This window comes from Blennius ocellaris (assembly GCF_963422515.1).
Source record: "Blennius ocellaris genome assembly, chromosome: 1".
NCBI lineage: Eukaryota > Metazoa > Chordata > Actinopteri > Blenniiformes > Blenniidae > Blennius > Blennius ocellaris.
Window position 1 is genome coordinate 31,269,180 of NC_137650.1, and position 71,419 is coordinate 31,340,598.

General features: G+C 41.1%; 4 protein-coding genes across 5 annotated transcripts; 2 read left to right on the forward strand and 2 right to left on the reverse strand.

Moving 5' to 3' along the window:
- Positions 1–4,088: 4,088 nt before the first annotated feature.
- Positions 4,089–5,097, forward strand: cart3 (cocaine- and amphetamine-regulated transcript 3; the record flags this gene model as incomplete). Its single annotated transcript, XM_080497483.1, has 3 exons — positions 4,089–4,277; positions 4,799–4,882; positions 4,990–5,097. 3 exons carry the CDS (start codon positions 4,089–4,091, stop codon positions 5,095–5,097), a joined length of 381 nt encoding a protein of 126 aa, XP_080353609.1.
- Positions 5,098–17,364: 12,267 nt separating this feature from the next.
- Positions 17,365–21,344, reverse strand: cdkn2aip (CDKN2A interacting protein). Of its 2 annotated transcripts, none has more exons than XM_080505060.1 (4): positions 21,311–21,344; positions 20,673–20,922; positions 20,467–20,591; positions 17,365–19,518 (listed from the first exon to the last, which is right to left on the reverse strand). In XM_080505060.1, the coding sequence occupies exons 2-4, from the start codon at positions 20,918–20,920 to the stop codon at positions 18,956–18,958; spliced, it is 936 nt and encodes a 311-aa protein (XP_080361186.1). In that variant the 5' UTR covers positions 20,921–20,922; positions 21,311–21,344; the 3' UTR covers positions 17,365–18,955. The 2 variants fall into 2 exon arrangements, with proteins under 2 accessions (XP_080361186.1, XP_080361185.1); XM_080505059.1 differs by having other exon boundaries at positions 17,365–19,521.
- Positions 21,345–21,591: 247 nt separating this feature from the next.
- tubgcp4 (tubulin gamma complex component 4) lies at positions 21,592–29,971 on the forward strand. Its single transcript, XM_080511934.1, has 18 exons — positions 21,592–21,732; positions 22,306–22,434; positions 22,846–22,968; positions 23,054–23,107; positions 23,223–23,279; positions 23,695–23,774; positions 24,117–24,318; positions 24,401–24,566; positions 24,754–24,878; positions 24,967–25,017; positions 25,091–25,196; positions 26,091–26,198; positions 26,978–27,122; positions 27,206–27,383; positions 28,346–28,480; positions 28,559–28,675; positions 29,025–29,164; positions 29,258–29,971. Exons 1-18 carry the CDS (start codon positions 21,655–21,657, stop codon positions 29,262–29,264), a joined length of 2,001 nt encoding a protein of 666 aa, XP_080368060.1. The 5' UTR covers positions 21,592–21,654; the 3' UTR covers positions 29,265–29,971.
- Positions 29,972–30,304: 333 nt separating this feature from the next.
- On the reverse strand, positions 30,305–50,468 carry tp53bp1 (tumor protein p53 binding protein, 1). Its single transcript, XM_080516843.1, has 27 exons — positions 50,286–50,468; positions 48,018–48,099; positions 47,858–47,942; positions 47,709–47,776; positions 46,987–47,103; positions 46,643–46,697; positions 46,367–46,536; positions 45,109–45,235; positions 44,924–45,012; positions 44,648–44,832; positions 42,306–43,419; positions 41,233–41,349; positions 40,931–41,122; positions 40,765–40,831; positions 40,211–40,315; positions 38,281–38,518; positions 37,626–37,685; positions 37,391–37,543; positions 37,061–37,278; positions 35,503–35,897; positions 35,196–35,387; positions 33,890–34,075; positions 33,026–33,214; positions 32,303–32,397; positions 31,446–31,642; positions 31,159–31,295; positions 30,305–30,601 (listed from the first exon to the last, which is right to left on the reverse strand). Exons 1-27 carry the CDS (start codon positions 50,463–50,465, stop codon positions 30,396–30,398), a joined length of 5,019 nt encoding a protein of 1,672 aa, XP_080372969.1. The 5' UTR covers positions 50,466–50,468; the 3' UTR covers positions 30,305–30,395.
- Between the last annotated feature and the right edge of the window lie 20,951 nt (positions 50,469–71,419).

Genomic DNA, 71,419 nt, shown 5'->3' on the forward strand with positions numbered 1-71,419 from the left:
CATAAAGAGCGGAAACAATCCATTGCTCTCCATTTGCTACGGGTCGTTTCTCTTTCGGAGTCTGGTGGGCAGAGTTAGGCCATCAGGGAACTTCAGCTCACCGCGTCTGGCTGAGATATGAAAGGTCGCGTCCGTCTTCATTGCCCCTCCTGGCTCCCTCCCTGTTTGGGAATTCAGATTAGGTTATGTGGAACTTTCCACGAGAAGAAAAGGGTGGAAACTGCGGAGGTTAGCAGTTTTGTTGTTGTTGATGATGATGGTGATGGTGATGATGATGATGATGATGATGATGATGATGATGATGATGATGATGATGATGATGAAGATGATGGTGATGATGATGACAGGTAAACCATTTTTAGAAAAAGCATGCTCACAGAAACAGATTATAAGACACCGCATGAGAAAAATACAATCTACAACCGTGTGTGTGTGTGTGTGTGTGTGTGTGTGTGTGTGTGTGTGTGTGTGTGTGTGTGTGTGTGTGTGTGTGTGTGTGTGTGTGCGTGCGTGCGTGTGTGTGTGTGTGTGTGTGTGTATGTGTGTGTGTGTGTGTGTCTGAAAGTGATTATGCTTCTCACTTTCTGCTTTCTTCCCCTTGTCTCGCTCATGATGCCTAATTTGTTTCTGAGGCGTTTGAGTTTGGTCTTTACTGCGGCTCGAGTCGCTGCAACACTCAACCTGGACATCCAACGATTGATCCTGCAATAATACCCAGAAACCATAGCACTGACACATAATAGACGGACTCCAGAACACGTATAATGAACCGGAGGGTCAATGGTTACATGACATTAATGAGTCGAGGGAGCTGGAAAAAACAAACATCCACTATTATTATACCTGTCCCCGAGCAAATACCATAAAACAATGAATAAATAAAATGCCTATGAAGGTGGTGAAGACTTCCTCATTGTTTCTACCATAGTTTGTTTTGAGTTTAACTCGGATAAATAAGTGTCTTTCTGTCAGGGGAGGAGAGACGATGCAAACTGTAGGAAAAAAATGCGTCATCCTTGCTTCCTCACGTCAAGGTTGTTTTAACAATCAGTTCCTGGTGCTTCCAAGGTCTCCAAAATAAAAACCACTGAACCTTGGTTCAAGACAGAACAAGAAAAACAGCTTGTTTTTCATCTTAAGAGTTTGGACGGGGCTTCGTATGTAATGGCTTATAAATTCCATTTTACATTGTTTTTCTTGTTATAGCGCTTACTCACACAAATTTCAATAATTGTCGTTTGAATTAATGGTTTGTTATTCATGTTTGTGCACAATCTGCAGGCAAATTCAGTCACATCACATAATGTTTATTCTTAGACCGCCAGAAAATCAGGAGGAATATTGTCTACTGGGGGATACGGTTACAAAAAAAAAAAAAAAGACATAATGAATCCGTAGTTGTGATTGAAATATTCTGGTTGTTGTGAATGAAATGTTCAAATTGGCGTCTCAGTCATTAAAAGCGAGGTGGAGAGAGACATGAGTCATGCTGCCTCGAGCACAATAAAAGCTTCCTGCTCCTCCATCTCCGTCTCTGCTGATGGACCCCCGAAACAGGCGGCTCAGAAACCTGCGATCAATGCGGTGAACTGGGACAACTCATCCACAGGATTTAGAGTACAATGGCAGCGGCAGTCATTTGTCTGTGTGAACATTCATCGCTCACATTGTTGCAGTGAACTCAGAGGTTACATAAGGGATAAAATATTATCATGATGAGGCCGCCGGGCATGCAGCATGTGGATTAAACACAGAATGAAAAGGGTTTTGTTTTTCAGCTGAGAACAGCTGCTCACATTTTATGCAAAATAGTTTTGATTCAGTTTTGGAAATGCGGTACTCCCTTTTTGATTTGATGCACAGATGTCTGTTGTCATTTCCATCTTTTCATTTTCCCTGATTGTGACAATGATTCCAGTATTATAAATCTAACTGAGATGAACTGAATGTTCATCACAGTTGAGGGAATCGTAATGCTTCATATCAATGAGGATGGTGTCAAAGTGCTGGCGGGTTTCCTAAAGACTCAATGAACAGAAGTATTTTTCTGAAAAAATATATGAATGAAATGAAAACACTAAAATGCATCTGATTGACATTTTCTTTTTCTAAGTTTTGCCCAATTTATTAGTGTCAGACTCCAAGGTGTGATTTGAATTTTACATTACTTCTAGTACTGCTACATTATAAGATGTAGTGTGGCATACATATTACATATTTTAGATTTTTTTTATAAACCTACAGACATTCTAAGTGGGCAACAATATATTTCTTCTTTGCTAATACATAAAAAAAGATGGAAATTTTAGGTTTCAACTGCCATAAACCGAAGAGTTTTGCAGTAACACACAGGGGAGAGAAGAGAGCTTTGGGAAAGATAACAATATGGATGAATGGATTTCACTTACAGCACTTTTCTACTGCTTCAACAGTCCGCAAAGCACTTTAGATTGTTAATCACATTCATCACATTAAATAACCCAATCATAAATGCGACCGTTGCCATGTCGCACCCTCAAATCACCCACTGGGCGACATTTTGGGTTCAGGGTTTGGCTCAAAGACACTTTTAACATATGGACAGTGGAGAATGTGGATTTAACCCGGGGCCTCTATCAGCTGAGCTGTGTTCAACAGTGGGTCAGAATATTCTTGTTAGTTCAAATCATCTGTCTCCATCTATTCAGCGGCAACTTCCACATTCGTGACAGCTGACATTAGCTGAGTGCTACATGCTACCCTGTGATTGGGATGTTATGTATAGTTTAGCCACATTAACTGAGAGAGAACTGGACATTTTTATTGGTTGATGCTAATTGTGGTATAAACTATTGGGCAGGTTATTTTAGTGGATTGAGCCTATTTATTATAATTCAAATTATTTCTGCAAAGATTGATGGCCTTCAAGCAAAACCCTTGATGTCATCATTTCAATTCAGTTTGTGCTGATAAGTAATTTTCAGTTGAACAACACTGTATATAAATACATAATTGTTCCTATTTTTTTCCAATGAATAGTCTTTAGTGTGTGTCTGTCAGTCAACCAAGTCATTAGGAATCAAACCCTTTCAGACTCTCAGTCCATGATCACATTATACCTAATATTGATTATTAATATGATAACAATCTCTTAAATGCTGATTCATATTAAGATTATGTCAAACATTTAGATTTTGCTGAGATCACTGCTTATTGCAATGAGCACAATGTAATATATCACATTGTGCTATCACATTTGTAAGTGTATACACATTTTGATAATAGTGCCAAACAACATTGTTCACACTTTACTTTGTGTGAAACACACACATATACACTGACACACACATACTGAATATAAGGGTTATTTATCCCATATGATGATGGACGACTTCAGAGATTGTATGTTTTTAGCATTTTTCTTTGTGATAAATTTGTTCATCAACTTCCATTCGGCCCTCCGTCCACTCACGTGGGTAAGTTATCATTCACAGCTGGAACTGTGACTCACATAGTCCATAAGAAGGATGTTGATTTCACCTTTGATTTTGATGAAGGTAGAAAAACCACACTCTGGGATAAAACTATAACCCTGCTTCTTTCTTTTCTGTTATAATATTTTGCCGCAAAAAGCAAAAACTGAGTCACCAAGTATGAATGGAGGACATCTGCTAATACCATCCAGGAGAAATAAGCAGTTTGTTACAAGGTAATAAAAAGGTTTTCGAATGGCTGACTTATTAGTGTTCTAATTTAACCAATTCCTCAAGGCGTGATTAAATAGTCATTTGCATCTGAGGGACAAAGAAATATACAATGACGACAAAAAAAATGCATATGTTTTTAGTCATTCAATCTCAATCAAAGTAACGAGTAACTGTAACGACCCCATGCAGCGCCCCTATTGTTGTTGACTTTTTGAGGCATATTTTGCCCAGCAACTTTTCTGGGATGACTCACCCAAAGCAGCTGTTACGCATGACAAAGAGAGAGAAGAGAGAGAAAAAAAAAATGAAAGGATAAGGTGGAGCAAGCAGATGGTGCAAGTCAGATAAAAAGGTGTTTTTGCGCGGCGGAGCGACTATTTGAGAGCAGGAGAGAGGCCACACATGCTGCCGCGCACAGGGATCATGCAGAGCTCCAGGCTGCTGAGCGGTGCGCTCCTCTGCGCGCTGCTGCTGCTCTCCAGCGCTGCTGAAACCGACGTGATGGACTCCGAGTCCGAAGAGGAGCTGAGCCCCAGAGCTCTGCGGGATTTCTATCCCAAAGGTCCGAACCTGACCAGCGAGAAGCAACTGGTAAGCCTAAGATCTTGCACCTTTTTTTTTTTTTTTTTTTTTTTTTTTTAGACTACATGCATGCAAAAAAAGACGCAACTTTGACCGTTTTTCAAGTTTTTTAGTTTAGTTTATGTTTTGTACAATGCAATTAAACTTCAATTTGTGACGATGGAATGAACATGAATCAATCTGTAAATCAATGTCGTTCCTTTTTTTGTTTATATATCATCAAGCGCATGCAGTCTATCCAAATTGACCCTTAATAGAAAAATACTTTTACTTTTGCGCATGGACGCATCATGCAAAGAAAGATTCGTTTACACTATTTACAGTTTATATGCATGATCATGTTCGTAATATCAGATGGACATTAATCATCCCCCTTTGCTGTGTGTGTGTGTGTGTGTGTGTGTGTGTGTGTGTGTGTGTGTGTGTGTGTGTGTGTGTGTGTGTGTGTGTGTGTGTGTGTGTGTGTGTGTGTGTGTGTGTGTGTGTGCTTGTTTGTTTGTTTTTTTATTTTATTTATTTATTATTGACAGCTTGGAGCGCTCCAAGAAGTTCTTGAAAAGCTGCAAGCGAAGCGGCTGCCTATTTGGGAAAAGAAGTTCGGCCAAGTCCCAACGGTACGACGCATACTTTACGTAGTTTTAGTCGATATCGCACTGATGCGTGATTCGCAACAGGTGGCAAATTAATCAGAGCCGTTGTTCTCTCTCCCTCCATCCCTCAGTGTGATGTCGGGGAGCAATGCGCCATCAGGAAAGGCGCACGGATCGGGAAGATGTGCGACTGTCCCCGGGGAGCTTTCTGCAACTTCTTTCTGCTGAAGTGCTTATGAGTCTGAATGTATAGCATCGTGATGCGGGGACAAAAAAAAACACACAAAAAAAACCCAACTCTCACTCGATTCATTTGTAATTACAGTCATATTTTTATAAAGCCACTGGATCAGGTGGGGTGAATGCCTACAAAAAAATAGAGCTGTTGTAGTTCTCTCATCTGTATTATATATTCCCAATGTATATCATGTCACAGGAAAAGCAAGTCTATGTAAGGTTATTGTGGTGATAAACAAGAATGCTATAAAGTTTCTGTTCAAAAATTCAGAACCACTTTATTGTCTGTAGGGGAAAAAAACAAACAAACACAGGGTCTTTGTTTTGATGTAAACAAGAGCTGGGAAAGAGCTGCACCACACTGCACAATAAACTCCCAAGAGAACCACATAGACAGTTACACACTGTAAAATCTCAACAGCAATATTACAGGAATATCATAGTGATTATACATCTGGGTAACTCCAATGTGTCTTTTCAACTGCAAATCTATTGTTTCTGAGGAATGTTTTGTGTATGACTCATGATGTTGATATTGATAAATAAAATAAACTGTGAATCATGTTGTTTTGTAAAGCAGTGGACTGGTCGCATGTTCTTTGAAAACTGATCAATACAGCAGGCTATACAGATTACAACGCACATAGATACTGTTTATTAGTTCTTTGTCATTCATTGAAATGTTTGATATTTATTTTGCGATATCGATGCTGTCAGACCTCCTGGGTTCAACTAGACTGCACAATGAGAACTAAAAACACTATAAATGATAATGAGGAATATGATTATCCTTTATTAGCGGACATGGCCAGAAGGTTCATGGATGCAGTTACGGAAGACATGTGAAAAGAAGGCAGTATGCAAGGTAATGCATATGATCTGCTGGAAAATGATGAAAGAGGCAGAAGACTACCTTGCAGTATAGTACAGAATGCAAAAGAAAACAAAAAACACAGACTGATGCAAATTAATGGAGCCTGATATGACACATAGTGACATCTCAATGCATTTGACTGGGATGAATGTAGAAAGAACTTGAGGTTGTCTGGGTGCTTCACTTTAACTTCGTTAAGTTGTCTAATCCTGTATCATAACAAAATAAATCATGTTTACCTTTTCCAAATATGATTATGGTAGCAGCTGAGTAAATCTGCTTTGAACGAAGGAGTTGTGAAGCAGAGGGCGACTGTCATCGTCTCAGTCTGTCACTGCGCCAACACACTGAGTCTCCCATGTATCTTCAAGCTGCTGATTACGTCACGCGAAAGGAACCGCAGTGACGTCAAAGCAACAAGCGACATGGGAACAATCCTTGTTAAATGCACAGCACAAGTACTGTTATATCTAAATATATCCAGAGGACCGTACGAGTGTCAGAGTGTTGAACTTAACAGGACGTTTGTGCTCAAACCAGAGTTGAGTTTGATTCCGGTGTACGTCCCGTGTCCACTGGAATGACTTCAGGTAAAGGGAAACACGGAAACCATGAATGTTGTATTTTTAATATGTAACTTCATACATAGAGCAGTGAAATTAATCAATGTGACCACTGTTTCTCTCGGTTTCACTGTAGACTGACATGCAATTTCTCCCTATTTCAGCATCATAGAGAGATTTCTAAAGATGAGACTCAGAGTCTTTAGTCTATCTTTTGAAAATAAAGCCACTAATTAATGAAATGAATATATCACCAAAATTACAGTACCTTTTCCCAGGCATTTTGCAATATCAGAGAGTTTCTTTAATATATGGAATTGTAAGAGTCCAGCGGTTTCTAAGGAGAAACTCACTTGGGATTATAAACTAGGCGGTCTTCAACAGCCTAGTTAAAAACTGTAATTTGGCTTCCCAAATGCAACTTTTATCTTTTGTTTTTTAAACGCAAAAAGTTCCCTCCTGGACCTTAATTGGAATGTTTGCTCTCGAAGAGACTGTGTCGGAGGATTTAGATTATAAATGGACCCCAAGGACTATAAAAACAAGAAATAATCATCCTGTTTGATACATTTGATCAAAATATGGAATGAAGTCAGCAAATGTCTTGGACTACAAACTGGTTTCTCCCCCAAAACACGTCTCAGACAGAACAACATCATACTCATGACCCTGGATAAGAGGATCCTGGAAATGTGACACCAGAAAGGAATTGACTCCTTGGAGGACCGTTATGATGCCTGATGTCTGTTGAAGATCTGAGGAGGAAGTACAACCTGTCCAGCAAAAACGTTTTTTTTTTAATGTTATCTGCAGCTAAGATCCTTCCAAAGAACAATTTTGGGACCTGAAATGATTCGCCTGCCCTCAATGTGAGAGGAAAACTGCTTCATGAGGAAAACACACCAGTGTTCATCACGACAGTGTACGTTGTGTTGATGGAAGGAAGTCTAAAATTAGGGTGGCACAAATCCAGGGAGAGAAGGGCGTCTGACATAAATGCAACAATTGATGCAGAGCTTTGGTTAAAGTACTAATGCAAGATACAGATTGATCCATTATAACTTTCCTCACCAACTCTGTATCACGCCAAAGAGATTGCACAAATAGAAACCTGAGCCACCAGCCAACACCTTTATTAGCCTTATTATAAAAACACTCCCAAACTGATACACCACAAATCACCAGCCTAGGATTATTTACACTGTCTCTTATTTTATGTTGTATTTCCTTCTCCATCCAACAAATGAACATTTGGAAGAAGTCAAAAAACATGTTTGACCTTGAAAAAAAACAGCACAGCGCAGCTTGTCAACTCATATCCATAGATTTGCTTTAAACATTCAAACTGTTAAAGTTATGAACAGCAGGCACAGTTTTCTGCTCGTACAACAAACACAAACGTCATGGGTTTTTTATGAAGAACAAAGCACACCAATATTGAACATGCTTGTGTGAGGTCCTACTTTGTAAGAAATATGAAGACATCAAAAACTGGAGGTTTTTTTTTTTTTTTTTTTAAATAATCATACTGTGCAGTCCTAAAGCTGCCAGAGATGAAAGAATATATAAGCATGCCCACGCTGAATTACAATCTCTTTTATCTATGGCACAGTCTCTGTTGTGCAATATACAAATTAATACATAAATAGACGTGATGCCTTTGCACAAGGAGAAGGAATATTTGTGATCTATTGAATTTCATCAAGCATGGCTGGAAACCATTTGTGGGGACACACTATTAGACTCAGGTTTTCATTAAGCCACACTGTGGAAAGAACATAAGAGGGAGTGAGAATGCCATGAATACTTTTTTTAATCAGATAACTTCATGCATAGTTCAGTGAAACTAATCCAGTTGAGTTTGCTTTGCCTCTGAAACAGCAGCTTTCTTCAGGGACACTTGCATACCTGTGCACTTAATTTATTTATATTTTCCTTAAAGAAGTTGCCATATTACGTCTGTAACTTTGTGGTATTACAAATTTAGGCTGGTATTTTTCATTTAATTTTTCATTTTATTATATATTTCATTCATTTAAAACAATGCAACAACAGCATTTGTTATGAATGAAAAGGTATTCTGCTATTATTATTCTGCTGCAGCGTGGATTTAATGGGATTAATATCACCTTTATGGCAGAACGTCATTAAGAAGAGTTGAAACATGAAGAGTGGAGTTTTACACAAAAATGCATGACAGTGCTACATGTGTTGTACTGTGACGTGTGAATCATCTGGTAAAATAATAACAATGAAATGATTCATCAGAAATTTATGAGAAATCCTTTAGCATCTGGAATGAACAAAAATTATTACATTTAAAGATTCAGTATTTCTGTACGGAGAGATGAAATATTTCTAATTTATTGGATTCGTTCAACTATAGTTAAAATCTTTTATGGAAGAAAAGTGCATTTTTATGTCTGGATTGTGCATGTAATCTCAGATGCTGATGAAAACTGAAGTATTTATAACTTATTCTTTAGTTGATCTGGAATTTAGAGAGTCTTTATTCCACATCACTGCGTTCATCTGCTACCTGCCATCAATAATGTAGAGGAGACTCGTAGCTAATGTTTACTTTTTCATGTCTGTTTTTACTTTGCTGTGTACTTTGTGCATCTTACTATAATTGGGAATAATCTGCTGTCAATCATAGCTAAGCGAAACAAATATTTTTGTTTGTCCTGGGAAAGCTGTTATCATAAATATTGCAGACACACCTGGAGGGACTCTTAGATATGAAGAGGGAAAGCTTCACGTCACAGAGGTGTGCTTCCCATTTTTGATCCTGTTCTTTAGGTGCGTTATCTGACTCGAGGTTAAGGGAAGCTGGAGCAGAGCTAACATTAGATTTAAGTACATCCTGGACAGTTTGAGACAATCAGACATATTTACTTTGGGAAATTCAGACACAAAAAACACAATCTATGTGTCATTGTCTGGTGGGAGAAAACAGAAGTGCAAGAGTCAAATCAAGCACAGAAAGAACCTGTAAATTCTTAAAGAAAAATATGGGTAAGCTTTGATTAATTTCTCCCATAATTGAATGAAATGTACTTATTTGTCTCTGTTTTCTAGTGTCCTTTATGTAACACAGTTTTGTTGTCAAGATAAGATTTACTTCTGTATGGTCACATACTGATATACGAACCCACCCATCGAACTTAGGAACCTGCTTTATTCAGAATTTAAAAAAAAACTAAACTTTATTAATCACCAAGGAGTAATTCACTGGGCAAAGAGCAACATATTTAAAAAAAAGAGTAATAGAAAAATAAAATAAACAACACTGACAAAAGGATGGGCAAAAAAAACAATCATGGACAGGCCCAAGGTCCAATGAAAAGAGGCATTCACACCTATAGGCAACATTAAAGACAGGAAGAAGTGAGGGAACATGCAAACTTCACATGAGGCCTCTAAAACACTAGAGGACCTCATAATTTCACTTTTTTAGGTCTAAAAGTAAAGTTGCAATAGTTTCAAACAAAAGTGGAATTGAACTATTTCATAAAATATTACACAAACTCTACTGTACAGCAAAGATCATCAGCCTTTTTGAAGCCGAGCGCTTCTTTAAGGGCTCAGTCTTGAAACACAAACTTGTAGAATAATTCTACTCATACTGCACATCATTACCCAGAGTTGTCAAAGTACACAAGTACAAAGAAACGAACAAACTACGAGTCACAATCGTACTTGTATCTTAGTTTTTTAGAGAGGAGCTAAATCTGTTTTTAAACTGAGAATCAAACATAAGAGAAAACAAATGAAAACACTGTGGATTCCATTCAAGCCTTTTAATTTCGCAACTGACTGATGTAAGTTGATCACTTTAAGATCCCTAAAGTCTAAAACAAATAATGAGTCATTTAATAATATTTAATGATGCAAGGAGCAGTGAGTACAGATATCTATGGAGTAAAAAAAAAAAAACCCTAAACATAAATAATCAAGTAGCGATATTTAAAAATGTTGTAAAAATATTAAAGTAGAGTAACGAGGAACTGTTGTTTGCCACTTCTGCCTTTATGTCAATGTGTTGAAGAGACTATATTACTTATTGAGAATGATTCCCCACACTATATACAGTCATACTTAAACATAAGACCTGATTTAATATCAGTTAGTATTTGAAAGTCACTTAACACGTTTGATAATATTTTGGAAAAACACTTTTCAACAGTTTTGATAAACAAGCACAAGTTTTGCATTTTCTTCGAAAGTTTACATCCTAGTAGAAGAGATCACACCTTTAAAAATCACATTATTTGTACTGAGAAGTGTTTGATAAATGTGCTTTGTGGGTTACCGAAGTGACGACAGGCGCCACATCAGCCACCCGGGCTCTGAAGCATATTGTCCAAATACTTTGACATCCTTCACTGTAAAAGAATAAAACCAGACAGGCGTTAAATTTGGTGACAACTTTCACGCTCTTGAGAAGACGAAGTCTTTCCGTCCTAAAATGTTTCCGTCAGGCGGTTTGACAGTCGACTGGAGCTCCCAGGGCTGGATTACCATGAAACGCGTCACGTCAGTTATGATCTTCACTCACAGTTGAATGAATCCAGCTAATTAAGATGATCTGTTGACCTCTGTGGTCACTGCAGGCTCTTCTGCATGCTTTCATAAATGTGAGCGAAGCATTTATTCACACTGATTGAACACCGGACATGTTTATTGTGGTTATTTTAACCGTAGCGCCGCATGGGGCCCATTCATGCATTTATCCACACAAAATCCTGAAATCCCCTCGCTGAAAGGATGAACTATTTTGGTTTTAGGCATCTTGTTCTATTATCTAGCATCATTTTTAAATGTCATAAGCCTCAAGGTATTTTGTGAAATCGCAATCCAAAGGAAAACAAAAACCCCAAATTTAGTTTTCAGTTACACAACAGTGTCTCTGCTCCGCTTTCCTCCGACTGCTGCACACTTGAGTTAAATCTGAGGGGGCAGACGCAAGACAAACTGTTGACGAGAGGTTTTGTCTTCATGCATACTTTCATGCTGGAGTTTTGTTCTTGTAATCGGTTTTTAAAGTTTGGGTTTTAGATCCCCGGTAGGCAAGTCATGAGTCCTTTGTTTGTTTCGTTTTTTTGGTGAAATACGGTCAGGTATAGATGCTGGGAGCACAGGCCATCGCTTGGCCCTATTCTGCCTGTTTCAACCAGGAGTTCATTCATTCATTAGCCGTTATTTAGTCAGGAGTACCGCTTTGAGATTAATCATTTTACAAGTGTGTCCTGGCAGCAGTACATGAAATACATTTACAGTGTTAATAATACTGGGATGTTCTTAAAAACAAATAAATAGCAAAGAGACAAGTAGATGAAAAACAACAAAAAGTACAGACACAGAGTTCCAGTGGTTTGCAGCCAAATCCAGCTAAATATCCATATTAAATGTGGGTGAAGGCAGGATACATCCACACAGACACACACAGAGACGGGTAGTCACACACACACACACACACACACACACACACACACACACACACACACACACACACACACACACACACACACACACACACACACACACACACACACACACACACACACACACACACACACACAGTCACAGCATTCACACAAGCAGTTTTAACAATTTTTTCTAAATCTAAAACAAGGTTTCGGTTAATTGTAGTCAGAGTAACTTTTCACATAGTTGCATGAGAGTCAAGTGAAAAATACTCATCAAGTCTTTTTTTCTATGAGGAGTCTGTCTCCATCACAGATTGCAAAAAACATCCACATTAATTGTTAAAGTGACACTAACTGCTTATACATCCATTAATCAACTTCATTAATGACAATGAATGCTTGGCTATTTCATTACAATGAATGCTTCCTCTGAAGAAGATTCCCCTTTTAGTTTAGAGGAATCAGCTGTACAATAGTGATTGCATCACAGTGAGTAAACTCAGGGCCTTTCCACAATGGGTTTGCATAGTTTTCCTGTGGATGCATGGCGTTTCTCCAAGTACCCTGAGCCCTCCCACAGTCCAAAGACATGCCAGTCAGACAAGTTTTTACCTAACTTATTGGTGAACTTTAACTTGCTGTGTCACATCCTGGACAAGTCACTTTCCCAGGATGTGCCCTGCTTTCCGGCCCGTGTCAGTTTGACTCCACTTCAGCCATCCATAACCCAAAGCAGCGATAAAACATAGATGGATGCGGCGCTGCAGTCAGATTAAAATAAATCATGTCCACTTTAGGTAACGATTTATCCAGAAAGTCTCCCTGCAGGATCAACATTGTACTTGAGGATTCTGTCACTTACTTTAAATATGCCTGATTATGACATTAAATAGATCAACATCGGGGAAATCGGTAAGAAAATCTGTTCTACTATTCTATTCTAAGCTACTGTGGCAAACACATTCAGAACAACATGCTGGATTTGTTGGATTTAAGACGATCTGATCGGATCTAATTCAAATTTTCCACAGAGATCTGCGTATTGAGGCGAAGACATGCTGCTGTTTGCTGCTCATTGTTGTTGTTTGGAGTTTTAACAAGTCACTGAAAATCTGAGTTGCAGATTTATCAACGGCGCTCCAGTGACTCGTACAAAACAGCTACAGTCGTGATGTGATGTGTGTAAAAAAGCAAGAGGCTGAATATTTCTCTCCACCATTTCAGTTCCTTTGATTTATTCACACATTAAGTTCAGCTGAAGTCACATACGTTAGTTAGGGGAAGAGTCTCAATCATCAGAATGTGAGCATTTCTTGCAATAAGTTGATTTATTAACCATTGACAATTACTTTATAATGCATCATTGTGGGGAAAAAAACCATGGGGCACATTGAAATTGGGGAGATCTACAGACTCTGTTTTGTTTTATTTGAAAAGGTTCTGCAGGAAAGGGCTGTTATCAGATTTCCTGAACAGAAATACTTTCTTCAGAACAAGATAGATTTGTTCTTGATTCCTCAGGTAATGATCTCGAGTTCCAACAAGTAGGAAGCACAGCTGTCTCTTTTATTTTCAAGCTGCCACACTCTTCAACCTCGCAGCAAATAGCCATCAAGAGGAACATTTGTTTTTGTGAGGTAATTTGACAGAATGACAGAGAGAGATGTTACTGGACGCGGTGAAGGAGTGGAGGAGAGGTAAGAGGCGGAGGATGATTGAGGGAGTGATTGATGGAGACGCCGAACAGGTGACGAATGATACAGTCTGAAATAGAGATTGCTCTTTGAGAACCGCATTGTTGAGTGTATAGAGCTCATAGGTCAACACCAGACAGAGCTGGAGGTGCTACAGATGATTTATACGATGTGGACACTTATATGTGTCTCTCACACACACACACACACACACACACACACACACACACACACACACACACACACACACACACGCACACACACACACACACACACACACACACACACACACACACACACACACACACACACACACACACACACACACACACACACACACACTGAGCTGGTGAAATATGAAACCGCTCAATTCAATTAACTGTTTTCTCAGCGTTGATCGATCCTAACCAGATGTTCTCTTCTATCAAAGACGGCCTTACAATTTTATATTGAATAAATCTTGCAATCATGGCTGAATCGGAACAACCCGGATGTTTTCCCAGTAAAGCTGCTATAGGTTTAGACTACAAGAGGGCATCTTCTCTCTTTTCTCACTCGCCACATTTATACATTTCATATCAGTTTGTCCTTGCAGCTGTTCTGTTCTGTTTCTCTCTATCCGCCAACCCCAACAGCAGAAAGCTCAGAGTCTCGCTCTCCAAAGGGGTCTTCTTGTTATAAAGGGAGTGTATCCTTTCCACCGTTGCCTATATGCTTGCCGATGAGGTAATGTTGGGATTTTCTCTGTAAAAGTGCCTTGAGCTGTGGTGTTATTAGCGCTATATAAATAAAGAAAATTGGAATTGAAATTCAGTGAGTCATTCAATGAGGAATCTGGGTGGGATTTTTTAATTCTGCACAATTGAGCAGCATTGACCAAGAGTTTTCTGGAATTCTTCCACATTTCTTTATATTGCTTTTTGGAACATCTGAAAATGTGCAGCGACAGTTTCCCAGACTTCCTAACTTCCACATTCAATTGGCCTCAAACACCCAAAGAAAGCATTTTAAAAATAATTTATTATGTATTGGTGGGAGTTACCAAACATTATTTACGGGCTCGTGTCTTAAATATGTATTATGTACAGACAATCTACAGACATTACATTACTTTAATTTATATTTTATATACTGTCCTTACATGGCATACATATTGTGCTTCTTCAGAACCTTGTTTCAATATTTTCTACAAGTTACTTTTTTCGATATCTTCATTGCACGGATTTAAAGGGGGTAGCAATATAAATGTATTTTTTTAATTAAAATTACTTTAAATGCATGAGCAGACCAAGGCATCAACAAACAGTCCAAACTGAAAGTTACTGGTTTGCAAACACTGCTGCCCTCTGGTGTCAGGTCTGGAAAGTCACTGTCTAAATTCCAACGTTCAACTTCACTGTGAAAAAAAGAAAAAAAAAACAAATCTGAATAAAAAAGTTATTATTTGTACTCTTGGAATTGTGACAGTAACAAAACAGTGATAAGAATTATTTCTCAAATTCAATGAACAAGATTTTGTCGAGGTCCCAACAAGACAGAACATAGAAACTACTGTATATATACACAGTAGTTTCTATGTATTAGATTTAGTTTGTATGTATATATATTGTTATGACAGGCCAAAATGTGACTAAAAACAATGCAAATCTGTCAACAAATGATGTTTAAGTTCTGTAGATGCTGTTAACAAGATATTTTAATGTGAAAAACATTAAAAACTCCAACATTCAATCACGATGTTCTAACGTGGAGTGAGACAAATTGCACTACTGAGTTAATTCTGCTATTGAAATGTGTCAGTTTTACTTCCATTATACGTGTTTATTTAACGGTCTTAAACTAAGCATTAATCACGATGAGCAGCAGTACTCACAACAAAATTTTGAATATATTATTAATTATATAATGTATTAATAGTTCAGTAGAGGGAAAAACACTTACAGTACAATGGGTGGGCATAAAATTGGATTGTTGAAATATTAACATTATAAACTCCTCGCATTACCACAGACAATATTGTGTTTTCTTTTGTTTTTGTTTGGGTTTTTTTTTACAACTAATGGTAAAAACAGGGTGGTATTTTTAGAGACCATTATTACTTTATTGGCTGTTACACTTATTCCTTTTTATACCAAAATATACAAGGTGAATTCATACTGGGAAATGTGTGGAGTTCAAGGGGCCGAATCTCCTCTTTAATATACATTCTATATGTTAAATCCCACTGGGGCCCTCAGCTCATCAAGCTTCTTTCCTCAAGCATCAGCCCAATGGTATCAGTGGTTGTGTTCAGACTGTCAAATGAAGTGTAAAAAAAAAAAAACTCAGTGCAGCGCAGGTCGAGTGTGCATAAGACGGCCTGAAGGAGCTCTGATTATATAAACAAGAGGTCATTTTCCAACTGTGGGATGAGTTCAAGCATAAATGTCGACGCAAATCAGCCAGACTTTGTCATTATTTGACCTGGCACTGTCTGCCATTGGTTAACCATCTTTGTAATGAGCCACTGACTCATTCAGTTCGCTCATATGAGCAAGATGGTGAATGGGTGGGCATTATTAACGGTGTTGGGAATTACACCGCCACCGTATGCAGTAACTGATTACTATTGCGAGGATGGGAAAGCAGTTACAACTACTGAAGGTTAGAGTTTGAGGCGGGGTTTAGCAGGGATAACAAAATGTGTTGACAGTGTGAAGGAAACCAGCTGGAAACAGCTCCAACTCATGTCAATCTCATCTGTATCGAGTGGATGGAGAAGACTGATGTATATTACAAATTGTCAATGTCGAATGAGATCTTTGTGTTAGTGACATACATTTATTTGATATCCACCACTCACAATAATTGGAGGATATCCAGCTTTTGGGTGAAATTTCAGGGTTAACTTTAAAATTTAAACACACATGTCCAACTGTTCAATGTTTCAGTATTATTTGCACGACTTGCTGTTCTCCAACAAGGAGCTTAACAGGAACATTCACGACAGGTGTTTGAGCCGTGAATTAACCATTACATTTCCAGTTCGAATTTCCTCGTCGTGCAGTTCACATTTTGACGTCACGAGACTAAAGACCGCACCTAACAACTGATCAACAGTACCTCGTTATTGCAAAGCGTCAAACAGGATTTTCTCTGATGGAAGTGGCCACTGAGGTTTACAGCAGAGACACAGAGACTGGAGGAGTCACAGACGTTAAACAAGTCATTGTGCCTCTGCGGGAACAACACAGGCCTGGAAAACTGAGGTAGAACTGTACCCTTAATTAGTGAGTCCTGCACTTTCTCCAGACCTGAATCCCGTTTAAAACCTCTGGGATCAGCTGAGAGGCTGTGTAGAGGTTCAAAACTCTGTGCCCTCGAACCTCAATGGCCTGAGAGTCGCCCGTCAAGGAGAGTTGGACGTCGTGCTTCAGCAGACAATAAGCCGACTTGTGAACAGCATGAGACGTCGTTGTCAAGCTGTAATTGATGCTCAAGGGCACATGACAAGTAATTCGGACATTGTTTTTGTTGTGGTTTACCCTCCACTGTTGTAGGCTTCTACTCAAATGCCCTTCTTTCATGATATATCATGAACTTGTTACATTTTCCATAAATTTCACCCAAAAACCAAATATCCAACTTTTTGGGAGTACTGTGTATTTTTAATTAAAAGGAAAAATATATATAAACAAAGCATTAATGAAGACACAGGCAACACCTCTCTCGGTTAGATTTTCTTTATTTAAAAATATTTAGAAACAAGACCGCTGGTGGAAACGTACGATAACAAGGAACGGCGAAGATACTCACATTTTAAATGCAACCCTGTTCAACTTCAATCCAGATCGGAAAGAAAAGAGACACAAATGACATTTCACAGCAGCACTTTACTCCTGGACACACTCTTTAACTGTACACACTGAATCTGTGTTCAAAAGGAATTTTCTTAATGACAATAAGAGTTATTTTGAGCGAAGCACAGGTCTCAGTGTTTTCCTCTGATCAGTTGCCTCATAAAAGGGAATAAAAGCATTTGGCTCTTCTTTGAACAGTAAAATTAATTCTGGACTCGGTCGGGGATGTGAGAACACAAAAGCAAAAAAAAACTGATAACATCTCACTTGAATCATTCTTGGAAAAAATGTTCAACGGAGTCTTTGTAGCTGTACTTTTGCCCACAGGACGTGTTCATGAAGGTTTCCGCGGTGCTCATTATTACCAGTTTTATCACAAACGTGTGTGACTTCAGTCATTACTAAACTCAATTGCAGAACTTTGTCCCAACTCGGACTTAAAAAGCTCTTTTTTTTCCAGTCTGGCTTTCAGAAAAAAAAAGGAAAACTTGAATTGCAAGCAGAAGACCTTAGCGAGGAACAGTCCTGCTCTAAAACAGTTAAAGTGCAGGTCAGAAAACAAGAATGAAAAAAAAAACCCCAAAACAAAAACCTCCAAAACTCAGGGGCTTAATAAGTAGAACTACAAACACATATACATTTTTTGATGCCTATAATCCAAAAATTAAATAACTCTATAGAATCTGAATTGTGACTTCAAATTCTGTTATGCTTATATTCTCGGTTGGGATGAACACTAAAGGCAAGCTTGTTGTGTTTAGACAGCCGCTACAGTGACGATACCAGCTTTGGCTGCAATCAGTCGGTACCCTGACAGACCAGCACGTTATCAAAAATGTTCTTGGCGAATGCAGGAAATAAGTCTGTGAAGAATCAAAAAAACAAACAAACCACAAACACTAGGTTATGGCCTCGGGTGTGGAGAGAACAAAACAGCAGGCGTGACTGTTTCCAGTTCCAGGCCCCCGAAGGAAAAGCTCTTACAACAGGTGAAAACTATATCTACACTACTGCTAATGTGAGATAATATCCAAAGCTCTTTTTTTCTTTTCACTGGGATAAACGCGTACCTGTGATCCCATGTTTCTAAAAACCCTTCCTTTGCAGTTGCGTAATTTTCACTTGGAAATGATGGCACACGGTTGTTGACACTTGCTTCTAAAACTGAAAAATTTAATTATTGGAAAAAGCAATTAAGAGTGTAGAGACGTTTCGCAGATTCAGGACCGTGTTTACTTGTTTTGCTCATGTTTGATTAACGTTATATCAGCTGTATTATTCGTTTGTTATTTATTGTTTGATGTAGATGTAAATTCTTCAAGTTCTCCATTTTTATCTATGATGGTCAGATGCTAACAGTCTGGTCCCGACACGGTCACAAAGGCCTTCAAGCAGCTTCATTCGGTAAAAGCCGTCTATTGATGCTCCAGCAGGACAAAAGTCACAAGTCTGTCTTCTTTATGAAGAGCCGTCTTCCAGCTGCTCGTCCTGAAACGGGTAGCTGAGCGCAGGAGGAAAGCCCTGACTCCGAGGCTGTTCGTCCAACAGCATCAGATCCTCCACATCCCTCCCTTTGTAGCGCCGCCTGCAGATCTTTACCATCACTTTACGCCCCTGAAACACCTTCAGGGCTTCTTTGGAAGCCATGGCCTTTGCCGCCGACTCATCTCGGCCGTATCCCGTACCCATGTAGACGGTCTGGCAGCGGATTTCGCACACGTGGCCTTCCTTCTGCGTGCGGCCGGCGGGGAGACCCGCGATGTCTTTCAGTGGCACAAACACGCACGTCAGGGTCTGTTTGCACGACTCGACGCAGCTGCGGAGGATTTCGAAGTGGTCCAGGTTGGGACCGAAGCCCCCCGCCGACACCAGCTTCCAGGCCACGGCCTTGTAGAGGCGGTTGAAGAAAGGCTGGTGCTCCGCCGGAGCCTGTGGCAGAGGCCCCGATTTCTGGCCGGCGCTCCGACTCTCCTGCTCGCTGGATCCATATCGCCCTCTTTTTGTACAGTGGTCAGCGTCAGCTTCTAGAGAACGACACGGTGAGCAGGAAAGCTTTGACGTTGAATAAAGGAACAGATTCCAGCTTCAAGTGTGGGTGTATAGAAAGAAATACAAGGCAAGTAATTACAGTACACATTAAAACCTAAAATAAATGTGGTACTAAGGATATATGATCAGATAATTTATCAATCAACCTTTGCTTCCTGAGATAACACTCTCTCATAGTGGATAAACTAAACAGCACAGATATCTGTTGCATTTGATTCCTACTTCATAAGCATCAACCCAACGAGCAGATGCAAGTGTTCGTCACATTGTTTATCCTCAAGTAGGGGTTCGCCAGGTGATTTCAACTAGTTGACATTGAAGTTTGTGAGAATTCAATTCAGTTACTCAACATTAGCTTTGGGGTTTTTTGCCCCCATGACACCAGATATTAACAATTAATGTAATTCAATTGCCCAGAAAAATAAAATGTTTGACAAACGTTATTGATGTCACGATAGGAAATGCATGAATATTTGTGTGAAATACATTTAGCATGCTGTTGATGCGACTTAGCTCTATGCTAGTCACTTAAAACTTCATGATACACAAAGAGACCTATGAAAGTTTGTTTTGTTTGTTGGCTGATATTGAACTGAGTCTGACATGATGGCATCTGTGCGGCTATCTGAATCTCTCTGTTTACAACTATCAAAGGTGGGTCATGTTCGGACCTGAGACTGCATTCGAGACTATAGTTCCATTGAAGAAAAACATCATCAAGCTATGTGAGGCTGAACTAAAAATGTACAGGATATTTGCCTCTAGTGTATTTCCTTGAAATTGCAAGGAGCTTCTCATCACCCTACTTTAGCGAAAGTGGATGTAGATGATTGCTTGATGGGTGAATGCATTAATCTGGAGCACAGATGTTTAGTTTAAGTTTGCAGTGGTACAATAATGGGAACCAGTGTCTTACTAACCTGCTGCGCTTCTCTGTTTTCTTTTAGCCATGGCTATTTCACTTGATGTTTTGCGAGTAGGAACATCTTGTACAACAATCCCTTCACCCATGTCCTTGATCTTGTCCATTACTTCCTGTGGATAGCTGAGGAAAGAAAGAATTTGAAAAAGTCATCACTCATCCGAGGCACTTGCATTCATTTACGTGTGTGTGTGTGTGTTTTACCTGCAGCCCAGAAACACGTGATTGGCCCAGACCATGGACAGGGACAGTAGCCTGTCCAGACTGCTGCTGGGAACCCCAGGCTCCACGTTGGGGAAAGCCTCCATGTTTCTCAGGATGAACTCTCTCCGGGCAGTCCACTGCTTGTTGCTTTCACAGTAGACCCTCAGCGAGTCCACCCACTGGACCAGCTGTGGGTTCTGGTCCAGGTACTCCGAGACAAGGTCCTCTCCGCTCCTCTCCCCCGCCATCCCTTTGGAAAACCACGTACAAATCAGGTTTTGGAACGCTATGTTACAAACACCAACTGTCCATTTCGAAAAAAAAAAAAAAGAAAATCCCGCATAAGTTAATGTGGCAGGGTTAAATCTGTCTACTTAAGCTGAGCAAGTCTAAATAGCTTCTTTCGAAATAGTGAAAGATATAAACTGTTGTCATGCCTGACTCGTGGGCTGAGTTCAGTAGTGACTGTTTAGCAAACACAAACTGACTCTGGTAACTAACGTTAAGTTGAGCTCAACGACTAGCAGATGACATTAGCTACATCAACACACCCGCTAACAAAAACGAATTGATGCCAATCCTAAAGGCGATGGCTGAAACTATCTGCAGTTGAGTTTTATTCGGTAACTACGACATACCAAAAGAGCTCTCCGTGCGATGTGTTGCTAGCAAGCTACATGACCTGCTGATGACGTCAGAGGGGTGAAAAACTACAATTCCCATTTCCTCCGGAAGCTACTGGTTGTTAAAATATAACGCACGGAATTTATATGAGTCCAAAATATATTTTGTATAAAAATTGAAAGTGCCGTCCAACGCTAGTTAAAAAAAAGTTAATAAAATAAATATAATAAGAGAGCCCGTTTTCCCGTGATGCTTTGCGCGATTTCGTTCTCAGCCCGCGACGCGCTTTATGTTTTGATGAGTGAGATTTTATCCAGAGAATAATTCTTGAATTTATATAATTTAAAGGTGAATAACCATGATTCACGAGCTCTTACTGGCGCTGAGTGGATATCCCGGAACGATTTTTACATGGAACAAACGAACCGGATTACAGGTAAAAGTGTGACACATAAAAAGCGTTTTGGAATCGGACAAACCTAGCTTAGCTTGTATATTTTAAAATAAGAAAGTAAAGATGAAACCAAGCTGCAGGAGGGTACGGAAGCCTCAGGTGCCTTTATGAAACCTTCACCATCAATAAACATGATCTTAATGATACATAACAAAGGATGAAGCAACAACAAGTAGATTAAACAAACAACAAACAGTCACCCAAACCACACAACAGAATCCTATTTGGACAAGAGATGATGAACTGATTGATTGCAAAATAGGGCAGGAATTTAACTGATCTGTCCAGAGAGTTCCAGAATCTGGTGCCACAAAATTTGATAAAAAGTTGACAATTGGAGGTATGACAAAGTGGAACCTGCATGTCTTTTGAATGGCTGATGATAGCAGGAGTTGTAAAACCTGCATTGATCTTCATTATTGCACGTGTATCTTCACTAATAATTCAAACCGTCCATGAAAAACTGCACATCAACCAGGGATTAAAAAGATTGGTACTATGTTCATTAGTGTCGACTGAAGGGAGAAAATATAAACTGCTCTGTTTCACCCACAGGTGTCCCAGGACCTGCCGTTCCTTCACCCCAGTGAAGCCAGTGTCCTTAACCGGCTCTGTAAGATTGGCGCAGATTATATCCGCTTCAGAGAGTTCATAGAACAACACACTGGCCATGTGCATCAACAAGTGAGTCCACCGTACATTTTTAGATCTATATAAGAAGAACTCGCTTTGTTTAAATATTGCTTTTTGACAAGTCGTGCATATGTCCATGCCGCAGGTCCGTCACAGAGGTAAACCAGTAAGATAGAGACAATCACTCACACGTTTACTCTCTTTCTTCTTTCTCTTTCCTGTCACACTTACAGCAAAAAAAAAACATATTTTAGATTAAAAAGAAAACAATTTGAAAACACTTGCATTACAATCATCACATTATTACTTAATTGAAAATATTTGTGTTTGAATAAAGTCCATACTAGTGTTGCTCTATACTTTTTGCTTCTTTACCGTGATTGGAAGAGGATTTTCCCACAAGTTGCACACTGTGTCTGTGAATATGTTTAATGAGCACGATCTGCATGCTGTGCTCTGCAGGAGCATCACATGAACCAGCCCAGCCAGACGGGACTTCATGGAATCTACCTGCGTGCTTTCTGCACGGGGCTGGACTCCATTCTGCAGCCCTACAGACAAGCTCTGCTGGACCTCGAGCAAGAGGTCGAAAAACACTACACGTCCAGCAAGAATGTATTGAGAAGCCGTTGAAAGGATGCTTCATGACATTTTTGTGTGTGCCTTTCAGTTCCTGGGAGATCCACATCTGACAATTTCACATGCCAATTACAAGCTGGATGAGGTAAATTACTGTATTATTGATACTTGTCATGAAATCAAATCGTTTAAAATATATATTTAAAATGAAGACATTAGGAAATGATTTGTCTTATTTGCCTTGGTTGTTATTTATACAGTTCCAGTTGCTGTTTCCCTCCGTGATGGTGGTGGTGGAAGCTATAAAATCACAGAAGGTGAGGATTGTTGTGTTAAACAGCGACTGAAAGAAATGCTACAACTGAAAAGTCAATGTGAAACATCAGCTCATTTTTTTTCTTACTACTCTCTTTTATAAAAAAACAACTTAAACTTGTTTTATTTTGAGTTCTTGTAATGTCAAAGTAGTCCACAAGATTTCAATTTCACAATCTCACTTATATTTACTGTAGATTAACTATTATGTGGTACCATAGATGTTTATCATTACACACACTAAACCACGTTGCTGGATATAAACTTCAATATGAGTTGACCGGAATAGCTGCACCCTTAAGAAACAAAAGATCACCTGTCCCTTTGAGCCAACAGTTCTCCTTCATGTACCTCAGGCACTCCTTGCAGGTTGCTGTCAGTACCACGAAAGTAACAAAGCTGTTTGTGCCGCTTTAGATCCACGGCTGTCAGATCCTGGAGACGGTGTACAAGAACAGTTGTGGGGGGCTTCCTCCTGTACGCATGGCTTTAGAAAAGTAAGTCAGTGCTGTTTGTGTTTTGAGTCCCGAGTTCATGTTGTCGTGTTGGAGTAAAAGCATCATATGTCCAGAGTCAACAACAAGCTCCAACAAGCAAATTGTCATTATCTATACGAGTGACTGTAGTGGCTTTAAATGCAACCCATCAAGAGTCGACTCTGATTGAGTAGAAGGGTAAAGCAGTATAGAGCAACTACGCTTCAGAATGTTGCTTTTCTTCTAAAGCCCCTTCAATAAATATAATTTAACTGTCTGTCTTATAAACGTAGCAATTTGCTGACTCAAACCACCATAAAATCGGACTCTTCTGTCTCTTTTATTTCCTAATAACGTCTTCAGGATTTTGGCAGCGTGTCATGGTGTGATGTACAAGCAGCTAGCAGCCTGGATGCTGCACGGATTGCTGCTGGACCAAAGCGAGGAGTTCTTTGTGAAGCAGGGTCCCAGTGCAGGGGGAGCTGCTGCCAACCAGGAGGAGGACGAGGAGGACCTGGGGCTGGGGGGTCTGAGTGGGAAACAGCTTCGCGAGCTACAGGATCTGGTGAGAGTCGGAAGGGCACGATTCCGGTCGGCACTGAGCGGGGAGAGAAGTCTTAACTTGGTGCGTGTCTGTTGTTGCGCAGAGGCTCATCGAGGAGGAGAACATGCTGGCTCCGTCCCTCCAGCAGTTCTCCCTGCGAACAGAAATGCTTCCCTCCTACATTCCAATTCGAGTGGCCGAGAAAATCCTCTTTGTTGGGGAATCTGTTCAGATGTTCGAGAACCACAACTACAACCCCTCCAGAGCCGGTAACGTACTGTTGATATACGTCAGAGGTCGGCCACCTACGACTGTGCTGCATCTCTTGAGCGGCTCTTGGGAGGGAAAAAAGCAGAAAAAGACCATATATTGACGTGAACATTAAAGACACAGCAGAAGTCTTATCATGGCACATTTTTCCTTTTTTTTTTTTGTCACACGATTGGTCTTTTTTAGGCTCCATACTGAAGCACCAGGAGGATTTGTTTGCTGCTGAGCTGCACAGACTCAAGCAGCAGCCTCTTTTCAGTCTGGTGGATTTTGAGAACTTGATTGATCGAATCAGGACCACAGTAGCGGAGGTGAGCTCCGACACTTAACGTCTTTAAACCAAACACAGCCACAAAGTGAGTTTGTAAAATAAAATCTATGCACATTTCCAACCTGCAGCATCTGTGGACGCTGATGGTGGAAGAGTCGGATCTGCTTGAACAGTTGAAGGTCAGGACTGTTTATGAATCAGTTTTGAGTATTAAGTGGACAATTGTTGACTGTTTTTTTTTTTTTTGTGCAGATCATAAAGGACTTCTACTTGTTGGGCCGTGGAGAACTCTACCAAGTCTTTATTGACCTCGCGCAGCACATGCTAAAGACTCCGCCAACTGCTGTCACTGAGCACGGTAAATCCCGAAATGGATTAGAATTGTTATACTTGTTGCTCAGTATGTAAAAAAAAAAAAGCATTTCAAAAAATCGAACACATATTTTGTTGCATTGAGCACAGCAGGCCACATCCTTGTGGAAATTCTGTCAGAAATTAATGGTCAGCAGGTGTGTTTACATTCAAGGTAAAAAAAATTAAATTCTGTTTGATTTTTTTTGTATAGAACGACAAAATTATTCACAAGAAAGTTTTTTTGTGTTTTTTTTTTTTAAAGCTTTTTCTTTCTGGATATAATCAGATCATTACCCAGCCTTTGAATGCTCTTGATCGTAACAAGGTCATTAAAATTATTGCTCTGTTGTTTAATGATGAGTAAGTCTTTTACAGAATCACTCACAAACATCTCACAGGGCCATTCCTAAACTCATTAAATCATAAAATGTCCTGAGACGATAGATGAAGATGAGTTTTCCTTAAAAAATGTAAGAAACTTAAAGAAAAAGCTGTGATATACAGTTGTTGTTTTTTTTAATCAATATATGTATCTGTGAATGATTTTCCGTAACTCTAATCTCAAGTGCTAAGTTTAATATTGAACATTTTCACAAATGTATTTTAATGACCTTCTCCCATTCCACTGTGGATATCATCAAGGTCCCATTCCTGTTAAAATTCAATAATGTCCAAATGGTATTTTGAGTCACTGCTGTCATTTTTGTTTAACTAATCAGAATTTTCTTCATGATGTTAAATATTCGAATGATAAGTTACACAAACTTTATGATATCCAGTTATATTTATGTTGAAGAACATGCAGTATAAATTATTTATTTTCAAAGAAAACGTCATGGGGACGCCTCTCATTTAAGAGCTGTGTGTTTGACACCACGTGACGATTTGTTTCCCACAGATGTGAACGTTGCCTTCCAGCAGGCCGCTCACAAGGTTTTACTGGACGATGACAACCTGCTGCCCCTGCTGCACCTCACTGTGGACTACCAGGGCAAAGACAGCAAAGGTCTGCTCAAATAATCATTCTTTGGAAGACTGAACAATGAGGAAAAACAAACATTTTCTATATTTCTATATTAGGACGCCATCTTGTGGTTTTGATTTGGAAAATAGACCTATTAGCCAAGTGGGGAAGTTTTCTGTTTTTACTGAGCTGCTGCTACTTTTCTGTCCAGAAAGAAATTTTGTGAACTCGCAACTAATTTCTCATAAACTACAAAAGTATATATACATGGCTATAAAGAGAATATTGCTTAACAACAGTTTGGATAATAGTATATGTCATATTCGAGACTACAATTCTGGAGTTGTAGCTGCTCCCTTATAAGATAGTTTAAATAAAATGATAAACGTTATTCCCAATGTGCTTCACAAAACACATGAAACTCTTATTATGAGGTCAAATGGAACAAAATAATTGTAATTAGAAACAAAAGATGAAAAGTTAATAGTAAAACAATAAACATGGGTACATCAAGAGTGTGATGGAAGAAAGTATTAAAAACACAGTAAATCAGTATATATTAAAACATGGATATCAAGCAGATGATTCCATTAAAAGCAGATGACTGAATATATACACTTAAATACGAGAGAATGAAAAGATGTTATTTGATCATATTTCATCAATATTTTGAGCCGAGGACCTGAGAGTACATTTTGGAACATATCCAGACATATATGCATCCGCAAGACCATGTCATGTTTTAACATATATAGTAATATACACTGTGGAAAGGCAGACTGTCAACAAACTTGTCATTTTGTTGTTTTGTTGGCTCCCAGAGGCGTTGGGCCAGAGGGACGGCTCCACTCCTCCACAGGACACGTCGCCTCGTGAGCTTCCTCCCACCGGATGGGCGGCACTCGGCCTCACCTACAAAGTTCAGTGGCCCCTGCACATCCTCTTCACTCCTGCTGTGCTCGAGAAGTGAGTGTATACCTGTACCCATCCATCCGTCCATCCATCCATCCATCCATCGACCCCCGGTCACTCTCTTCCTGTTTCCTCAGGTACAACGTGGTGTTCCGGTACCTGCTGAGCGTTCGCTGCGTGCAGTCGCAGCTGCAGCACTGCTGGGCCCTGCAGATGCAGAGGAAACACCTCAAATCCAGCCAGACAGACGCCGTGAAGTGGAGACTGCGCAACCACATGGCGTTTTTGATAGACAACCTGCAGTATTACTTGCAGGTAAACGTAGAGCAAAGCAAGTCGTCCCGTTCAGACGGCATGAACACACTTTGTCCTCTGGCTTCTTCGTCTCATTATTACGTTCCAGCCTCAGAGTTAAAAGTACAAGTCGTTGCAACCTTGATTTATTAATTCTTAAGATTAGTTTTCAGTTTTTAATCCTCTTATCAGAAGTGAAAAAATAAACAGTTATAATATTACTATAATAAGGTTGTTTTTTTTTTATTTACTTCCTTTAAAACTAAAAAATGTGACTGCAAGTACAATTTTTTTGCACAGTACAAGAACTGTGCAAAAAATATATCTATTAATAATTAGATTAGGATTTTGAAGTGGTAATCTCAAGACACATTTGTAAAACCTTTATGTTTTTATGTAAAATACATTTTCTTTTTTTACCTCATTTTAGTTCAATTTGTTTATTTCTCACCAATTACAGACCAGGTCTTATTATTTCCGTTAGTTTATATTTTCTGTTTTATTTAACTGATTCGCCATATTTGAAAGTAATTGCTGATTTAATAAAGAAATTAAATTCTGTGGTTGGAAAAAGCAGGTCACTTTTCAATCCAACTGTTGGCGGTGCAATTCCCCAAATCGCCATGTCTGTAGTTCAAGGTGTCTTTGAGCAAAACACTGAACTCCCCGTTGCTCTCGATGCAGGTGTTTTTATGCTTTTAGACAAAGTTTTAAAATGTGCTGCATCAGTGAAGGTAATTTTAGTTGCTGCACATGTAGGGTGACCTAAATCAGTTACAAAACATTTAAACTATTTGAAAAGTAGCAACTGTCACACAGTTATTGCAACAGGGGATTCAAATACATCTATACAAACACAAACCTTATTTCTATAGATCCCTTTTCGTCATAACAAGGGCTTCAGCAGTCAGACAATGAGCATCTCCGTGGATGTGAATGCCGTGTGTGACGTCCTGTTGCCTTCACATTGTTCGTCTCGTCAGGTGGACGTGCTGGAGTCTCAGTTCTCGCAGCTGCTTCAGCAGATCAACTCCACCAGAGACTTTGAAAGCATTCGACTGGCCCACGACCATTTCCTCAGCAACCTGCTGGCTCAGTCCTTCATCCTCCTGAAGCCGGTGCGAATCACCCTCAAAGCTCAAGTTTTGCCGTCCGACAAATGTCCTGCTTTGTTGGTGACGGTGGTCTGTCTCCAGGTGTTCCACTGCCTGAATGAGATCCTGGAGCTGTGCCAGAACTTCTGCTCCCTGGTCAGTCAGAGCGTGGCGTCGCTGGACGAGAGAGGAACCGCCCAGCTGGACATCCTCGTCAAGGTAAAGGGTTAAATTCTAATTTACCACAACAGCCTGGTCAAGCTAGTCTGGTATTGTGTTGGTTCGCCTTCATATGCAGCAACCTGTGGTGCACGTTGAATTCTGGGAACTTGTAATCACAGCCAAAATTAACTTTGGTTTGAGCGACACGAGCCAGTTTTAACTCCAAGAGATAAAGAGGAAATATGTTGTCAGTTCTTCAATAGCTATTATGATAAAAGATGTATATATATGGCACAAATAAAGATGTAAATTAACAATCACATTCATGACAAAAAACATACTTTTTAATGTAATTGAGTCCCTCTTTCTAGTTTTACTTGAATGTGATGTCATCCTAACATTTCAGGGCTTCAGACGCCAGTCGTCCCTCTTGTTCAAAATCCTCTCCAGCGTGAGAAACCACCAGATAAACTCTGATCTGGCCCAGTTGTTGCTGCGGCTCGACTACAACAAATACTACACACAGGCTGGAGGCACTCTGGGCAGGTGAGAGACCCGACGTGTGTGTTCAGTAAAAAAAAAAAAACACTGCAAAAAGACCCGAATATAGCTTGACACTAAATATCTGTTTCTTTACAGTGTTTAAGAAGATCACAATGAGTTGCTACCCTCCAGAAGCTTCCCTCTACAAAATATACCGCAACTGTGTCGTACCAAAAATTGTCAGTAACATGTTCCCACTTTACTCCAGTATTGTTCAGTTGACTTTGAGTTTGACTTTCTGAACATTGTGTCACTAATTCAGAACAAAAAAGGGGGGAGTTCAGTTGGTGAAGCTCGAAAATGCTGCAAAAAAGAATCATGCAACTTTACAATTATTCCTTGAAAACTTTGGTGTTCAGCAAAATTTGCAAAATAACATTTCTGTAAAAAGAAGCCAAGCACTTCTGTTGAGTTATGGATTTATGAACATGGCTGAGCTGACAGTCATCGACTGGCTGTAATTGTATTATTGACCGCACAAGGCTGCGATGAAATTAAAACCACGTCAGTTGCAATTCTCATTTTTCAAACTAGAAGACTGCCTTCTACTTGATGATACAGGAAAACTTTTTTTTAAGAAGAGAAGAGTAGAAACGGGTCGGAGGTTCCTGGGTAGATGTGGGGCTTATGTGGTTGCCACGGCAACAAGTCACCAGGCGATTTTGTTACTAATATAGAAAGAGCCCAACACCCTGTGATTGATTGCAGTATTTTAGTGCAGGTTCATCCAGGTATGTTTCAAACAGTCAAACCTTTGACCCTCATCTCAGTATCTGACAAACTCTTGTGGTTTTTCTGTTTCAAGTTAGAATTCCCACTGCAATTTGAAAAAAAAAAAAAAAGACAAAGATCAGGTTTCTTTCATGCTAAACTTCTGCTTTAAAACAAGCAGTCTGAGCCAAACCAGAAGATTTAGGCTGCATGGCAGTCTAAATCTTCTGAAACACCCCAGAGAGGAGGTGGGCACATGTTATTTGTGACCAGCTGTCCCTTTGTCTATAATCCTCTTTGTACTTACTGTAAATATTTAAAAGTTTGCTGTATTTTCTGTGTATAAAATAAACGGCAATCCATTAAAATGAAACAAGGGTCACAATTTATTGTTCCATAAAAACAGACAGCAGAAAGTTATGTACAGCTGAGGCATGCAACAGAACTAACGCTCAACATTTAACTTGGTCGAAGGCCTTTTTTTTTTTTTTGTTGTTTGTTGGTTTGCACACGTGGAGCGGGATTATGAGGAAGAGGAGGTGGAGGAGGAGGAGTGGTTGTGGCGATACTGAGGCTTGTTGTTGAAGTCCAGGCGCTCCCCGCAGATGAGACTCTGGATGAGCCACTCCGGAGACACCAGCGGGACTTTCTGCGACGTGGCGTTCTGCTCCACTGACGGCGGACAGTCGCCGTCGGCCACCACGATGTCGTATTTGCCAGCAGGAATGTCTGCAGAAGGAGTGTCAAAGTTTTTTGGGTTTTTTTTTTTAATCCACAGCATGAAATGAGTATTACAGCAAAAATCCAGGTTAAAATTGATGCTTGCACGGTTTCATGACCGTTGCACACGTGCAGAAGGACTTCAGCGAAGAAAAACTGATATACCTTCTGCTAATTCATTACATAATTTGCTATGCAGTATATGAATACTCTGAATGGAATTTCGTTCTTGTGCCTATTATGACAATGTCAATTGAAGAGAGATTCAAAGACATCTCTAGAAACTAAAGTGTTGTCTTTTGTTTTACAGTGAGAGGATTTGCAGATGACTGCCGTCTTCACGCTACAGTTCAGAGAGTAACTGGATTAAAACCAATTAAAAAGCCGCGAAAACCTTACTTTTACATTTATTTCATTCTCAAAAGGTGCCACATTTATAAACATTCGTTTATGGGATGAGCCGACTCGACAGGTAACGGCCAGGAAAAGAGTACAAAAGTGCAAATTAACCTCCACTGAAAGCTGCAGAAGTTCATTCAGTGGTTTAGATGTTGTGGATTTTGTACCTGAGCTGTCTTTGTCGGCGTGGAAGTGTCGGACAGACGAGCCTCCGCCCATGGTTATCAGCTGGGCCCAAAGCTCCACCGGCTTCTCAAACACCAGCAGCACCTTCATGGCCTTGAACGGACTGCAGCGTTGGTGCCTGATGGGGGGGGGAAACAAGAATTTACTTAGATTTTAATTCATGTGTGCCTCCCCTAATCTCAATTAATTTTAAATAATTTGGACAATTTTTTCAGGAATGAAATGATTTTGGGCATCCAGTAAAAAAAAAAGAAAAGCTTGATCTCACCACTCGACGATGGCGTCGTCCGGTCCCACGCCGGCGGGCAGCAGGTAGCTCCTGTAGTTGAGCAGCTTGTTGTCTTTGCAGCAGTCTCGAACCCAAATGTGAGACACACACGGCACGCCGCTGGCCACGCACAGCAGGTACTTCCTGGTACGGCAATGCTGGTCTGCGATGAGCAGGCTCTGATACGCCGCCTTGCACTGAGAAATGAGAGGAGACGGGAGCGATGAGGCTCTGGAGCGACACTGGTTTGTCCTTAAACCTTCACGGAAATGTATTGAAATGTTCAAGGTTATAAAAACAACGTAAAGACTGACGAACATAAAAGCAACGAATGACATTTTGTGTAATGAAACTTCCTGAATGCACACTTACCCTCAGGGAAATTAGAGCTTTATTTTTTTTTCATTTGGTAAACACATGCTTTAATGTCAGGGAGATGACTAGTAGTGTTGTGAGTACTAGGGCAGGATCAGATTTAAATTGCTGCAAAATGAAGTTTTTCTTTCTGCTATGCTTCACTTGAATCAGTTTGGTAATGACATTTTTATTTTAAATGAAAATCAATCTATCTCCATCACAAACAGAGAAGCAGACGGTCCACCAGTCACTCACACCTTTGGACTAAAACTGGAGTACTTGGAGGAAACTATGCATGCCTGGAGAAAACATGCAAACGCCACACAGAAAAGCCAGGCTGGTATTTGAATCCACAACCTTCTTGTTGTGAGATAAAAACATTAAGCGCTAGCAGCTCATAGAGAACATCAACCATGTTAGAGATCTCTACCCATTAAAAGAATTTCACAAATGCCAGTTTCGGTGTTCAGTTCTACAGAAGTGATGTTTTCAGTGAGTACCTGCTCTTCATTGAAGTCTGGTAGGATGAAGCCTCCGCCTGCCTGCAGCTGGGACTCTGTGTAGCCTTTGTTATATGGACCAGTCTCCACGTAATCTATTGTCGGAAGAAGAAAAAAAAAGAATGACATGAAGGGAAGCAACTGCTTTAAAGCATTAGATCATTCTTTCCTTAAATGGCTGCATGAATCAGAATGTTGTGTATTTTTTCCTATCACACTGCTCAGAAATTTTATTTTCTTTTTAACTACTTATCGCTGGCTTTGTTAACCTGTAAATTAATGTGATGTACGTTTGCAGTTTCTAGAGTGGATACTCTAAGAAAAAGCCCAACTATATAAATAGTTTAAGCTTGTGATGTCACACTATGAGAAGTGTTGAACAAATTCTATTTTTGCAGTAGGTCCTGAGTTTTCAGTACGAACTTTCTACTCTCCAGCTGCAGTCGTGTGGAGATCAGCCGGAAATCAGCATAGACTAAAGCGTTCCACAAACAAATGTAAAGCGGAAGTCAATTTACACTTTTAGCTGTCATTACGAGCTCCTCAAGAATCACAACAAGTTCTGTGTTTTCTTTCCAAACCGCTGAGTTGAGAAATTCATTCGTTTAGTTGGAGTCAAAAGTGGGAGCTCGATAATCTGAGGCAACTTCAACCTCAAATGTTATTTCAGGATTTAGTAAATAGAATCAGCAGCTTGGCGTCACATCTCCTAATCTGCCTCACCCTCCTCGTCGTCGCTCATGATCTTGTTGGTCAGCCGGTCGATCTCGGACGAAGCCGTGAGCATGAAGGCGAAGCCCATGAAGAGCGACGTGTTCTGGGGCAGCGGGCCGTGGGTCTCCGCCACGTCGGCAGGCTGACCAGGGAGGTCGGTGCCACTGCCCGAGGTGTTGCACGCACCGACCCGCTGAGCTGTGCACAGAAAGACACAAGGAAAGAGTTCAAACGGAGAGAGAGCAGTCACATGACGCGTTCACCCAAATCCCAAAAAGTCAGCGTCAGCCACCAGAATAAACAAGGTTTTGGAAGAGATGTGAAGAAATCTCGAAAAATCAATTGTGAGAAAACATTTATTTTGATTTACTCAAAGTCACTTTTTTCAAACGTTGATATTTAAAGAAAATCCACCCGTGAAATGCAGCTTTCCTCCACCTGTGGACCAACACCATTGCGAACGCTGAAAACATGTCATTTATTACCGAGTCGGCCTCAGCAGCGGTCGGCAAACAGCAGCAGGACGGATGTGGGCCACGTGGAGGTCTTAATGTCTCAGTTATGTTCAAAAATCACACATTACTCATTTCACAGGATTAAAACAACTTCAAATTTTTTTTTAAAAAAGGACAAAAATTATTTAAAAATATTATATTATGATGTGCATTTTAAAAAGCTAATTTAATCTTGTTCATACTAAATATTTCTAAAAAAAAAAAAAAAAATCATCCAGATTCAGTCTTTAATGATGGCTGTGATTGGACACCGGCAGGAGGCCGGTATCCAATCATGTTAAAAGCACCACTGGGATCCCGCCCCCCTCCCCCTCCCTGATCACACCGAGTGGTGGTCCCAGTGGGCGGAGCTTCATACCCGCTCTGGCACCCGCCCCCCTACGACCCCTCTTGGCTGGTGACCGACTGCTCTCGGAGGAAATCAGCTTCCTCTTCCCGGAGGGGCCGGGGGTCCGGGGGCTGCCGGAGGAGGCGGAGGTGCGGTTGGGGGTGGTTTGTCCTCCGGGGCCCCCTCTGCGTCTCCTTTTGCCCTCCACTAAGTTGTCTGGAATAAAACAACAGGAGCAACCTGGCTTCAGTTTGGACATTTAATATATAAATATACTCTGCTTCTTTTAGAAAAAAATAAATAATCAATACAAATTAATACAATACAATGTGTTCATGATATTTTTCATGTAATTGACTTTGGAATGACTAAAAATCAGAGATACCTGTTTTCACAAAGTTATAACTAAAGCTCTGTTCTTTTATTCCTCCTTGAATAAACCAGTTTCTTTTCTTGAATTAAGTTTCAAATTGGAAGGTGAGCGACTCAATGACTTTATATATTTATATATGTGTGTACGAGTCGGAAACAGACTTAAAAAAAACCCCCAAAAATGGTGAAACATCACTAATGTTCCTTTTGTCTTTTGTGACTTTAGACTCTCCAAATACTCAGAGCATCATCCCTGCTGGGATGAACGGCAATAACAGCATAATGAATCTAATGACCGATGTGAAAGTACATTTTTTTTATGCATCTATTAATACACTTTATTGTCATCAGGAAATATGTGTGGCAGAAATCTTAAATTACTGTATTGATCATTCCATTTCCTCTGGTTTATCTTCCATCCTTAATACACCCAGAAGTCATGCGACCATCAGTAATACTTAGACTTTCTCAACAGCAAAGGTCTTTATAGCTATATATATATATATATATATATATATACTAAAAAACTAAAAAAACTCAACCCAAGAAATAAGCTGGCTGAAACCATATACACTTCCATCTTTTAAAACAAGAGCTTTATATTAATTAAGCCAAATAAAATGTCCCTTTAATACCTCCAATAGCTGCATGTTGCTCCTTTAAAATCTGTTTTCTGGGCAAAGTGTTGAGGTTAATTGTTGGATTACTTTTAAAAATATCCTTGTATAAGAAAATAACTAGAAAAGTTTTGTTTTATTTATGTATGTTTTTTTTCCTTTTGCTTTGTGATTGTGTCTCACTGTAGAACATCTACGGTCTTAAGGTGTAAATAAAGTAAGTCCCAACTGGACCAAATATGACCAGAAACAAGTGATGAGATTATTTACTTGTGTGCATTTTTAGACATATATATTAAATAATGTTTCTATACAGTAAACCGAGATAGAATGTGTGGCGGCGTTACCCAGGCTGATGTCGGAGGCCTTGGTCAGAGGGGTGGAGGGTTCGTAGGGTCCGAGGCTGTGCTGCTCCCTCAGCTTGTTCCCCTGCTCCAGAGACAGGATGACGGAGGTCCTGTTGTACCACTGAGTCTGGCCGTCCCGCTCCACGCTGTAGAACAGCTCCTGGCCCTCCGTCTTATGGCCTTTCACAACACCTGCACAGTGCGCACACATTGTTTTAATGCTTCTCATTCAAAGGTAGTGAAGCATACAGGTTGACATCAGGGCGGAATGGATGAACGGACTGGCAGGCTCCGAGGTCCCCCTCACCGATGCTGAAGTACTCGTCCTCCAGCAGAGCCGTGACCTCCGTCTCCAGGGGGATGGGGTCGCACAGCAGGATGTCCTTCCCCGACACCTCGCACTCGTAGCCGTCGTCAAAGCGCAGGCGGAACTGCCCCTCGCCGGCGTCGCTGATGATGCGGCCCGAGTAGAAGTAGCCGTTGGACGACCACTTGGCCACCACCCGCAGGCCGACGAAGCTGCTGCCAGCGGAGCTCGCCTCCTCCGGCGAAGACCTGAGAGAGTCGGAGTGGCCGGCGAGCTCGGTGGGGCTGACGGGGAGGCGCGGGGGGAGCATGCGGCTGAAGGCCTCGTCCTCGGAGGAGGAGTGCGGGTGGTGGGCGTGAGCGCCGAGCCGCTGCAGCGAGCCGACGCCTCCTCCTCTAAAGGGGGGAAACAGAGTCTGTTCAGTCTGTACGGATTTATACAAAGTCTTTCAGAAAGTTCCCTCACACTGCCGTTTAGGTAGCTTTTTGTAAATAGGCATTATTTTCTTTATTGTGATTTTTTTTTGGTAACTGCAAAAAGCATTTTATAAATAAACTTTACTCACTTTCTAATGTTACACTGAGATGCTTCTGAACATTTGCTTAAATGTTAAATTGACTTGTGAATCGTTTGTTTCAAGTTCTCGTCCGAGAGAAAAATGAACTGATAATATGACGGGGCATAATTCGGATATTAGGGTAAAATTAGAACGTGCTAAAACAAAAACTGCTTCTAAATTGTGTGAATTTTGCCCATTTTATGACATTGTATTTTAACTAGCCCACAATAATTGAGAGATGATACTTTCAGAGCTTTTACTCAATAATTGGACTTTTTTTTTTTTTATTTAAAATGTATACATTTGATATGTCCAGCTTACCGCTTTCCAACATTTATACACCAATAGAAATGCATTAAAATGTCTCAAAGGAAAATGATTCTTGATGTTATTTGTCAACAGATCTGAGCGGAAGGGTTAGTGTAAAAAGAATTAGAGAAAAGATGAAATAGGAAAATGTTATTCAGAGATACTGTGATGATCCGAGTTGTCTTTGGGTGCGGGGTGAGCCTCAGGGAGGACTCACCTGGATGGAGAGGACCGAGATGGCGGTCGCCCCCTTCTAGCCCTTCCTCTGGGGGAGTGCGGGACGAAGGCCCGGGACCCCAGGGTGGCGGAGTCCCTCATCACTGTGAACACTGACCCCGCCCTGTGCCCCCTGTGACCCCTGTGACCCCTCTGTTGATGCCCACCTCCCCTCCTGGGACTGCGGACACACAGAGGGGACGGAAGGAGCCGGTCAGGTTGCACAGGCACCCGTCAGGGGGGGGGGGCGGAGCTTCTCGTGACCCCCCCCCCCAGACTGATGCCTGTGACAACGTGAGCCTGAAGCCGGCCGGGATCAGTGAATCACTGAGAAATCAGGGTGTTAGAAAGTTCAGAGAGTGTGAAAGAGCAACGCCTGGAAACTTCGTGCAACCAGTGTTAAGGAGACACAGCGGACAGACGGGAGGACGAGCGGGGAGAATTTGAGCGGCGGGGCGGAGAGCCCGCTGGTACCTGCTGGGCTTGAGCCCTCTGCTGGGGGGCATGATGAAGTCCGGCCTGCTGAAGCCGGTGCTGCTGCTGGTTCCCCCGGAGCTGTGATGCAGGCTGGACGCCTTTGAAGACAGGGAGCTGATATCCGCCAGGTCCCCGGAGGTCACGGAGCTGCCGGTGCGACACGGGGAGATGTCGCTGTCCAGGACATGGCAGTCCACCACGGGCTCCTCGTTCTCCTGAAATAAGGCAGAGAGGAGACTCGTTGTGGCACAAAATCACTGAGTAATCACGGCGAACAGCAGAGGACACGCAAACAGTATCCGGAGCGTCGAGCGTCGCAAGATTTACCTCTGTGACTTTGCGGTCCACCTCTTTTCCATCTTCATAATAAACGTCGGTAATGATCCGTGTGACGGTGGTCCGCACTTCCTGGACGGTTCGCACGTGCCTGCGGTGTGACGGGATGGCAGCTCTTCTGAAGGACGGAGACTCCGGCTCGCCCTTTTAGATACAAGGGAAAGTCAAAGTTGTTGTAACGCGTATTTTTCTTTTCCTTTTAAGGAAAGACTCACGGAGTGCGTACCCTGCCAGCCGGAGAGCGAAACCCCGTAGCATCGAAACTCGTCTGCTGGGAAACTGTCCGCTGAGAAACACATCATCGACATCGACATCAGCACAAGCAGACGGTGAGAAATATTCTTTCATTCAATTTGCACGAGGGGCCAAAAGTCTCGTTCAGTTCTTTCATTCACTTTTACAAATTCAGCTTGTCAACATCTTTGTAAAACATCTACTTCCTCTATATTTTAATATTTCTGAGTTTGTAAAGTAGTTCAGTTCCTATTTGTGGTTTTATTCTCAGCTGAACCCTGAATGAATTTATTGAAATGATTGTAGCCAAAACAATGCAGTGATTATCCACACTCTTTCATCAGTCAACATTGTGCAGTTCTTTATGCCAGAGTTTTGTAGTTTTCACAAGTTTTTTCTCTTCATTTGTGGCATCAACAGAAACTTGAGGAGCATTATAAGGCACCTGAAAGGTTAGAACGTCACACGAGTGTCTTCATTTCAAGAGTTTTAACACAAACCCCCTACATCTCAACGATTAAGCGATGGACTCGCTTTCATTGAAACGAAATATTGGGACTACAAATGAGACAAATACAATTATTTTCTTCTCGACGAAAAGCAACATACACACATGACGGGTCAAGTTCATAAGATGACCGACAAACCTTGCTTGACTGAGTGGGGCTGTTGATGTTGTCGAAGGTCTGAGGCAAACCCGCCTTCTGCCTGACACTCGGCTTCTTTGAGGACGGCGGCTGCAGAGCTTCCGGTGCTCCTCGCCTCCCTTCAGCGGCCTCCTGCTGCGCTTCTTGCTGTAAAGCCTCCGACTGACTGTTCGGTAGGCTGTTGCATCCAAGGGAGGATGTCTGAGAGCTCCTCTGTGGTGAGGCGAACAGCTCCCCTCTGGAAGAAAAGGTACAGAAAAATCATACAAAGTCTGAATGAGATCCTCGAAGCTTAATTAAGGTGTGGACTGCATGTATCCTTCTTATATATTTCACCGTTCAATCTGCACTAAAGTATCAGTGAGCTGCTGCAATTTTCAAACCACTATCAAGCCACAAGAGGAATATTGAGATCAATACATCACTCTTTTTGTCTGATCTGTGGAGGCTTCCAGGCAGCTGCACCATTCTCTTCTCAGAAGCAAAGACACCTTAATGAGATGATATATTTATGAGAATGTGATTACACAAAACAAAAATCCAATAAGGACTTTCTGAAATCAATCAAACGTTCTGATTTGTGCCTCCGCTATTTAGTCGTCTACATAGTTGCCAATCAAGGGTAGGCAAAGACCAAACAAAGACAAGGTAGTCTGCTTTCATTTCTGTTGTGGTTGTGGTACCACTTCTCTGACTTCCGCTGTCTGGAGTGCAGACCTGCGCCTGGATCATTTCAGCCTACAAAACCCTGGTCTGCTAAAGAAATAACAGGCAGAACTCCTGGACAGGTTGTACAGTAACATTAGTTTCATCTTGAGTTAAAACTGTTTTCTGAGTTATTAAGTGAGTAAAAGCAATTATTCAGCTGCAAAAGGCTTAACTTAAAATAACCTCAGGTAAGCAGAAGGACGCAAACTAAAATGTATAGCTCCGAGAGAATCTGCACAAAGCACAAAATAAATAAATAAAAATAATGAAACGTCTCAATTTAAGCCTCCAAAAGTAGGTCTTCCTCTCTCATGCAGAGGGGAGAAACCAAGAGGGCCTATTTCTGTCTAATAAAACACATTACAAATGGGAAAATCTATTCATACCTCCTCAGGTCAACCACACAAATGGCACATTAATAAAATCACCCCGATGTGACGTAAGCCCGCAGTTTTCTGTCACAAATCTAAGTTTGCCCAGTTGTGAGCAGCCAGCAGGCTTTTCACTGCCTTCACACCTGAGGTGCAGCGCCTGTGGTCTCTCAGGACCGCAGATCCAGAGACATATTTACACAAGAACACCTCAGAACATTCGGTGACGTGCAGCTCAAAGCGTGTCGCCGGCTCTTTTCATCCTGTCCGCGTTGATACTGGAAAGTCTGCCTACGGGATGCACGCATCCATCACAGGGTTAATTTAGATTCCCCAAATGACCTCAAACACTGGAGACTGGAGAAAGCCCATGAGCACACACGTGAAAAAATTGTGGTTGTTTTGGCCCAGTTTTATGTTGATTCGTCACCGTTTTATTTAAAACAACATTCATACTTTGCATCATGAACCTGAATCCTTTGCGGGAATATGTTCAAAAAATGACTTGCTACTATTCATCTGTGACATGCTCCCGAACTGTTTTAATCGCCATTGGGGACATCGTTTTGATCCACATACACGTCATGGAAAACCTCGTTTTGATCTGTATAAAAGCTTTGGTGTCTTTCTTTGGGTGAAAACAGCGCCATCTGGTGGCAGACTGGCAACAGTTTGAGAGTTTGACGGAAATACTAGCACAACACTGGTGACAAGTGAAGGGTTTAGATTTAATAATTGACCCGCAGCCACTGCAACAACAGCTACCGTTTAAAAGAAGCTCTTCACACTCAAACATCCACACAACTTGACACAACCTATAGAGTTCTGCTATGATTGGTCTGTGTGTTTACCTGACATTTCCTCCAGATCTCTCCTCCTCGTCTTCCCCCCGCTGCTGCTGCTGCTGCTGCTGCTGACGGTGAACCTGACGGACCCGACTGAAGACCGACGGGCTGCTGAAACGTCAAACATTTACACACTTTAAGTCCACAATTCAAACAACCCTGCAGGTATTTCCCCCCCAAAAAAACCAACAAAAAAAAAACACCTCTTAAAAATTATTGGATGAAACTTCTTTCTTTATATTTACATTACTTAAAAACATTAATTCGAAAAATTTAGTTTTCAAATTTAAAAAATATATATTTTTGGGATACATGCTATTGTGTGAACTTATGATATGCAATCATGTTGTTTGTATTTATCATAAATTGTATCATTATGGAAATACGGTGATATTATAGCCTTTAGACTTTTTTTCTACTGTAGTTTTGTACTTGTGTATGCAATTCTGTGATGTACTGTGTACTGGAACGAGCATTAACATGCAAACCGATGCATTTCAATTATTTTGTAGTGAGCAACAAGATTTAAAAGCATAAAGGCAGTAATCTGAGTCAGTTACCTGGTCACAATGGTGGCAGCCTTAGTAACCTTGCCGACTGATCCGTCCTCCTCGGAGAGCGTCGGCTCTGCAGGGAAACAAATTGAGAGGACGATGGGAGCGTTTAGTTTCGACGGTCCTCTTCTATCTCGTGTACGTCTCACAAACGGTACCGAAACTCTCTTACTCTGCAGGCTGAAGCGCTCGGAGCTGCCCTCCTCCACAGGCGTCACCAGCTTCATCCTCAGACTCAGCTTCCCGTCTCCTTTCTCAGCCGAGTCGTCGACGCTTTCCCCGGACGTGACGGCGCCGGCAGTCGTCACCACGTCTGTGGAGACTTCGGCGGCTGTACCCGACTTTTCAGAAAAGGACGTGATCTCTGGGAAATGGAAAAAAAAAAAAAAACAACCCCAAAAAGAACCAAAACTGTGAAGCTCAGTCATCAGTGACGATAGTTCAGACGGACAATCCTGTAGCAGAAAATCCCACCGATGGGAGTGCTGTGTCTCAGGCTCTGCTTCAGCTGGTTGATGAGGGGAGGCGTCGCTCCATCAGCCGGGCCGATCAGCTCGCCTTCTTTCGGCAGCGTGAAGTGGAAGGAAATGTCTGCAGCGGAAAAACACAAAAATGGATGCAGAGAACAGAAACCGATTCATGAAAGCACTTTTAACTGTTTGAATGTGACAGTGATGACGATTTTTTTTGCAGCTTTGTTTTTAAATTTGACAGAAGAGGGATTGTAAAACAATCTGAGAGACGTTTAAAATCTCAGATATGGGTTAGGGTCCAAAATCTCAGATATGAGAGCAGTATTTATCTAGGAAGAGTGATGTACAACAAAATCACACGTTTTTAAATTGTACTTTTCCTTCAGTGATCAGTCAACTTTAAAAAAAAAATATATATATATATATTTTTTTTTTTTTCCTGTGCATTTTCTAAATATTTCACCCATAATTCTGGGGTTTAATCTAGATTGAATTAAAAAGTATTTACTTTTTCTGAACTATTGAGCTTTTCATGAAAATATTTCAAACATTGATAAAAATGTGCACACCTATTTTTACAAAAACATGTTGCTGTGTCCAAACTAATTCCTGGCCTGGAAAAGTTTATATCGTTCTGCATTTGCAACTTTTCCAGGAATTTTCTGACAGTAGAAATCCTGTTTTTTTTTTTCCAAACAGCACTGAATGATCATAACATGAATTTGAATTTAAAACAGGAATCTAATAACACCATGTCATGATCCAGAGTTTTGATAGTTTAATAGATCTTGACCCTCTTAATCTGATCTATCCTGTGTTTTCCATGTTTTCTACATTCACCGTTAGTTGTGTTTTTCTCTATCTTTAAGGTATCTTTGCATCTGGACTGCTTTAAATGGAAGATGACTACAACATGTCACATAAAACATTGGCGTTACACGTGACGTTCAAATCAAAGGGAAAAGCCGTTCTGTTGGGTAGATCGCATAAAAACATGACGTGAAAATAACTTTATAGTAAAAGCATTACTATTATTATATTTTCTGACTCTGAGGTGGTGATGTCAGCGCTCACCTCCCGAGCTGTCACTCAGACTCTTGTCTTTGAGGCCCTCTGCTTCACCTTCAGCCCTTTCAGCCTGAGACAGCCTATCAGGAGCCTCCTTCTCCTTCTCCTTCTCCTTCTCCTTCTCCTTCTCCTGGTGGCCGTTGGTGGATGCTGACGTTTTGTCTCTGATGGGTTGGGAGCTGTTAGGCTTTGACGGCGGCGTTGTATCCTTCAGATAAATCTCTGAGTCTCTCTCGCTGTCAGTTATGATGATGATGCTGCTATCTCCCCGGGCTTCGCTCTTCTTCTCTTCCTCCTCCTCCTCCTGCTGCTCTTCCTCCACCTCCACCTCCTCCATGGGCTCAGGAGACAGCAGCTGGCTCTGGGAGAGAACCAAAGCTATCCCTGAGGCGACAGTATTGTTCTGCTCCTCCTCTAAAACCTCCTCCATCACCACCACCTCCTCCTCCTCTTCCCCGCTCCGTTTGTGTGGCTGAGTGTTGCTAGCTGCTCCGCGCTGTTGTGACAGTGGTTCGACAGGTAGATTATTTACGCTTTCTCCTCTCGAGTCCAGAGAGCTCTTCACCAGGTCGACCGCGGACGACTGGGAGACCGTGGACTGCGAAGGCAAGCTGCGCGGCGTGGGGTCACAGGGGGTCTCCTGCACACAGCTGCTAACAGCGACATCGGAGGAGTCGAGCTTTGGCTGCGAGCAGGATGGCGGGCCGGCGGAGCTCGCCTCTTTTACATTCACATTTTGTACATTCAGAGAATTCACCGTGTCAGATTTCTGGGACAGATTGGACGGTGACTCGGCAGCTCCGGAGCCGGCGGCGGCGGCCCGCGACTCCGAGGGGACGGCGTCGCTCTCCTTCCTCTTGTCGCGGAGTGAACTCGCGGAGTCGCTGGCGTCGACGCCAGACGGCCCCTCCAGGTCATCGATCTGCGTGGCCTGGCTGTCCTCAACCTCCTCCGCCTCCCCCGAGGCGCGCTGATGGACGCCGCTACTGTCTGTGTTCACGGAGAGCTGCAAAGGCAAAGAGAAGGAAGCTGGCTCCAGCTTCTGAGACTGCGTCTCACAAGGCAATGACGCAGACTTCTGCTGGGAGGCCTCCTGGCTCGGCGTCGGCACGAACACGTCCTGAGGAAACGAATACAAAAGCACACTTAACACGCCAGCTCCTTGTAGGTGGGATTGCTCGATTGCCTGGACTTTACAAATACAGAAAGCAGACTGGGGTGAGAAATCCAGTTTTTGGAGAAACTAACAGAACGAAGTGAAACCTACAAGGTGGTAGAGGAGAGCCAACGACCTTGAACAATACAAGCTACATGACCCTCAGTGGGTTTTAGCCAGGAGGAATTATCTGCTAAAAGGAAGGTATAAAACTCTAGTTCTAAAAATATTTGGACACATTTTATCCACAGTAAAACAAATCGGGTGTTAAAAGTAAGATTTTTTTTTTTTAACATTTAGCAGCTCATCTTTTATTTTGATGTTAGCAACAAGATCCAGAAAGGAGGAGGAGGGGCAACCAAAGTCTGAAAAAGTACGTTTCACTGATAATTATTTTAATAACTATGAGTATTTTGCAATTCGGAAAGACTCTTTGGTCACGAAATTGACTGGATGTAAAAAAAAAAAAAAATAGTAAAAGTATTTTAAGATGTAAAGTCTCAGACTTCAACACTCTGTGACAAACTATGTTTGAAAATATGGGACAAGGTTTTTCAAGATAACACAGTGAAGATTTTGAGGATCCGACTTTCTGCATTGATGTTTTTCCTTGTTTTGGAGCTTGTGAAGAAGGAAGAAGAATCACTTTATAGTAAAACAAAAGGAAAAGTCATATAGGAAACTGATAACGTCTTATTTGTTTTAGTTATTTTCAAACTGAAGCTGTGAGTGATCCTTCTTCTGTCCATTCCCTCATGCATTGCGGGTAGAATTCTAATTTTGTTTTAACCATTTTGAGGGGAACCTGTCCAAAAGGATAAGCAAAGTTTTATGTTGTCTTGTACAGACATAAATTCAGGTTCTGATGAGGAAAATTATTCATTTCATCATACTTGGTTTTAGAGCCAGACTAAGGTCAGGGTGAGGATCAGGTTCGGAAAAAGATTTAGCAAATAGTTAACAAATAAAAAGTCCGACATTACAAATGAGGAAACTGCAGAAAAAACGTTTTGGAACAATAGGTTTGAGCGAGTTAAAACATAATTGTTGGTGTCATTTGGTCTGAGTAAAAAGCAAACTGACATCATGAATCTGCAGCAACTGTGTGACATTTTCATATCTCCAACATGAGGCAACGTGAACCTGATTTTAGCGCGAGCGCCTGAATAAATTTTTCGTTGTAAGCACTCACATGAGAGAACTCTGGCTGGGAGGGTATGGAAAGCGGTCGCTCCAACATAAAACCAGGAGAATTCTGGGATATCGGCGTTGAGGCGGACGGATGTGGCTTTGAAGTGGATTCTGTTTCCATCGGCTCGTCTTTGTCTGCCGCTGCATCATCTGGAGGAAGTGACGTGTCCATCGGTTCGTCTGCACCTGAACAAAGCAAAAACCTTTGAGCTCGACACCGAAGCTCAATCTTCCTCTCGATTGGAGACAAATCACTGCAGACGGTTTGGTCGCTTACCGTTCTCTGGTACAGTGGGCGAGCTGGGAATGATTATAGGAGTGGGGCTGAAGTTGTCTTGTGTGGGGGCAACGTAGTCCATGGAGCTCCTAGGAATGGGACAGACGGTAAACCGAGATGAATGTCGGGTGATTTTCTGGGTTCGGGTGATCAGGCAGGGGGTGTGAGGGCGCGACGTGACTCACTGGGACAGACTCTCCTGCACCAGCGTTCCCTGTCCGGACAGATGCAGCAGCCGCAGGGTGTGGGCGGGCGTGGAGGTGGGGTGACCCGGCTGCTCCGGCTCACATACAGTGCTGTCGACTGCAGCGCCTGAATGCAACATGCAAAGTAAGACGGGAGACAGAGGAAGCTTAATTTATGCCGAGGGTTATTAAACTGTAGCTGCTTGCAGATATTCAATCAGGACAGAACATGAATGGATGTATGGATAGCGCGAGTGTCATTATGCGTGTGAAACCAAAAAAAAGTATTATCTGGAACAAATTTTCTGAAAAATGCTCATATCTGTGCATTTTGACATTTGGGCTCACTCACCTCCCTTCTCTAGCAATAGCTTAAATTAATTTTAAATTACCATTTAAAACTAGTTGGAGTTACTTTTCGAAAGCAAATAGTAGCCACGCGTGTACGATCAATAATATTATTTTCTTAAATAAGCGAAGATTGACGTATTATTGCAATGTTGGTGTGAAACAGTATCTGGGCTTTCAGCACTGTGTGGGTCAGGCTGAATCACTCATTCGCTTCCAGCTGAAGCGACACCAGATAATTTAACGGAAGATGTTCCATCTTGTGCTTCTTGACAGAAACAAATCTGCAAACCAACAGCACAACAGAAGCAGCAGCTAAACAGCTGAGATAAACTATCAGTACACAGACAGCTCAGTAAGCTGCTGTTTGCGCTGTAAATCAGTCACATTCATGTATTCCTTTGCATGTTGGGACTGATAATGGTGACGCGAATTGGGATATTTGGAAACAGTGAGGCGTTTGGATCAGTTTTTATCTGTATAAAATTGACTTTCTGCATCAATATTTCCATTTTTACTTAATAATAATAATAATAAAAAAACACATCACCTACTTTTGCAAGGTCCATAATTATCTCTGACAGCCATCACTGTGAAGATTGTTTAAGTTTGAGCCACACGCACTGACTACATAAACCGCATGCTCCACATAAGTCATGTTGATCCGATTCATGACTTTTTGTTGGCCTCACACGGGTCAATCTTTAGACAATCAAACAGCCGTGTGTCGCCCACATTCAATATATGTGTCCATTTTATTGGGTTCAGCTCATATTTGAAGGAATCAAACCTTTAAACAATGATTTAGACGATTTGAAAGAAGAAGGAAAAAAAAAAGTCCCAAACAAACTCCCCATATCTTGCACCTGAGAGAATAGCACGTACGGAAGCAACAAAGGCTTAAACATACCCGACTTGTCATTGTCGAAGAGGTCTTGCTGTGAGGACAGAATCTCACAGTCCTGCCCATCTTGCTCTCCGGAGGCCTGCAGGTTCTGCGAGTGCAGCAGCGTGTGGACGTTCACCTGGCGTGCCGACTGTCCCAAACAGTCCGACGAGCTGCTGGAGCTCACCTCGGACCTGCGGGGGCGGGGGGGGTGGCAGAACCAGCAGTCATTAGACCACAGAGTTCATCGGCAGCGTACGTATGTCGGGCTTTAATCGCTGCTGTAAAGCGGAGCTGCACCTCACTGCTTTGTTGTCCTGACTCTCTGAAGTTCTCGAGCCGACGTTCTGCTCTGCTGGAGATGGAGAGACACCAGATTGACTCTTCAAAGCATTAGATGTCACCGTGAAGGCTCTGATCAGGTTTTAACTTAAAAAAAAAAAAAAACAGTCACATGCAGCTGTCATGTTTCGCCGCTTAAATTCCCGTGCGCATTGTGCATTTCACCTGAAGCATCGCAGAGCGCAGCAAACAAGAAACCTCTGTTGCACTTCAGATGAGATCAGACAATGACGTCGTAATACATGAAGGAAGAAAAAAAAAAAAAAAACCCACACAGTTTCTATAAATAAAAGTCTCAGTACCTAATTTGCTGCGTCTCTCGCTGTCTGACTGAGGCAGGATGTCTCCGTCCTGACTGTTCAGCTCTCCGTCTCGCTGACTCTGAGAGAGCATCAGGAAGCCAAACTGAGACGATCCCCCTGGAACACACACAAAACAACAACAAAAAAACCCTCTTCTTTAAAAAACATTTATTAAAAATACCACTACACTGAGCAGATAAGCATGGAGCTGCACAAGAATGAACAAAGAGACACTAAGACATGCACAATGATTTGGAAAAACACGTGTTCCACCATGAGACTTGAACAAATACAAAGAGTAATACCCGATTCAGATAGTGGAGATGATTTGTGGACGAGTGCAACTACACGTACACACTCCCTGCTAACAGCACCAAGAAATGACTGTGTTGTATTTGGTGCTATATAAATAAAGTTGAATTCAATTCAATTAAACTGAATGAAGTAAAACAAATAGCAATGACTTCTAAAAGTACTTCAATGCCTTTTTCATATAACTAAAAGTAAAATCTATGAAAAAAATCATAAACTGAATCGCAATATTTACCGGTATAGTTCCGACAATAACAACACTGTCCAAAACAATCTGAGTCGGTTATTAAATAACAATAATGTAATGAGAAAGATCACGCAAAAAATCAGAATTCAGCATCAAGACCTGCAGTGTGAACGCAGCTTTAGCCTTGATTCTATCAGCTTCAGTCTTGTTTCAGGCCACTTACCATCAGACTGCATGCAGTGTGTCGTAGAATCAGCTCCGGAGTCCATTTCAGCGTCATCCAGCAAACACCTGGAAGATTAGTCAGAGTCATAAATTTACTGCCTGACCCCAAACATCACCAGACCGCTGACATGCACACTGCAAACTTACTTCTTCCTGTTGGGAAGAGGACAGACGTTAATGACCTGACTCTGCTCCTGGGATGCTGATGTTGGGTTGGCTGATGTGAGAATTTCTGAAGAAAAAGAAGGTACGTTAAGATTTTTAGATCAAATAAAATACAAAGGATATTTTTAGGGAAAACACTGACCAGGTTCGGCTTGGCTGTTGTTGTTGTCGGATTGGCTGTCGGTCTGAGAGCACCTGCTTCCTAACGGGGACGATATCAGCTCCTGGAGGAGAATAACAAAGTCAGAAAATTCACGAGGCACTTTTAGTCCTCGTCCTTCTGTCTGAGAATGAAGGTTTGCGTGGAAGAGATGTAGAATGTTTGTCGTGTTACAAACCATAATAAAGATGAAGTAAAAAAGAAAAATACAACAATAACACATGAGATTTAAAAGAGGCATGTGGTAAATGTATCTAATAAGTCAATATATTACAATGAACACAACCTAATTTGATTTAATTTACCTGAAGAAGCTGATTCAGTGTGAAACAAATCTAAATTACATAAACAGAATTAAACCATGGCCATGACTTTAAATGGAGTAAAAATAAACCTAATTCTTTATAATCAGTACTGTCTATTTATGGGTAGCTCTTGAAAAATATGCAGTTATTGTGACAGTTCAATGAAAGACCAATAAGGTGTTTTCTTTAAAGAGAGGATTCAGAAGATGGAAATATGCATGTTTTACATTTATGGCTGTGAACAAATCACCTGGATGCACAAAACGTACCAGAGCTGCAAATTTCAAGTATCCCTTAAGAGCATGAAGGTCCAATACTGGACGTAAAACCTTACGGACATAGTACTTTCTCACCAAGTACCTTGAATAGTAACCGTTCTGGCTCTGCCCTGACGGTACGACTCGAATAGCTGTTTTGATTAGCAAGTGATAGATTTCATCCTGCAAAATCTGAACTTTGTCCTCCTGAGATGTGACTGCAATACCCCAACACAGATACAAACAAGTTTAAGGAACAATTTGTAAGAAAAGAGGGAAGAACGTTGGCGTGTGCTTGTGCATCGATGTGGGAAGAAAAGATTTGACAGCTTAAATGAGATTAAATGTTTTCAATGTACTAGTCTCTGCATGCTTGCATGATAAAAGACAGTCCAGACTGGCAAACACTGCTTTCTGAATGCAAATATTTTCTTAAACATAACAGTTGACCATTGTAAACATGGCTTTAGCTTGTTTTGGGAGTTTTTTTGATACTTTCACAATTCTCAAGACAGTATATTTTAATAGTTTACATGGAATAATTTTGGGCAATCTGACTGTTTCCAAGTTAAAATGGCAAACTTCCTTTGTGTTTTGGCTTTTTGTTCACGTGACAGTGATGTTGCGGTCTCAAAACTCTACACATGCTCAGTCCGGCTGGAGAGACTCGCTTTACTGCACATGTGAGCTGATCAACCACAGTAACAGTAGAGAATGAAGAGTGTTTGTGCTGCTCACTCTTTTGAATTTACCCATGCTCTTCCAACAAGGTGTACATTTCCTACACCATCTGGATCACATGAGGACACATTTCTTTCATACAGCAGATACTGAGTGGGCATGCGGGACGAAGATAGACAGTTTAAATGATCCTGAATGTTTTTATCGTACTGTTCTCTGCCTTTGTGCGTGGGTGGTTGGATAACAGAAACACACAGCATCATGTTTGGCTCTCAAATATCAAGGGACTCTAATAAATACAAATGTGGTCATTCTTACTTTAAAAAAAAAAAGATAATTTCCTTGTACATTTCCGACATATGGTGGTGTGTTCCGCATAGCAATTTGGTTGAAGAAAATTCACTAAGTATTGATTTCCTTTCGCTGTTGTTATTGTGGACGTTGAGATACAGAGGCTGATTCTGTAAATTAGGACTGAAAATTGTCTGGCTTAAATGTGAAATGAAGATAAAATTGTTCATATATCTTGTTACTAGATGATATCACCTTACAAAAGCTGTAAGCATGAAGAAATGATTGCCCAATAACAACGATACTTTTCTATACCTATGTATTAATGTGATGTATTAAACTGTTTTCCCTAAACTCAGTGGGATTATTGCTTCCAGCACCATCAGAAACAACAATCTGCTGATCATATCATCTAATTTCTCAAACCACAACAAAAGGCCAAAAGGTCACTTATTAACTAATAATGACAATATCATTATCAGTGCATTATATTTAAGTATAACACAATAAGATAATACCAGAGAAAGATGTTTTAGATGGGCACTTCAGGACGATGTTCATTTAGTTCATAATTCATTGTTTACCTGCAGGACTTGTGCATACATGTCGACACCACAGCTGTGAATCTGCACACAATGCATCTGCACCGCCTTCACAGCTCCGTGAATAATAACCTGGACATGAAGTGATTCGGGTCAAGTGGCCCTGGATCTTACCAGTACCGGGCTGCGGGCGGTGGGCTGCAGGCTGGACAGGCGGCGAGCCAGCAGAGCTCGATAGCTGCTCTCGGGATCGTCCTCCAACGCGACGCTGTCCGGCTGGGAGTCCTCCACGATCAGGCACGGGTTTTCAGGCTGAGGCAGGCTGGATTCCAGGTCACTCCCACCGGGATCCATGAGGTCAGGTCGAGGACGGGAGTCACTGGGCTGCTTGCTGCGATCTATCCGAGCAGCGGGGAGACAAGGACGGCAGCCATGTGAGTGGAAGCCCGGTTATTGTTACCCGGAAAGTAGCAGCAAGGCTAAAGTCGAGAACTTAGCATCGAGCGCTCCGCCCACCAACAAGAACAACAACAACGCCGCGCGCTGCAAGGCGTGTTTACTCCAAAGAAAGTTCATCGGGCACCGGGAGACGTTTAACCAACAATCCAGCGAGATTGTGGAGTTTTAACACATGCAATTGTGTTTCGATGCTACTTTTCCGCTTTATTTACAAAAGACAAAACTACGTTCCGGGCCGGCCCCCTTTCTCCCGGCAAAACTTCGAGGAAGAGCTCTCATTGGTCGTGATGGCCTGTGACGTCATGAAAGAATGCTCATTGGTTTGATGGCAGCAGGACTTTTTTTTTCGTAATGACTCCTGTGTGGTAGGAGGACTAGCTGTGAGCTATTTCGTGTCTTTTTAATGTCAGAATAAATATTTCGTGCTATTTACCTTTGAGTAAATCCCGTACAGCTATTCATACTTTATGTTCGATCAATTTATTCAAATAGGTGTGCAATCCGTGTGATTACCATATCCTATACATTATTATCGCTGCCCTATGTTATAATTTATATACTACAGAGTGCCGATTTACACTAAAGCACACTAGATATGACTTAATAGATGTGCTGGGTGTATATTTAAGCAGAACATGCTTCAGATTTAGATTTAAAGAATTCAAATTCACTTCCTGCTGGCACAAGATTCATCCCATACGTTCGCCTTTGTTTTATATTTACAGTGAAGCAAAATAAGCCATTAAGGTATCAAGAATGTTGTGTTCATGTATTTCTCATGCCATAGTATACTTGTATTCATGGTTGCTTTTAATTTCAGTTTAGAATTTTACAATTGATCTCAACGCTCAGAGTGTGCAGTGGTCAAAAGGCTTCAGAAACAAGCTTGTGTTCAGTGGTTTGCAGGTTTGAATCCCATTGCCAACTGCAACATGACTGTACTATAACTGTTGCTGAATAGAATAACTTGCCTTTAGCAACTGAAATAATAAAAAATTGCCAGAAGACTGTTTGGACATGTGCTGGGGAAAGATAGTGGTTGAGATGGACAAAGGATGTAGAAGATGGAACTGCAAGGCCAGAGGAGAGGAGGAAGACCTCAGAGAAGAAACATGGAGCGAAGCATGAAGATGGTTGGTGGGACAGAAGAGGAGGCATGTGGTTCAGCCAAAAGAAGAAGATGCAGTATTATGGTCTGGTGGAGTTGTCTGAAGGCTAATGGGTTACAGTCTGATCCATGGCTGCGGTGCATTGGCCACTTTCAGTCGACAAAGACTGTTTCAGAATACACCTGCTTTCTATTGAACTGGTTGGCGAGTTGGTTTTCGGTGTTTCTGTGTTTATCCTGCATATGTACCAGTAACCTGTCTGACCCACATCTTACATTTCACCCAATGACAGTTAGACGGGCTTTATTTTCCATAAACATATACAAGATACATGTATAAACAAAGAGTCAATAGGTGGATGGCTATATTGTTATTCAATCATTTTAATTGCTGTGTTTGGTTCAAATGCATGAATCACCCTTCAACTCATATTAATTATTATATTTATGATTATGAGAGCACTTCAAAGTGTCCCATGTTACTGTGGATCTGCAGCGTGTGATGATAAATTGTATAGGACAGAGAAAAGTAGGCCATTTTGTCCCACTGAGGGATCTCAGAGACCTTCACGGGTCCTTGTGGGCCTTTCAGGGACTCTATAAAAATGAAATATAGGTTAGCTTTTTCGTCGTGATTTCCCTCAGCCGAGAGTTTGTCTACATAAGCAATATGTCACTTTTATTACCGCAACACTTCTCTTATTCAAAAAAAAAAAGGGATGTGGTTTGATGAAGACTAAAGAAAATTGTGAAAACAGACTCGTAAAGAGTGAGGCGGATCTATTCTCTGTATTCAGTCTGCAGAAATGTTGCAAATTAGAGCAAATATTTCTCTCTTTCATGTGACCATGTGGTGATTTCGAGAGATTGAAAATGGAGACGTGCTTCCCAATGAGTTCTTTATCTTGTGCAGTGTGCTCACAGTTGTGAAGCCATAATGGAGGGCCTTTCAAATATTAACATGACTTTGTCATCATTTGACAGCCTCAGTTTCCATGGAGACGCCACATTTCCTCTAATACCGCAGTCTAAGCTAATATAGATCACAGAGGTTTCATTTGGCAGGGAAAATACAAAGCACCGCATCACTTGACTGATCGCAGCTGCTGGGGAAGGTGAGCCACATAGAACCCCCCCCCCCCTTTAAAGATGACCCAAAACCTTGGTCGAACCAAGTCACACTCAAGTTGAAAATCACATCCGGCTGAAGGTTGGAGCCCCCCCCCCTCCTTCAGAAATCCAGAAGATCATGTGTGAAACGAGCATAAAGGGCCATTAGAGCTGACCTGAGCAGGGCTGCAGGAAGGTGCTTGGTGTATCAAACGATGCCTGATAAACTGGGATGGAACCACAAGCAATTAAAAGCAATGAAGCAGCAGAATCGGGTCATTTCCAGACACTAAACACACACAAGTAGCACCGTCAAGGTGATTTCTGATCAGGTTTCTGCACCTTTTTTTTTTTTTTTTTGTCCACATCTCCCTTGTTAACCACTCATCTTATCCTATGCAAGAGGATGCCTCTGGCAGACAAAAGCATTGAACGTTTACGGGAAAGCGATCAGCAGCAGCAGCGTGGACGCTGACCGGCATTTCAATATGGAAACACTATGGTGGAGACATCCTGGCTGGCAATAATGCGATAATGAAACGCCAGCTGATGCGCAATAGCCGGCAGCTCATGGCGATAAGGAAGTGCAGTGAAATGTTGTCACGCTGGGTTTGGATGGATGCTGCCGGGCATCAGCCTCCTGTCGACCCCGCACACCGACCGGCGCTTGCAAAGTTCAGCGTCACGGCGTCATTTCTGCAGGTCGGGCTGACACCCACATTGAGAAATGCGCAGCCACTGCCCAAAATGTCTAATGTGACGGAGGCGCCAAACGCCGCCGGAGCCGCCAGACGACGGGAAACGCGCCATGGACGCAAACGCTTTCATGCCGCTGGTTTTATTCCCCTGCGAGGAGAGAAGGAGGTGGAGAGGGGGGGAAAGAGAAAAGAAACAAAGAAACAAAGAGCCTTACCTTGTCGGGGTCTGTATGTATGTCTGCTGCCGGGCTTCCCAATTTGTTTCACTGCCCCGTCGGTTGCAATAATAACGCGTCCAGCATCGCGCAGCGCTTCCTTCCCTTGCCTCTGTTTTGCTGGGAGTCGGGGTGTGTGATACACACACACGCATGGCACGTCAAGATGCAAAGGCATTTTAAATTGTAGGCACAAAGCTCACACGGCCGGCATTTAGACGCTACGGTTCACTTACAGATGCAGGGGAGGCATTTTTTTATTTTTTTATTTTGTGCACTTTACATGAAGAAATGAGAGCGAGCCTTTATTTTCTACAAAGATGTGCAAACTGTAGAACTGTGCAGATTAAACTATATATATGTATTGTTTTCGGAAATGATTAATTAGTACAAAAAAAATAACAATTGCAAGTAATTTCTCTTAACATGCATTGGTGTATGGTGTTTTGTCCCAACCTGAGATCCGGGGACCTGATCTGAGATTGTCACAGTTACATTTGGACATCCAAAGAAATCAAGACTGAGACATTTTCTGTGTTTGGCTTCACTGCAATCTTTTGTCAAATCGGAAATGGGAGTTCTCGGCTTTTCTTACCGTCTACACAGAAACAAGGCTGGGGATCACTGTCCTACGGATTGTAAATGAATAAACAACAAATGATGGCTTCATGCGTATATGGGATAGAACAGATTCATCCCACACAAAGAAAATCTATATATAGGTTAAGAAAGTTAAAATAGGTTGTCAAAATATTCAAAGCAAGATTTTACCTTTAAGTTACCTTTAAAATATATCTATCTATCTATCTATCTATCTATCTATCTATCTATCTATCTATCTATCTATCTATCTATCTGTCTATCTGTCTATCTGTCTGTCTGTCTGTCTGTCTTCATGGTTATTTTGTGATATTGTACCTTTATGGATGAAAACCTTCACAACCTTATAACTCTGTTTTTTGGTCTTTCTGTTAATTGCATCAACATATCGTAAAATGTAATAAATAATATATTTGATATTCGTTTTGCAAATGCCACAAATGCATAGTAGTACAAAAAAAAAGAAAAGAAAAGAAAAAGAAATCTGCTGTTATAGTTCCCTTTGCTTCCAGAAGAGGACAGTAGACACCCTGCAGTGCCTGATGCTGTGCTGCTGACTCACTGCTGGTAACGCACATCATCCAGAGGAGCATTAAACCCCACAGATCCATCACTGGGGCAGGAGATGTCAAAGCTCACAAGCCTCAGACACACCAGCTTTGTTCTACAAACACATGTCAAGAAAAACATTTCTTTAAGGATTTAAGGACCGTCAAAACGCACTATGTTAATTACAAGGGGGGAAGTAAGTAACTCGGAATATGACATATGTTCCTCCTTTTTTAATCCAAAACAAAGATACAAATTTTAAGTTGTGTTCATTTCATGAAGACAGAAAGAACATTTCTTGCATTTCTTGCATTATTACATGAATTAATTTCAATTTGGTTTAGACTTATGTTGGACTTAAGACAATCAAGGTACAACAAGAACTAGACCATTTGGCTGTTAATTATAGATGGTAGTTTGTTCATTTATTTTCTCATTTATTGGTCTCTTGGTTCACTGTTATCCATGTTTACATCATTCAGTCAGCTTTGTGATTCAACTTTCAGCCCGGTCAACAGAATATATTTTAACCAATAGCCTTGCAGACAATAGGAAGCAGGGTTTATCATATCATGCGTTTTGCACCAGCGGTTTACTCTCATTGCTTTCACTCTACCAGAGGTTAAGACAATAAATCTCCAAATGTCTTCCCCCTGTCTGCTGCCTCCCCTGAGCTCAGGTTTGGAAGACTGCCCAATGTGCTCTAATATCTGCAGTGCAGGGCGCACACCATTTATCCTGCAGCGATGAAGGCTAAAGCAAAATGGAATGTCTTTAGAGGACTACGAGCATAAATTGAAATGTTTTTCGCCTCAGTCGTATACATTTATTCATGGAATATCCAAGATGTGCAAAACGACTTTGCCAGCATCAGAAACGTTGCACTGTCGAGGCAAATGTTTATACTTCTCTCTTCTTGTCTTCAACCTTTCCTACACCAGCTCGATCTATTTAAGATGCAAATTATTTCACTTGAAGGTTTCTAACACACCTTCAAAATGTTCTAACATCATCTACTAGTTTAATAAAACATATATAAACCTGCATTTCTTGAAAAGAAAATATATTTTTTGTAGGTTTTCTGTAGTTTAGTTATATAAACTATCGAAGTTGTATTCATTCATAGAACACTCAATCGTGGTTATAAAAAATGATTTACTATTTTTACTTCATTATTACATTATTAACCATTATTACCTTTTTGGCTGTTATTGGGGTCATAGAGAGCTGTACACTGGTTACGACAATAATTCAATGAATTGTTTTAATTATGTTTTGTGCACAAAAAAATAACACTAGCTCCAAAAATGTATGATTTTTAGATATCAATGTCCATTATATCTTCCTCTGAGTCTTTTTGTGTCTTTTATATGGTGCTTCTCTGTGCCAACAGTTGCTTTGTAAAGTTTCCCAATAAAAACATCAATCTGTATCATGTAAAGTGATAATATGAGATAAAAGCGCCTTTTATTGCAGGCTAAGTCGTTTGCGAGATTTGTTTATGTTGAAAAAGGGACATACATTTATCATTGTCCATCCCTTACAGATGCTAATGGCTCATTTGGTGTCACTATAATCCCATTTTGCAACGCTTGTCTCGGGAGCACGCGTATTCAAACATCCCATGAAACCCAAAATAGGCGGTTTTCAGCGGCGGCTTTGAACCTTTTGTTGTCGCTGTTACTTTCTGTACAGACGAAGCGCTGTTTTGCTCACGATGGGAACAAAGACGTGTCAGTTCAGTAATCAAAGCACATTGCCTGGTACTTGCAGAGACACCGATATAAATAGACGCTCTGTGTGTCACAGACTTGTTATTTCCATCCCCTTCTTGTCTGGAAGTAGAGCTTTACTACAAACACCATATGAGGGATATTGTAAGTGACAGTGATTACACTCTACAACCTCCCAGAAATATTTTGCTGTATTATTTGCTCTCAGACAGTTTTACAAACGCTTTAAAGCAAACAAAATAGGGGGGGGGGGGGGTGACAATGGCCGAATTTCATAATTGGCAATCTGATTGGAACAATGACAGTTTACTCGGTAATTCCCTTGACTGTTATTATCTCAATCTCTGTCTATTAACTCATTAACTACATTAGCAAGACTGCATCCACAGTTTGAAATACAAGTCACTTTACAATGTTTACTAAAAGATCTGTCTGCTGTTATCTTGGTGCTGTCATGATTCATTCTCCTGTTTTAAATGCACTTTTATTGTGTAAATCTGCTTTTTTTCAATGATTTTATTTCATTTAGTGCATTTCTTTGCCTTTGTAAAGAACTTTGAATTTCTTTGTGTGTCAAGAAAGAGGTATGTGGATATATGTTCAGCTATCCTATCGAAAAGAAAACAATACAAGTAACACAATAATACATTTTCAAAGTTAACTAGTAAAGTAACTGGTGACATTCTGCAGCAAGTAAACTGTAGTTCAACTGAGAAGCAAAGTTTCAGTGACTTGTACAACTACGATAGATTAGAGTTGGGTACCATTGTCACTGTTTGTATGTTGTAATATGGATCTTTTATGTAATGTGTTTTTTTCCATCTTTGTGGTAGTGGAGTTGTGTGCATTTGTTTGGCTTCACTGTAATGGTTTAGGAAATGAGACTGTATAGTGGGTACACAAACCCCTTTTTGAATTCAATCGAAGCAACTCCAAGGAAAAAAAGAATGACTTTGTGTATCACTGTCACAAATAAAGATAAGAACTGTATGCATTTCTCATTGAACCTTTTGGTAAAAGTGAAAACAAATAGTCTGATGCAAGAACCATAAGCCCATCATCTTCAGGCGTGGTGAATGCTTCAGCTGTCTCTCATGAAAAATATGGTCAACATAAATTCTCTTATCCCTCTTTTCCTCCGAACCAATTATACGCTATGACATCAAATAGTCACATAACATGCGATCCAATCACACTTTTACCCTCCCCGGAGTCACGCCCGAGGCTCCTCCCTCCTCCCCATACTGCACCGTCATGGTGCTTACTCCGGATGCAGTTGTCATGGAGATGGAAAAGAGCTCAGCGTCCACTAGTGGCACTGTTACCATGGAAATCCCCACCGCACAGCGAGCAGACGTGGAGGAGCGCCCCGAGCACCGCGGACAGCGCCGCGCCGGAGACGCATTCCAGCACAGAAACTATCGCATGCTGATCGTGGTCGGGGAGATTTCCAACAGCCATCACCTGGAAGCTGCCAGGAAACAGATCACTCAGGGTAAGACGTGGCGAGGAGCGGCCGGGGGGTGAGGCGGATTAGAAACACTCGCCGCAGTGGAAACATCTTCTGTCGACTTGTTGTTTCATTTTCCAGCAAAACACCGTGAATTTACAAGGGGTATTTTTGTTGTGTTTTTTTTTTACTGTGTTTTCACATTCATCTTTTCTATTCTCAGGCTAAAATAAACAGGCACTTTATGCAAATTTGTTTGAAATACGGTGTTGTAGTCCTTCAAATATTTGATCTTGGAATGGTACTAATTTCCCTGCTCATCTTTTACTGAAGAAAAGTAGAAACAACTTGTGAAAATGTATGAAAATACATCGGCAATAGACCTTTGATGATACAGAATAGTTCATTTTAGCTTCATATTAAATAATGTTTTGTATATTAATGTTGTTTAGTTCATTCTTTATAGGCTTACTGGGGATCCGAAGGTGGGAGTCATGAAGGGGAATACATGGGGATCCGATCCACCCCCATTTTCTTGGATAAACAGATGGTTGCAACACAAAAAATATCTGAGGAAAACTATAAAATGTAAATAGATATTTGGGTAAAACTAGCCATGGTAGTAGTTTATATTTATTTTGTGCAGCAACAAAAATACATAAATCAAGACTCAAGCAGTTTTCATTGAAGTGTTGGCCAGACTCCTCAAAATGACTCACGAGAAATGATCCTGTTTAATATCCTTCCCATCAATAACATGAACTTTCTATTCTGAACTATAACAGTTTTTTCAGCTTACTGTCTGTGTCAAGAAAGATTTAGGCTTTAGGTCTATCTGATTATTTTTCTTTAACAAGCTTAACTTGAAATCTGTGTGTGCTTGATATATTGAGCTGTGACCTGATCCTAAAATAAGTGACCTCATTGCCTTCAAAAAGTTCACCTCTGCTGTTTACTGTTTTATTTACGTACTTTCACTCCCTATTCTCCAAACTGTATATTATTTACTGGTTCATAACTTGTTTTGTTCTCTATGAAGATTAGAGTTAGAGTGAAAGGAAGGTAGCAGTTAACAGTAATTATCATCTATCCTGAAGCTGCAGGATTGAACTGTGATCAATTTGAGATTAATTTGGGATCGATCAATAGTGGAATGGAAAGACGTCTTGTTCCTGTTTTGAAAATTAAAGTCCTCCCAAAGTATAACAGAAAACAGTTAAAACTATAGTTTTATAGTTGACAGTCACCAGAATAGCAACTCCAACATTGTTGTCTGTCAAAACAAATGTCTGTTTACTCGTCATTGTTAATGTTTACAGCGTGTTGCTCTCTGTGCATGAGTGTGTGGTTTCATTACATAAACAGCCAACAGCACCTACTAGTGGCCCAACATAGAAACTACATCATTTTCAACATTTCCGCCTTTTACGTGCAAACGGAAGTCTGAAACCCTTTTGAATAAACAAAGGATGTATATTTCATTTGTAATGTTGTGAAGTGAAGGGAGCCTTAGCAAAGGGAGCTCCAGCGATTGTCTGATGTGGAGCCACCCCTTCCAGATGTGCACATTTTTCCTCTGCAATAGATTATTTTAGACACTTTATTAATCCCAGATAGAAAAAAAAAAGATGATATATTGCTCTGTTCTTCTAATAAATATGTTAATTTGATTTTTTCTCCTTTCATCTTTCGACAAAAACAGGTCTGCGTTCCTGGAACGTCGAGCCGACTCTTTTTGACTTGAACAAGGAGCTGCAGCTGTTTGAGGCCAGACACACCGCTCAGTTTTCCTCACAGGTCAAAGGTCAGTCTGATCCGATTAAACTGGTATAGACGCACTGAATGCAACAGTGATGCTGGGGGGCCTTTTTTGCGGCGTGTTTGTGTTGCGTGGTATCGTCAGTGTTTATCTCTCTCCGTGGCCCAGAGTCGGTGATTGTCCCGTCTGGGTTTCGGCAGCGTCAGTGTAGCTGAGGGAGAATGAAAGTGTTACTATCCTTCCATTGTGTTCTCACGAAGCGAGTCGACTCGACAGCAGAGTCTCTCTTGTCTTCCTCCACGTGTGCATTGGAGGAAATCTGGAGAAATGGTAGACGGCACAGCCCGTATTGATCAGGCGATCACACGCAGACTGTGAGGCGATTCAATGCGGGCCGAACGTCAGTGGGATTGGTTTCATCCCAGATAGACGATTCCCAGTTAGATGGCTTAGTTTAAAATCTGTCTCACTGTCGGAATCGTCTAACTGGGGTGACACCGTGGGATTGTGTGTACAAGGTGAGGCGACGACTGCTGAATGGAGCCCGAGTTAATGTGGAACTGGCTGGGATTTGTGTTTTGAATGCGTGTGCTCTTTGAATCACAGTTTATCACTTTAAAAGAAAATGCCTGTATGTCGCCCACGTCCTTCTTAACTATGGCATATTTAGCATTTGCCGTTGTCAGTAGCTTAGCGAGGTCAAGTGCAGCTCAGAGGAGAAGACGCACCGACTGAATAGGACTGAGTGTTCACTGAGGAAGGGTTTAAAAAAAAAAAAAAAAACCTCTCAGAACTTTGTGCATCTTTACTCCCACGCAGCTTTTTGGCAGCTGTTATGTAAAGAGTAGAAATGCATACTGAGCATTTGTCAGATGTGCTCCAGAAAATCAGTGCATACTCTCAGCTCATTACAATTTTTTTGTGGTCTCTGAGATAAAAAAAGTTTTTTTTTTTTTATCATTAAAGTATTTTTTCAGATTTCACAGAAAAATAAGTCAGAATGAAAAAACTCCTCTTGCAATAGCAGTGAATTTTCATACATTGTAAAAAAAAAAAAAAAAAAAAAAAAATTGATGTATTTGAGCATAGCTTTTAACTCCAACTTTCATAAATAGTGAAAAGATTCGTCACAGTTGGCTTCTCTGGTAGTTGTGGATGAAATTTTCTGGGCTGTCCCGATGCTCAAAGATGCTCATCACCGCTCTCGACTCTATGTAAGCTATGCTGTTTAGCGTTATAATATTATAATACTGCTGACTTTGGAGAAATAGTTCTTGTGAATACACACAAAGCCTGGGTATTGATTCAGAGGTCAAGGTTTAATATGTACCCTTTCAGGTCATTTAATGCTTTTGCAGGTCGACTCAGCTGCTGCATCACTTCACATTACCTCATCGTCACCAAGATGCACAGGAGAATAAATTCACAGTCTCTTCCGGATCTCACCTCTTTTTTCACACAACATACCAACACATTTCAGCAGAGGTGCAGTAAAGCAGGAATATTTCACAGTTTTACACCCCTTTTTATTTAATCATTCCTATAATGCACCAGCCTAATTGTTTTGTGTTTTAATGCATTGCCTGTATTCTGACTTTTCCTGCAGCAAATTCATGAATAATTCAGCACTGTCGATAAATCAGTCGTTTCTGATAAATGACAGTTATTTCCAACGGTTCTATATTTTTCACAGCTCTTTTGAGTTTCATCCTATTTTCAGCTGCCTGAACCGCCACACTTTTCTCTCTCTCAGTTGGAAGACTCACTTTTATTCCTTATCTGTCTTTTACCCGTCCGCTTGCATTTCTTGTCCTTCTGAAGTGTTGATTTAACTGTGGCGCAAAGACATTCACTGAGTGCAGCTATATACACGGAGGGAGAATGGCAGTGCACGTCATCTGTGCTTTGGCCTGAGAAGACGTGCAAAGAGGCAAACTACGTCTGCTGCTGGGGCTGCCTTCTCCAGCAGGAAATACATTCAGGTCCCACGACACTATGGGGTAACATGCAATATATACGTTCAACCTTTATGAGGTTTTTTTTATTATTATGTATTTGTCATACTAAAAACAAAAGGTTTTGCTTATCGTCATATTTTGGGATATGATGTCTAAAGGATTCCGTTTTCGTGTTTTAATTTGCTTCTCTGTGGTTGTTTGTTTGTATGTATGTATGTATGTATGTATGTATGTATGTATGTATGTATGTATGTATGTATGTATGTATGTATTTATTTATTAATATGGCTGCATTGGATTGCATACCTCTGTTTTCTCCCTTTCAATTCAAGACTATTACTACAATGGACATAATTATTGTTATGTTTTGTTTTTTGGGGGTGCTTCATGAGCTCCTGAATTAATTCCTTTCATCAAACCTATTGCAGACTTGATGTTAAACAAGACGGATCCTGTCAGAAACTTCAATTTACTTTACAATTGGGAGAGAATACGACTGTGCAATTCACAGTTTGTACTTTAATGATGTTTGCAGTTTTTGGTAGTCATCCAGTACTTTCAGACCGAATGGCTTTTCTTGGCTATGGGCAGATATGATATGATTAAGACGTTAAAGTGACGAAGTGCTGCTCTGACAGCAGAGAGGATTCGATGAATAATTGCCTCTCATGGGGCATCATGGGTAAAAAGTTTGTTGTGTTTGTTAGATACTTTTGTTGCACAAATTACGAAAAGGTAATGATTTGTTCTAGTCGCTGTATCCTGATGTTAACAAGGAAAGTTAGTTAGTCAGGTCTGAATAATGTGCTCATTGCGTTGCTGCAGCCAAGAAACACAATTTCGACTAATGATAACATGAAGGGGCAGTGATGAACTGCTGACATGCAGAGAGGTGTCATTAAGGGACGCTAACCTTCATGCAAGACTGTTAATGTCTCATAGGCTAATGCTAATATTACTTAATAAAGTGGGATCTTTTTCATGTTGCTGTCAGGGCATCTATCAGGATTAATCAGGCATTCTTCTTTCAGTAAAGGTTACACAATTACTCAGATGACAGTGGCTTTGGTTTAGATCAGTGGCCTGCAACCATGAGGTTTTGTTGGGTTTTTTGCTTCTTGAAAAAACGGGAGACTAAACGTGGCAAGAAGCTGTTTAATAAATCATGTCTTCTGTTTTGTGTAGTAACAACAAATATTGGGAAAATTGTCGGTTTTGTGTCAAGGGCACAAAGGTGACAACTTTTTAAAATAATTCAGGTTTTGGGTCAATTTTTTGGGTGTACAGTGAGGGATGGCATTTTGCTTCCATGGACTCTGATCTGTACCATCGACAAAACACAAATTGATTCTGACGTTAATATCAGAGCTCGCCCACAGAATTTCGTCCTCTGCAGCAATCTATTTAAGGTGCTTTTCAGCTATTCCATTACGAAGAATACAAACATAATTCTTCAGATCCCCAGCTGTCACCGGTGAGGGCGCAGCAGCTGGAAAACAAAACCTGCGTCATCTTGCGTCATTTCATATTAGCAGTGCGCTTCTGATTTAGTAAACATAAAAGAAGATTGAGGTAATAAATCTGATCACTCGTGATGTTTTTACAGTCACTATGTTACCGCTGGGCACATAAACATTCTTTTGATTTTCTGTCGCCATCTGATTTATCTATAAATTGTGAGCGTGTCCGTCGAGTATCTACAGGAGAAACCGTGGCGCTGAAACGCGAACGGCATCGTACATACAGAGTGCTGCTCCTACAGCCGCCACACAGATACAGCCCTTATTGATTCCTGGTTCTTTGATTGCTGGTTCAGACCTTCTAGATCTTCCTCTCTGCTCACAGTGACTCAAGTCTATTCCCGCTGCAGTCTGCGAGTCCTCAGCAAAATATGTAGGTAAACAGAGGTGGAAGCATACAGAGATGTGAGCAGCAGCCTAAAGACAGCTCACTGTGTCCCTCAGGACTCCTGCAATCATCTGCCAGCCGAGGCACACACATACTGCACAGGGAAGCACAAAAGGTACAGTGGATGGTAATGAGTCCAGTATAGTACAGAAACTACAGTAATTGTAATTGTTACAGGGAAATAAAAGACACCTGCAAGAAATAGAATAAAAGCAACACAACGGCAGTGTGCATACAGAGATGTGAGCCTCCAGTCTGTTCCTTAGCAGACTGTGTAAGCATCTTTCTTCGACTTGCATTCATTTCATGGACATAGAAACCAGAATCGATATGTGCCTGAGACTAACCTTCAACCAACCAAAATGTTGTTTAATTATTAGTTGTTTTTGATCTTAATGGGACTTCGGTCTTAACAATAGGACTCTGCTGGCCAATCCATAACCTCACAACACGAGTAATACACACACATACAGCTCCATACACAGGATTATATTTCAGTGCTTTTTGAAGGATTTGTCTAGACAGTGTATTACTGAGCCCAGATTTCTTTCAAGTAATTGTATACAGTTCATCCATGCATTGCAGTCTTTCACAATACTTGCATCGAAGCGCATTATCGAGGCCTCGCTGCACTCTATTCTGTTTCCTGTTCATGCAATTACTATTCCAATGATCAGTTTTTCCCAAACTGGACTCCAAGACTCTAATAGGGGGGGGGGGGTGAGAAATCCCAGGTGGGCCCCACCAAGACTTTGTCTGCTCTTGAGTTTAACATAATTCGATTTGCACATGTCAATGAACACCGTAATAAGATGCTATCTGAAATTCTCAGACGAAGGAAAGCTCCTGTTTATGTATTTTCCCGGCAGTCAGTGTGTCCACTGGCGTTGAGCTTGAATTTAAGGTGAAGTCAAATCAGACGTGAGTAACTTTATTAGCTGAGCAGCAAAACGGACCAAACGGGTGACAATTTTATCAGTCACAATTCAATAAGACATGATATTTTTGGTAACAGGCAAACCATCAAGTACCGTAACTTTGGAGGAATTTAATCAAACAAGATACTATTAGTCACAAGAGCGCTACCAAAACCAGAGTTTTCAAGCCTTAAGCTTGGAAAGACATATCTACACTCCTTAACAACCCAGGAAGGTCTGAATGGACTCATCAGCGTCACTGAGGCTTTAAATAAACTGCAGGGGAGTCCATCATCCAGAGTGGCTAAAGACGTGATTGACATCATGATTGACATTTATTAGGACATTGGATTACTTAAAATGCCCTTTTAAAGGCATTTCTTTTTGTAATAAATAGATTGACCTTGTCTGTGGTTTTATTTTTTAAAAAATTTTTTATTTTGGCATTTGGAGGATCCCCACAGAAGACTTTGCCCAGGGCTCTTGGTTGTCTGGAAGCGACTCTGAATACATGCATATTAATATCCTTGTTTTTGTGTGTACCCCAGACAAATATGGACTTCGTGGTGAGTTACTGTGTGACACACAAGAATAAGGAATGGGTAAAAATAGTGTTCTGCCAAGTGAGCTGAACCCCCAATAGTGAATTCATCGAAAAGGCCAGAGTTCCTGAGGCATGGACTTGAAAAGGGTTGACATGAACACAGAACCGGCAGCACCAGAGAGACACGTCTCACTGGAGTCAGTCTGGTTTTAGAATTCAGCTGTCTGAAATGGGGTTTTGTGGTCTTTATATTCATCAGTTATATTCATTTCTCTTCTGAAGGGTTAAGCTTTTGGAACTTAGTTCCAAATTTCATTGAGGAGCTTATATTATGAACCTTTGTGCTACCTTGAGTGGACTTTCATTGACATTAAGTGGTTTGAGTAAAACCAAGTGAGCTGAGGCACGAATCAATTTTTGCATCAGGAGGTGGGGGAGAAGGAGCTCTTGGCGTACGGAGGGAAATAATGAGGTAATTGTGTGAATAAGAAAAAAAAAAAAAAGGTGCCATTGGGTTCTGTGTGTGTTTGCATTGTGTGATAAATAGGAGCTAAATGTGCCTGTTACATGTTCTCTTCTGCTCAACCAAGAAATAATGTGTCTCATTCTGGAGTGGACTGAGCCCTCAGTAAACATGTCGGCCGAGTCGGGATTAAACAACTGTCAGACCCGTCCAGAGGTCACATTGGAAAATTGATCAGACCCATGTGGTAAAGATGTCTCTTCAGAAATAGGAGGCCTCTCCAAATCGAAGGTCAGTCCCCGCGTGGCTTTTTATAATGACAGTCGTGATCTGAGGGTTTTAGAAAAGCCCTTCTGATTTGCAATCACCTCTCAGTTCAAATCTCTCACAGCCAACCTGGAGGTGTTTTCTGGATTCGGTCATACAACCGCTCCTCTTGGCCGGCGTCTTGAATACTAATCTGCAGCTGGTAGAAGAGTTGCACAGTCATCATGGCTGACAAGTGTGAGCACAATGGACACAAAGGAGAGAGACAACAAAAGTATTATTGAGCTGGACAAAACCAGTTAACGAAGGCAGAGACGGGCATTTGTCATTTTCTGCATGATTGAATGTTTTTAAACTTAATCAATGTGCATACATTTGATATTCGTAACCAGAAAAGAAACTCAGAAATGAAGTAATCTGGTGTCATTTCAATTGGTAATCCACTCAAATGTACTTGAAATGACCACCATGTAACACTGTCCGTCGTAAAACTGAATTAATTAAAGGAATGATGGCGGCATGTGGCCTGCGAGCTTTCAGTTATCCATGTATGTTTAATAGAAACAACTTTAGAAAGTTCCTGGTTTTTTTTTTTTCATCCAACACTACATCCAGGTGAAGGTTTATCCATTTGTTTTGTTTTTTTATTTTCATTATGTGTAGTTTTTATTTTTTTACATAATTTTGTCTATATTTTCAAAGAGCCACTGTCAATGAGCGGTGTACAAAGATTTGATGTTATCTTTGTAATTGCATGCCCAGTGCCAGTTTTTTTTCCCTGGCCTCAAACATGAATATTTATCACCGAAGAAAGTCTGTCGATCATGTGATTGCTATTCACAATAACAATGGGGCTGATGAGAAATGACAGAACCCACTGAACGCGTAATGCTGAGCTGGTATGAGTATTTTAAAGGACAGGCAAATTTGACCGTCAGGACAGAGACATCTTTGTGTGATGAGTGCTTATAGGTGTGTTTTGGTCACAATGTGAAGCATGAAGCAGCAGGATTATGAGAATATATCATCTGAACATGCGTGAATATGGATTGCAGCGAAGTAAAATAACGCCACCCGCTGCGAGTGTTTCCCAGCATGTCGATGTGTTGAAACACTCACGCAGCCAAGTTCGGCTGTGACCTCCCTGATGGGTGGCATATGGGCTGAAGGACAGCCAGCGCCCTGGAGGCTCACGTGCTTTGCTTCGGCCCTCCCCCGCCTCCCTGGAGCTTTATGTACAATCACTCACAGGACAGAAAGAAACAGTGCAGGGAGCGAAGGGTTTAAGAGCTGTTGCTGTCAGACTGAGATATCACGGGATGTGTGATGACATTTGGCAACATGGTAATTAAAATGAATAAAACTCGCCCCATAAATACTAGATAGACAGTTTGGGGACGGGAAATGCTGCAATACTTTAGAGCTGAGCAGCCAACTTTCTCACAATACGATTTGGGAAATGTTAGGAAAAAGAGCTCAACTATAAAAAACACTTTCATAACAGATGAAGAGGTTCTGTAGTTCTGTGACTATGGATGAAGGCAGGATACACCCTGGACAAGCCACCTGTCTCTCTGAGGGTCACACCACACCTCAAAACACATGATTTTAGATGGTGGGTGGAAACCCAGGTAAAACATTCACACACAGGAAGAACATGCAAACTCCACACAGAAAGGCCTGGCCTGGACCCCGTATTTCTATTCAGATCGTATCTACAATACTTCATATTTGTTTTGTTTTTTTTATTTGTTTTGTTTTTATGTATTAGTATAAGTAGTATAAGTTTGTGTAGAAAATGTAGGAAGTCATCGATCACAGATTGGACATGTTATAAAAACGTGCTGTTGCAGCGGATAGAAGATGACATACATAATAGATCAAATTAACTGTTAAGACAATGAGGTAGAGAAGCCTGAACACACAGGTTTAAAATAAAGTTATTCAAAGTATTTCTTCTTGCAATGCCTTCATTTATAAAATAAAATATATACATGCATTAAAATCAAGAGTTTGGATTATATATTGGATTCTACAGAAGCAACAAACCACTTCATAAATCAGGTGTTCCAATATCACATCTTATCCCCTCTTTTAACCAAATTACTGAGCTTTTATATATTCACACTGTGGTGAGGATTTTGACCAGTTTTTCGTAAAATCTTGAAACATGAATTATAATTATTTTTGATATTGACCTGAAAAGCAAAGCAAAGCAAAGCAAAACAAAACAAAACAAAACAAAACAAAAACAAGACATGGTTTATTATCATGGAGGAACAAAAATGTAAAAACATACAGTAAGACCAAGCAATAGCTCATTTTTGTTTAATTAGAATAAACATTAAAAAAGCAAATCAGTTGTCTCCTGCATCAGTTGCATGTGCTCACTGTAGATTGTTTACTGATTTTCAGGTGGTTTACATCAATGAGGTACATTGATTGGGAGAAAGCGAACCAATACAACAACAGTGTTTCTCTGAATATTTAAAGGGGTCACATTATATAGCGTTTCAACACTTTCGCATTCTTTGGAAAAAGTGACCAAATATAGTCAAATGCAGAGTAAGAGGTTAATACAGTATATTGTCGTGTACTGTCCGTCTGTGGCATGGGTAATATCACCCCCAGCATAGGATTTAAAACCCTCTGTGGGTTCCTTTTAGCTTCTTAAAGGCGCTCTCAGTTTCCCTGTGGAGGCGTATGGTATCGACACGCTGCTGAGCCTCTTGCGTCATGATGAAATGGATATGACACACAGGTAATCAGTGCATCCATCACTGTATGTCCATTAGTGTCTCGGTCCTCTGCTCACTGCAGACGGCTTCCTGATTGACCGATGAGGCACAGGGACAGCCTGGCAACACCAGAGATCACGTATCATCCCAGGAGAGGCAGGAGGAGGAGGAGGATGAGGAGGAGAATGGCTGTAATGGTCTTCCTCGAATGCAGCTGTCGCCCACACGGAGCAATTAATAAAGGCTCAGTGGACCCTTACAGCCGGCTGATAGCTGATAAACAAAACCTGGTGGCATCACAAAGCCCTCAGGGGAGATGCAGTCGATAGTGGGCAGTAAAGCTCAGTGGATCTCACCATACAGGACCGTGGATACAAATATAACTACACAGAGCGTATCACACAGTTTATACAACTGTGAATCATCCTCATGTCAGCACATTCCCTCTGGCCACTGCTATTGACACTGCTGTGCAATAATACTGTATTACAGTTATTATGGTTAACCGTCTGTCACTGGAAATATGCAACGTGGAGGCTGAGATCAGTTGTAACATGACTCAGTTGTATCACTTCTAGTGTTTGAATACGTCCAAGTCCTTAGTCCATGTGTTCACAGGAATGTCAACACATCAAACTCGAACACCACACATGACTTTTCTCATTGAAAAAAACAGCTTTCAGGCTTCATGTTGAATTTCATTTATTTTACAGAGGAAATCAAGACGATCTATGAAGAATCCCAAAGCAAAACAGTTTGTGGAAATTATATGTGCTATATGGAAGGCTTTATTGTTAAAATTGTCATTCTGGATTTATTGCATATAACCTTTAAATCTCATCACACTTCTTTTTTTTTTTTTTTTACATCACAGACTATTATATATCCTTTAATTTGTCCTTGTTACGTGTACTTGCCTGTATTGGTTTCACTTTTTGTGAAACGCTCACCTATTTCTTCAATATTTCTCTGTGCAGTCATATCGCTTCCTCAGGTGAGTCACAAACACACCTCAAAGGTCATTATTTAAACACACAGCTGGCAAAATGTCCTGTTGTGAGTTTGCTGTAGCTCATACATGCATGACTGCATACGTGTAACACAAAAACAGAAACCGGCAGCCAAAGAAAAAAGTTTCAGAAGATTAAAAAGAAGGTAGAAACACAAATTGAGTTGACCTATTCTTTTGATGGTTTTAGTTTGTAGTTTAATTCTACTGACTTGTGTGCCTCTGTGAAGCTTTGAGAAGAGCTGGTTTGTAGCAGTGAGACTTAACCCCAAACTGTAGGGTCACTTTTACCTCGGGTGTTTGAGACAACAGCTCCAACATCTGATCGCAAATTCTGTCAAAAGTCTATATTAGACTCCCAAAGTATTCATGGGCAACATTTCAATCCTCAGTAGATTTGATTGCGAAGAGGATCGAAACCTGCCCTGCTGCAGGTCAGCATAAACCTGGTTGTCAACCCTATGTGTGTGTGTGTGAATATGTGTGTGAGTGTTTTCGCTGAAAGGATGCTCCTGGCAGTGGCCCGTGAACGAAGGCGATGTTCATATCACGCACGACATACTGGCTGACTTCTCTACTAGCACACACCCGGAGGCTGAGTGTGCGTTCACGGAGTGTGACGGAGCAAACGTCAGCCCAGAGCTGTGCAGACACAGACAGAGAGGAGAGTGATGGCCGCTGGAGATCAGAGACAGTCTGGGAGCTGAGCAGCTATCCAGAAGATCTGTGCCTCTCACACACACACACATGTAGGTCCTTCCAAAAGCAAGCAGCGATACTGTAATAACACATCCACACACATACATGCTGGCATGCCTTCATGTTTCCTGAGGTTTTCCTGGATGTAGAGTTTTCTTCATGCCTTCATAAGTATGTTAAGGATGAACATTCTTTCAAACTCTAAACACACTTAACAAACCTGAACACTAACTGTGACCCAACCCCAACATTACTCTTCCCTTAAACACGTATTTACTTTGATATGTAATAATATTCTTGATGAAAACGCTGATGAGAGTTCAGGCCTCCACAGTTATTACAATCTCACACAGACACACACCCACGGGCAATGCCACACACTCCACTATAGCACTTTCCACATTCCCATCACGTGCACACACAGCAGAAATCCTGGCAGTGAGACAAGAAAAAAAGTGGCCGAGCAAACAATATTCAGCGAGTAATGGAAGAAGATGCATCATGAGTGGCAGTAATATAATACCGCAGTGTCAGCAAGTTTAGTTCCTGTTGGACCAATTACCTTACCATGCACGTAAAGCTCATGTAATATCTTTTTTTTTTTTTTACAATCTCTGCTCCAGTAGTCTTTAAAAGTTGTTCCCTCTGAGTTTTTAAGGCCTAGTTCTGTGCATCTCTTGCTGCACTGCACATGTTCAGCAAACTGTAATCGATATGTGCTTGTAAAACAACCCAAAATACCAGAAATTTCCCAGCATGTGCAAAGAGAAGCAGTATCTGCAGGTTGGTATCATCGAAAATGCAACAGAAAAGTAGATCCGCAGGCTATTTGTGACACTGTCATTTACCTATCAAGGAGAGAAAATATGAATGACGTACATTAAAACTCTCCAGACATGGGGAACAGCGTGGATCGTGGGTGCAGTTCAGGGAAAACGTGTGCCGGTTAATAATTCAGAGGCCATTATTGATCTGTCGCTCTGTTCCTCTGCAGTCTGGGATGTACGTGAAGCCCGAGGGTCTCCCTGCTCCAGAACCTTTCATGTGGACCTGACAGCCCGCACCCACACACACCGACACTCAAGCTGTGAGCTTAACACAACAATGAAGCTGTCATATCCTCC

Excerpts from the sequence above, each read along its gene's own strand:
- cdkn2aip (XM_080505059.1), bottom strand. The coding sequence starts at position 20,920 with ATGGCGGGGGAGAGGAGCGGAGAGGACCTTGTCTCGGAGTACCTGGAC. Across the intron at positions 20,592-20,672 it reads CACGTGTTTCTGGGCTGCAG|CTATCCACAGGAAGTAATGG; the intron begins GTAAAACACACA and ends TTCTTTCCTCAG. Across the intron at positions 19,522-20,466 it reads AAAACAGAGAAGCGCAGCAG|AAGCTGACGCTGACCACTGT; the intron begins GTTAGTAAGACA and ends GTCGTTCTCTAG.
- tubgcp4 (XM_080511934.1), top strand. The coding sequence starts at position 21,655 with ATGATTCACGAGCTCTTACTGGCGCTGAGTGGATATCCCGGAACGATT. Across the intron at positions 26,199-26,977 it reads CCAGGGCAAAGACAGCAAAG|AGGCGTTGGGCCAGAGGGAC; the intron begins GTCTGCTCAAAT and ends GTTGGCTCCCAG. Across the intron at positions 27,384-28,345 it reads ACCTGCAGTATTACTTGCAG|GTGGACGTGCTGGAGTCTCA; the intron begins GTAAACGTAGAG and ends TCGTCTCGTCAG.
- tp53bp1 (XM_080516843.1), bottom strand. The coding sequence starts at position 50,465 with ATGGATCCCGGTGGGAGTGACCTGGAATCCAGCCTGCCTCAGCCTGAA. Across the intron at positions 45,013-45,108 it reads GTGCAGGAGAGTCTGTCCCA|GAGCTCCATGGACTACGTTG; the intron begins GTGAGTCACGTC and ends TCCCATTCCTAG. Across the intron at positions 34,076-35,195 it reads GGCCTCCGACATCAGCCTGG|ACAACTTAGTGGAGGGCAAA; the intron begins GTAACGCCGCCA and ends GTTTTATTCCAG.